The sequence below is a fragment of the Schistocerca cancellata genome, chromosome 4 (genome assembly GCF_023864275.1).
Source record: "Schistocerca cancellata isolate TAMUIC-IGC-003103 chromosome 4, iqSchCanc2.1, whole genome shotgun sequence".
In the NCBI taxonomy this organism is placed as follows: Eukaryota; Metazoa; Arthropoda; class Insecta; order Orthoptera; family Acrididae; genus Schistocerca; species Schistocerca cancellata.
Window position 1 is genome coordinate 616,605,906 of NC_064629.1, and position 72,089 is coordinate 616,677,994.

The window sequence follows — 72,089 nt, forward strand, 5'->3', positions numbered from 1 at the left end:
GAGCTCCACAGCGCCGGCTAGAGGGCGCTGTCGTCGGTGTCTGTCGTAGTGCCAACTTAAGAACTTGCACCTACGCCGTGGCATCGTAGCTATCGATACCACAGTTTCCACAACGAAACTGTGCCTCTAAATCTGGCAGAAAATCCAAAGAAATTCTGGTCGTATTTAAAGAATGCTAGCGGCAAGACATAATCAATTCCTTCTCTGGGTAATAATAGTGGGAATACTTTCAATGACAGTGTTGCTAAAGCAGAGTTACTGGACACAGCCGTCCGAAATTCCTTCACCAAAAAATGAAGTAAATATTCCAGAATCCGAATCACGAACAGCTGCCAACATGATTAACTTAGATATCCTCGGAGTAGTGAAGCAATTTAAATCACTTAATAAAAGCAAGTTTTCCGGTCCAGGGTGTATACAAATTAGGTTGCTTTCAGAGTATGCTGATGCAATAGCTCCGTATTTAACGACCATATACAACCCCTCGCTCGACGAAATATCAATACTAACAGACTGGAAAGCTGCACAGGTAACACCAACATTCAAGAAAGGCAATGGGAGTGATCCACTAAATTACAGGCTCATATCACCAATGTTGATATGCAGCACGATCATCTAACATATATTCTGTTCGTATGTTAAGAAGGACCTCGAAGAGAACTGTCTATTGACACATAGTCAACACTGATTTAGAAAACATCGTTCTTGTGAAACACAACTAGCTCGTTACTCACACTACTCGTTACTGTTAAGTGCTATCGACAAAGGATTTCAAATTGATTCCTTATTTCCAGATGGCTTCTGACACTGTACCTCACAAGCACCTTGTAATCAGATAGTGTGCATATGGAATATTATCGCAACAGACACTGACTAGCACCGTGGTTTAGTGGTTATGATACTAAACTGCTTCATGGAGGGTCTTGAGTTCAAACCTCACCTGCACTGTACGACTTAAATTTCTATATGCGGTTAGAGTACATTCTAGAAGTATCCACGAATGTCAAGACTCACTGTACTGGAATGTTCTGTAGTTGTATATATACTGTATGTGTTCTGGCCGGAGGCAGTTAGCTCCGCACCCCCGTAAGTGCAACTACTGAATAAACCTTCGTTAAGTGAAGTTAGTGTTCGTCATTCATCTAATTATACCTTTTTCTACGTGACATTATTCTGGTGGAGAGGCTGGGTATTGGAACTTGTGATAGCGCACGTTATCGACGACACAGTGGCTCCCATCAGCCCATGGCAGAGCCACCGTTTACGTGGCGAGAAATAAGAGTTCGAGTCATATTCAGCAGACTGCAAAATATCGGAGACAGAAGAAGTATAGGGCGTTACGATGACAGCAACTGTGTGCCACAACATGAGACATCCTTTCGTATTCTCTGGTAATGATGGCCAAGATCCAAACAAGTGGCTGAAGGTATATGAGCGTATAGAAAAATTTAACAAATGGGATGACACCGTGTGTTTGGCTAGCGTATTTTTCTACGTGGAGAGTACTGCCAAGCAATGGTATGAGAACAACGAGGAGAAGTTCACAAGCTGGGAAGTATTCCAGACGGAACTGAGCAAGTATTTCGGCGACACACAACGACAGAAGTACAAGGCTGAGGATAATTTAAAGTGCAGGGCACAGTGTCCAGGAGAAACGACAGCATCCTACATTCAAGACGTATTGAAGCTGTGTAAAATAGTGGATCCTGGAATGAAGGAGGAAGATAAGGTAGCACATCTCATGAAGGGTGTTGCTGAAGACATGTATCAAGCCCTACTCTTGAAGGAGTTTTCGACAGCAGACGACTTCATAAAATGGTGCCAGTATATCGAAACAATGCATCAAAAAAGAATTACACGCAAGAACCATCCCTGGCGAAAGAAGTTTGAACGGCTTCCAAACGTCGTATCGATGTCTGTGATGGAGGAAGAAACTGATTTCACAAGTGTTCTTCGTCAGATAGTGACAGAGGAAGTTCAGAAGGCACTTGGATTACATGGCGAGCAAAAACCGAGACGCTTCAAGAGGTCATAAGGGAGGAAGTGGAACAGACATTGAACCCAGTGTCTCGTCCTTCATTTCCCATTAAAACGGTAAAAAAGTCGAGACCCAGGCGAAGTTACGTTCCTACAATAACGCATGAGGAACCTGTTTGGACACGAAGGAAGACTGATGTCTGGAGGACCCAGGATAACCAATCAGTATGTTTCCACTGCGGACGACCAGTGCTGTGGTGCGCTATTGTCGAGAAAGGCGGCGGATATTTGATGACGCCCGCGCCAGAAGACAGCAGACCGATCTTAGCCGACGCCAACTCCGGAACGACGACGGTGAGCAAGAAGATGTGGGTGCAGGAAGACGTAGGTCACCATCGTCGCAACCTAGCCGGTCGAGAGGACGCTCCCCAACACTCCGATCAAGGTCTCCATCGCCGTTTAGAAGCTCCAGCCGATTAGCTAGCCGCCGCAGCCTGGAAAACTAAAGAGTGCGACCTTCCTTGGGGGTGAGGTCACCTACAAGGAAAATCCTTCCCCGTCGATAACTACATAAATGATAGTAAACTACGTCGATATCCTCATGGATGGCCGACCAGTCCAAGCTCTTGTGGACTCTGGAGCATCATATTCAGTCATTTCGGAGACGTACCGTCGCCAGTTGGAGAAAACCGACAGCAAAACATCTCTGCTGAAGGTGGCTAATGGGAAATACGTAAAGCCTACAGGAAGATGTGTCATTCGTGTGGCTGTAAGTGGCCATACACAGCCCTTAGAATTCACTGTCTTCCAAGAGTGTAGTCATGACGTCATTCTCGGATGTCCGCCCCGGTAGCATAATGGACAGTCTGCCGCCGGCAGTGCTGTGAGGCGGTCACGCGCCAGAGCGCTGCGGGCAAGGTGCCACCGTGTGTTTACTTCGGCCGCTATAAGTGCCGTTTTCCTTCTAGACCACCATGGCGCACAACTATTGGAAGAAGAAATTACGTTTCAACTTTTGTTCCGACTTCGCCTGACCCAAGGCCCTGGAGGTAGAACGATTTACTTGCGATGAAGTTAAAATACCACCAACGGATCTAATTGGTATCCACTTGTCCGTAGTTAGCAGTACCGTCTACGTCAAAATGATCAACTATGCGGCGTGCGACAAGATGCTTCAAGAGGCAAAACGTGGACTGCGCTTCTGTCATTCCGACGGCAACGTTGGACCCATTACCGTCGATCACGCAGGTCCCGGCACACGAACGATAAGGATCTTCGAACTACCGTTCGAACTACCTACAGACGTCGTCATCGCGGCGCTCCGTCTCTATGGCAACGTTCTGGAACGCGTTACCGAACGATGAATACAATTTCAAACCTATCCCGTTTTAAACCGTGTCAGACAGGTCAGCATCGAGATGCAGAAACATGTGCCTTCCTGTCTGCGTATCGGATGCTGCCGTGCCATTATAACGTACGACAGCCAACCTCGAACCTGTTCCGACTGCGGGAAACAAGGTCTGAATGCACTCAACGTCGTGTCGCGCAGCTCCCGTTGTCGGAAGCGTCCGTCACACCCATGATGACCGCCCTACCGGTCACTTACGCAGCGCCTCTTGCCACGTCTACAGTTTCGTCCAGTCCGTCGACCGGTCCCTCCGATCGGCACGTCCCACCATCCCAGTCACCTACGGACGGTGCCGACGTCCCACCTGACAACCTTGCCGCCGAACAGGCTCCCGCACCGGACGCTGAGGAGACCAGTACCTCTCCACAACACGTATTTGACAATTTGATTGTACCCACCGACGCCCTCGAATCAGGTCGACGCTTCTCCTTGCCGTTGGCCGACACTGAGGAACACGTGCGCAAACAACGCTCGCCACGTAGGCGCAAACGCAGCCGCCGTTCACCCACGGGCTCTCAAAGCGTCGCCACCCAAGACGACGAAGACGACACCCAACCAGCCGACATTTCCACTCAGAGGTCGGCGGACAGCTTTCACGATGAACAAGACGTTTCGCAGGACGAGACCACCATGGAGATCGCCACGCACAGTGAAACGATCGGAGCGCAGGTTGAGACGCCTGTCTCCCCGCCGACAGCTCCAGATCTCTCTCACCACGATGCAGTTCTCATGGACATTGGACAGACCCACGGCACAGGAGCACGGGCTGACAACGTTGAGGAAGGCACGCCCCCTCCTCCAGATGAGTTCCCTCCGCCGGACGAGGCTGCCTGTAACATCAAAAGCGAGGAACTGCAGTGGATGGGACGGGACTTGCTGTCGGTGCCCCCTCCTACTTCCCTTGGTGATGGTAGATGCGCGTCCAACACCACTGACAAAAAACGTACCGGTTCGCCAGACTGAACATCAACATGATCGGCACTGCACCCAAGCTGCAGCTCTTATGTGACAAGCTTCGGGCCTCTGACGTCGACGTCGCCGTTCTTCACGAAGTACGCGTTGCCACACTACCACCGGTCTACGGCTACGACTCATACACGTCCACATGTGATCAATCAGGGCGTGGAGTGGCTTTCTACATACGCAAAGGAATCCCACTCACGGACACGACAATCCTTCCCTTTGGAAGGGGCATGGCTGCCAAGGAGGGGAAGGAAGCCAGTGTGCACTCCGTGTGCATTCCGGGAGGAGTCATTCTGGATGTGGAAAGGGTGCTTCCGGATGCCATGAAGAGTACAGGGAGCAGGCAGCTGCAGGTGGTGGCTCATGTCGGTACCAATGACGTGTGTCGCTTTGGATCGGAGCAGATTCTGTCTGGTTTTGGGCAGTTAGCGAAAATGGTAAAGACTGCCAGTCATGCTTCCGAGATAAAGGTGGTGCTCACCATACGCAGCATCGTCGATAGAACCGACTGTGGTGCTTTGGTGCAGAGCCGAGTGGAGGGTCTGAAGCAGAGGCTCAGGCGGTTCTGTGACCGTGTAGGCTGCAGATTCCTTTACTTGCGCCATCCGGTGGTGGGTTTCCGGGTTACGCTTAATAGGTCAGGAGTCCACTACACATAGAAGGCGGCTACACAGGTAGCGGGGGCTGTGTGGAAGGGACTGGTAGGTTTTTTAGGTTAGAGGGGCTCAGGGAAACACGGAAGGGACGTCCGGCCAAAAAAAGGGCAGTTAAAACACAGTAAGGTAGTTGTAAAAACAGTTGGTATTGTAGTTGTAAATTGTCGTAGCTGTGTTGGGAAAGAACCAGAGCTCCAAGCCCTAATAGAAAGGACTGAAGCTCAAATAGTTGTAGGTACAGAGAGCTGGCTAAATCCGGATATGAGTCCAGCCGAAATTTTTTCAAACGATCTAACAGTGTTCAGAAAGGACAGATTAAATACAGTGGGTGGTGGAGTATTTATTGATCTCAGAAGTAGTTTACGTTGTAGCGAAATTGAATTAGATAGTTCCTGCGAGGTAGTATGAGTTATACTTGACAATAGGACTAAACTATTAATTGGATCGTTTCACCGACACCCCGCCTCAGAAGATGTTGTTGCTGAACAGTTCAAAGAAAACCTGAGTCTCATTTCAAATTTCGTACAATTATAGTCGGTGGCGACTTCAATCTACCCTCGATATGTTGGAAAAATTATACGTTTAATGACGGTGGCAGGCATAAAACGTCATCCGAAATTGTACTGAATGCTTTCTCAGAAAATTATTTTGAATAATTAATTCATGAGCCCACTCGAAGCGTAAATGGTTGTGAAAGCATACTTGACGTCTTAGCAACAAATAATCCTGGACAAATAGGGGGTACCATGACGAATACAGGGATTCGCGACCACAAGGCAGTTGCTGCTAGACTGAACCCACAACCATCAAAAAGAAAAGCAAAGTACATCTACTTAAAAAGCTGATGAAAATGCTCTTAACGCCTTTTTAAAAGAATGTCTCCACTCCTTCCAACCTGATCACGTAAGCCTAGAAAATACGTAAAATGATTTCAGAGAGATAGTATCGACGGCAGTTGAGAGATACATACCACATAAATTTTTGAGTGATGGTACTGATCCCCCATGGTACACAAAACGTGTCAGATCGCTGTTGCAAAAGCAACGAAAAAAGCATACCAAATTTAAAAGAACGCAAAATCCCCAAAATTGGCAAAGTTTTACAGAAGTTCGAAATGTAGCTCGTACTTCAATGCTAGATGCTTTTAATAATTTCCACAACGAAATTCTGTCTCGAAATCTGGCAGACAACCCAAAGAGATTCTGGTCATACATAAAGCACACCAGTGGCAAGACGCAATCAATACCTTCACTGAGCGATAACAACGGTGAAGTCCCTGATGACAGTGCCACTACAGCAGAGTTATTGGACACGGTTTTCCGAAACTCCTTCACCAAAGAAGTCGAAGTAAATATTCCCGAATTCCAATCAAGAACAACTGCCAAGATGAGAAACATAGAGGAAGATATCCTCGGAGTAACGAAGCAGCTTAAATCACTTAATAAAGGCAAGGCGGTCCAGATTGTATACCAGTCAGGTTCCTCTCAGAATGTGCTGATCAAATAGCTCCATATTTAGCAATTCTATACAACCACTCACTCACAGAAAGATCCGTACCTAAAGACTGGAAAATTTCTCAAGTCACACCAATACCCAAAAAGGGAAGTAGGAGTAATCCGCTGAATTACAGGCCTATATCACTAACGTCGATTTGCAGTAGGATTTTGGAATATATACTGCATTCGAACATTATGAAGTACCTCGAAGAAAACAATTTACTGACACATAGTCAGCACGAATTCTGAAAATATCGTTCTTGTGAAACACATCTAGCTTTTTATACTCATGAAGTAATGAGTGCTATCGACGGGGGGTGTCAAATTGAGTCATATTTTTAGATTTCCAGGAGGCTTTCGACACCGTTCCTCACAAGTGTCTTCTAACCAAACTGCGAGCCTACGGAGTATGGCGTCAGTTGTGCGATTGGATTGGTGATTTCCTGTCAGAAAGGTCACAGTTCGTAGTAATAGACGGAAAGTCATCGAGAAAAACAGAAGTAATATCCACGTTCCCCGAGGCAGTGTTATAGGCCCTCTATTGTTTCTGATATGTACAAGGTTATTACAAATGATTGAAGCGATTTCACAGCTCTACAATAACTTTATTCCAGAATGAGATTTTCACTCTGCAGCGGAGTGTGAGCTGATATGAAACTTCCTGGCATATTAAAACTGTGTGCCCGACCGAGATTCGAACTCGGGACCTCTGCCTTTCGCGGGCAAGTGCTCTACCATCTGAGCTACCGAAGCACGACTCACGCCCGGTCTCACAGCTTTACTTCTGCCAGTATCTCGTCTCCTACCTTCCAAACTTTACAGAAGCTCTCCTGCGAACCTTGCTGAACTAGCACTCCTGAAAGAAAGGATATTGCGGAGACATGGCTTAGCCACAGCCTGGGGGATGTTTCCAGAATGAGATTTTCACTCTGCAGCGGAGTGTGCGCTGATATGAAACTTCTGGCAGATTAAAACTGTGTGCCCGACCGAGACTCGAACTCGGGACCTGTGCCTTTCGCGGGCAAGTGCTCTACCATCTGAGCTACCGAAGCAGAGTGAAAATCTCATTCTGGAAACATCCCCCAGGCTGTGGCTAAGCCATGTCTCCGCAATATCCTCTCTTTCAGGAGTGCTAGTTCTGCAAGGTTCGCAGGAGAGCTTCTGTAAAGTTTGGAAGGTAGGAGACGAGATACTGGCAGAAGTAAAGCTGTGAGACCGGGCGTGAGTCGTGCTTCGGTAGCTCAGATGGTAGAGCACTTGCTCGCGAAAGGCACAGGTCCCGAGTTCGAGTCTCGGTCGGGCGCACAGTTTTAATCTGCCAGGAAGTTTCAATAACTTTATTATTTGAGATATTTTCACAATGCTTTGCACACACATACAAAAACTCAAAAAGTTTTTTAGGCATTCACAAATGTTCGATATGTGCCCCTTTAGTGATTCGGCAGACATCAAGCCGATAATCAAGTTCCTCCCACACTCGGCGCAGCATGTCCCCATCAATGAGTTCGAAAGCATCGTTGATGTGAGCTCGCAGTTCTGGCACGTTTCTTGGTAGAGTAGGTTTAAACACTGAATCTTTCACATAACCCCACAGAAAGAAATCGCATGGGGTTAAGTCGGGAGAGCGTGGAGGCCATGACATGAATTGCTGATCATGATCTCCACCACGACCGATCCATCGGTTTTCCAATCTCCTGCTTAAGAAATGCCGAACATCATGATGGAAGTGTGGTGGAGCTCCATCCTGTTGAAAGATGAAGTCGGCGCTGTCGGTCTCCAGTTGTGGCATGAGCCAATTTTCCGCGGGCTACTCGTGAAACTTGCTCGCACGCGTTCAACCGTTTCTTCGCTCACTGCAGGCCGACCCGTTGATTTCCCCTTACAGAGGCATCCAGAAGCTTTAAACTGCGCATACCATCGCCGAATGGAGTTAGCAGTTGGTGGATCTTTGTTGAACTTCGTCCTGAAGTGTCGTTGCACTGTTATGACTGACTGATGTGAGTGCATTTCAAGCACGACCTACGCTTTCTCGGCTCCTGTCGCCATTTTGTCTCACTGCGCTCTCGAGCGCTCTGGCGGCAGAAACCTGAAGTGCGGCTTCAGCCGAACAAAACTTTGTGTGTTTTTCTATGTATCTGTAGTGTGTCGTGACCATATGTCAATGAATGGAGCTACAGTGAATTTATGAAATCGCTTCAGTCATTTGTAATAGCCCTGTATATATAAACGACATAGGAGACAATCTGAGTAGCCGTCTTAGACGTTTTGCAGATGATGCTGTCATTTGCCGCCTTGTAAAGTCATCAGACGATCAAAACGACTTGCAAAATGATTTTGCTAAGGTATCTGTATCGTGCGAAAAGTGACAGTTGGCCCTGAATGAGGAAAAGTGTCAAGTTATTCACATGAGTAGTAAAAGAAATCAGCTGAATTTCGATTACGCGATAGGTCACACAAATCTGAAGGCTGTAAATTCAGCTAGATACATAGGGATTGCAATTACAAATAACCTAAATTGGAACGATCCCATAGATAATATTGTGGCCAGAGCAGATCAAAGACTGCGATTCAATGGCAGAACACTTAGGAGGTGCTACAGGTTTACTAAAGAGACTGCTTACACCACGCTTATCCACCCTATTCTGGAGTACTGCTGAGCGGTGTGGGATCCGCATCAGGTGGGACTGACGGATGACATCGAAAAAGTACAAAGAAGGGCAACTCGTTTTGTATTATCACGAAATAGGGGAGATAGTGTCACAGACATGATACGCGAATTAGAGTGACAATCCTTAAAACAAAGGCGTTTTTCGTTGCGACGGGATCTTCTCACGATATTTCCATCACCAGTTTTCTCCTTCGATTGCGAAAACATTCTGTTAGCAACCACCTACATAGGGAGAAATGATCATCACGATAAAATTAGAGAAATCAGGGCTCGCACAGAAAAATTTAAGTGCTCGTTTTTCCCGCTTGCCGTTCGAGAGTGGAACGGTAGAGAGACAGCTTGTACGTGGTTCATTGAACCCTCTGATAGGCACTTTATTGTGAATAGTAGAGTAATCATGTAGATGTAGATGTAGATGTGGCTGTTACCATCTTCGACACGGGCGTCATCAATATCCACGCTCCGTCTGGCTCCACGAACCGTTGGCAGCAGTCCACATTTTTCTGACCTGACGTGGCGCTCCTGTTTACTGGGCGCTATGATCGTCTTATCATGGGAGGCGATTTCGACTGCGTCCTCCATCCGCAGGACCAAATGTCTGGTTATTCGCCATGCCCGGCGCTGCTCACCTTAATCGAAGATTTTCATCTAGTGGACGTTTGGGAGAAAATACATGGCAATACCCCCGGTTTTACCCATTATAAAGCACATTCTGCGAGCAGACTGGACCGGTTTTATGTCTCTGCCCGCCTTGGCAACGAAGTCTCCCAAGCACAACGATGACCCCTTGCATTTTCGGACCATTGCGCCGTCATTTGCTCCCTGGCTTTGCCACCTCAATCAGTATGGCGCAGCAGAAGTTACTGGAAGCTTAATACCTCCCTCCTTAATAATCCACACTGCCGACAATGTATTGCCACTACGTCTTGCGAAAGACGTCTCCCGCAGTACACATCCAAGTTCCATTGGTGGCTCAAATGTGCCAAACCTGCGATCAGAAAGGTATTCATGCAATGTGGCGAGTAAGCAGCAGCATGGCATCGAGACACCACAAATTTTCACTACGCCCTCCTCCGTGAGCTCGATGCGCTCCATCTGTCACCTGAAACCCATAAGGGAACGACAGCGTACTAAAGCTCGTCTCCTCTCTCTCCAACGTGACGACTGTATGATGTCGTGATGCGTTCCCGACGACAGAACCTCCTCCACGACGAAACACCATCCACAATCCATCCCGCATCTGGCCATCCTCGTCGACGTCGACTTTTAGTCACCAATACCACGACCTCCGACGGTGTGCACCACACAACACAGGCGGCAGTGGCGTCTGCCTTTGCTAAACATTATCGCCAATTTTATGACGACGATGGCAACGCCAATTCCTGATGATCTCCGTCTTTCCCCTGATCGGACCTTCACCGTAGAGGCGTCCACGTCCATGATGTCTGTAATCACCGCAGAAGAAGTGGTAGATGCTATCAACAAGGGGGCCAAGAACAAATCACCAGGACCAGATGGTCTCCCCGTGGAGTTTTACCGGGCGTTTACCACGTTAATGCTTCCTCACTGAACGGAAATGATTGAGGAACTCTTTACTCCGTCTTTCCCAATTCCACCTGAATTCTTCACTGGCATTCTTCTACCTGTGCCTAAGCCGAAGGGAGGGTCTCATGTCTCTGCATATCGCCCCCTTACATTAATGAATGCAGACTATAAAATCTATGCACGCAGGGTCTCACTTTACGTGACTGCACTTCCTCTTTCTCACCTGCTCCTCCACGGAACTCAATGACGCCGTCCAATGGATCCACCAGTATGGACGTCTTTCCGGTAGCATTCTTAACGTCCGAAAACCGACTATGATGCACACTGGGTGCGGCCTCCCAGTTATGGTGCCGACCCCACTCCCAGTCAGTACCACCCTTTGTTACTTAGGTATTGTAATGGTCGCCTAGTCGTAGATATTGCTAATTGCTATAATCGCACTATTTCACTCCCATTTACGGAGCTTGTTAGCACTTGATGTTAGGTTGGCACCATTAAAATGCATTGTGTTGTGGTAATCGCTGCTACTTGCTGGATCGCTGCTGTGTCTCGATGCTGATGCTGGCTCTAAATCTGGTTGTCTAGGGTTAAAAACATGAGGTTCCGTGTTTTTTATGTGCTTTGATGATAAAGAACGCGCGAAACCTACAAATATGTAAACTTCAAATATTTATTACTTTGGTGGCCATCTTAATTCCACTGTCCACCAAAGACCGTGACACAACACAAAGTAGTACTTCCTTTACATGTTCTTTGCGTTGTTTATCCACCTCAAACAATAACACACAAACACACTTTACCAAAGTGACATTCCGACTGCGCCCCCGACCCTTCTTGCTGCTGGTATTTATAACATTGTCAAAGAACTACTATAAAGAGATATAGTTTATAAGTCACATGTACATCTGTTATCATAATTTATGCAGAAAAGTTATTAATTTGCATCGAGTGACATAATTTAACATGTTATTAAAATGACAGACAGATTTGTTGACTTGACAGAATAATTCTTTGTTACAAAAAGGCCGTTTTTTAGAAGTTTGTCAATTGACTTCTCTAATTTGCATAAATAAGTAAATAACATGAATTATTAAGAATTACATTGGTTTTCGTCTAAAATAGGATTTATTACATGAATACTGAGTGAAAACGCTCCTAGTGAACAAATAGGTTTCACTGGGTGATTTTTATTTAAGGAGATCCAAAATACCAAAGTTGGCCACTATTTTTCGTATTTCATATTAATTATTTAAGATGAACTTAGTGTTTTTACATGATGACATTTGCTGTGTCAGTGATCAAGTGATATTAACTTTTGTGTGGGTCAGTTATTCAGTATAATTCAATGGGTTGACTGTTTATGGAGACATGTTATGCAATCATTGTTAACATACACTATAACTTCTCTATAATCATAAATACTCGCTAAACTGGTTGAATTTGGAGGGTATCGCATACTTCGGTAAAGTAAAGCCTTTAATATGTTCCGTTACAGTATCGAATTTACGAGCTCTACACACCGAACAGTGGCCCTCTCTTACCGGCGGCTTTTGCAGTCGATTCGGCACCATGTCCGCCGTCAAGTTCAAAATGGCTCTGAGCACTATGCGACTTAACTTCTGAGGTCATCAGTCGCCTAGAACTTAGAACTAATTAAACCTAAGGACATCACACACATCCATGCCCGAGGCAGGATTTGAACCTGCGACCGTAGCGGTCGCTCGGTTCCAGACTGCAGCGCCTAGAACCGCACGGCCACTCCGGCCGCCGTCAAGTGCACCGTAACTTAAACCAACTCCAACGTGTGTCCTATGTCAACATGTATGTCGCCCCTAAACTGGTGCCGGCCGGAGTGGCCGAGCGGTTATAGGCGCTACAGTCTGGAACCGCGCGACCGCTACGGTCGCAGGTTCAAATCCTGCCTCGGGCATGGATGTGTGTGATGTCCTTAGGTTAGTTAGGTTTAAGTAGTTCTAACTTCTAGGGGACTGATGACCTCAGAAGTTAAGTCCCACAGCGCTCAGAGCCATTTTTGTACCTAATCTGGTACACGTCACCCAGATCCTCCCAATGCCGTTACTCCTTGGCGGCCGCATCCAATCAGCCTTTGGATATTTCGAGTCAACAGGGGCACTTTTCAAAGTCCACTACAACACTCTAACACTGCCTCCTGCAAAAGGTGGCCTCGGACTCGTCAACGTGCGGGCACGATCTTCTGCACTCTTTGTCCCTACTATGTTGGGGCACTGGCGGGGGCTGGTCCCGTCTTTAACACCAGTCTCTTAGATATCCTACGACCAGCTTCTCTGGATCCACCGATCAATGTGGCACCTATTTCTTTATTATTGTACCACGTCGCCAAGTGTTTCATCGAACTCAGCTACGTTCGGGCCGATCTTCCAGTCACCCGTCCTCCCCGTACAAAAGATTATTATCGTTTGTTTATACTGACCAACCCTTGCGACCCCATGGTGCTACAGCACCCTGACATTAACTGGCGAACTGTTGGGAGGTGTGTGCATGCACCATTTTTACCGTCGCCAGTGTCTGTACTCTGGTATGTTTTAGTCTATGGCAAATTCCAGACTAATAGTCGACTTATCGCATAGGAATGGCCATCTCCCCACTCTGCCCTGACTGTGAGCTCGAAGACATCGACAAGGGCCTTCTTACGTGCCCCCTCAAACGAAACGTATGGCTCCACATCCAACGAATCGTGGGCTTTTACCTCCGTGCCCCGCTAACGACGGTAACCACAGATTTCTTGTTGTTGCCCCAGACATTTCACTACCCTCTTGCTAACCACCATACACTCATCTGGTTTCGAGGACAGGCTTTAGAATACCTATTTCAGAGTGGTCCGCATACAGTCCTTGACTTCTGGTACAAAGTTGTGACCGCGCATAGCACCCTCACCCGAAAACCATCTTACCGACAACCATTTGCCAGTTATCTCCGCAGCGTCTTCCTTGACCCCCCTCAAAGTTGGGGTGTGCCATGCGAACCCGTCACATGATGCAACATCATTATCCACGTTCTCACGCATCGAAAAAAAAATTGTCAGCTTGACGGACTGCCGTCCTAAGGGGCCCGGGTTCGAATCCCGGCTGGGTCGGGGATTTTCTCCACTCAGGGACTGCGCGTTGTGTCGTCTTCATCATCATTTCATCCCCATCCGGCGCGCAGGTCGCCCAGTGTGGCGTCGAATGTAATAAGATCTGCACCAAGGAGGCCGGACCTGCCCCGTAAGGGGCCTCCCGGCCAATGACGCCAAACGCTCATTTCCATTCTCGGATGGGACTTTTTGAAAGCTCGTCAGGCAATTATAGATTGTGGTTGCTCGATGATTATGCTAGACGAGATGAGATACTGTGGACAGGAAGATGCGCATCCAAGTGTGTGGAGACTGTGTGTGCTGGATGAAGTGATCATTCCTGCAGTCAGCGCTAGAAAGGTAACTGTCATGTGTCATGCAATGCATCAACCCATGGACCTTGTAGTGGAATGTAATAGAAGTATACCACTGAAGAATACCTTTGTCAGCCCAGCCTCTGTCGTCTCGTTTAAGAACGGATTCGGTGAACTGTGGATAGTTAACTGTCACCGAGAACTGCAGATCCTTCCAAGACGGATGTGCGTAGCAAACGCTGAGCCGTTAACTGCCGAACAGCTGAGCGTAATACATACCTCCCATGCCGAGTCTGTGGGTGAAATTGACACTACCACAACGAGACAAGATCTTGTAGCTCGACTATCACCAGATCTCGCTAAGGAACAACAGAAGAAGCTATTGTCATTCTTCAAGAGCTCTCTGAATGCTTCAGTTCACAGGTGAAGAGCAAATTAGACATATCGACGGTGAAGCACTGAATTAGCTCTGGAGACCATCAACCAATAAGCGAGAGAGCATACCGTGTTTCAGTAACGGAACGTCGAATAATTCGCGACGAGGTAGAGAAAATGATGAAGAGTTGCATCATTCAGCCTTCGCAGAGCCTATGGTCAGTGGTTCTCGTCAGGACGAAGGGTGGCAGTTGGCGCTTTTGTGTTGATTACAGGAAGCTTAATAAGATAACTAAAAAGGACGTTTACCCCCTTCCACGAATTGACGATAGACTAGATCGTCTGAAAGGGGCTAAGTTTTCCTCAATCATGGACATGTACTCGGGATACTGGCAAATCGAAGTAGATGAGGTTGATGGTGAGAAAACTGCATTCATCTCCCCTGAGGGCCTGTATGAGTTTAAGGCAATGCCGTTTGGTTTCTGTAATGCACCAGCAACTTTTGAACGAATAATGGATAATCTTCTTAGGCACCTGAAGTGGACGATGTGTGTTTGTTAGAGAGACATTTGATAAACACACAAAAAGACTGAAGGCCGTTCTTAAGTGTCTCCAACTAGGCGGACTAAAACTTAATCCAAGAAAGTGTCTCTTTGGATCAAAATAAATCAAAATACTTGGACACCTTGTGTCAAACGAAGATGTGCGGCCAGACCTAGAAAAACTGAGATCTATACCGGAATTCCCAATTCCTAAAAGTATTAGAGATGTGAGAAGCTTCCTCGGATTATGTTCTTATTACCGACGTTTTATCAAATACATTTATATCAAAGCCAGGCCACTCCAAGAGTTGTTAAAAGCTGATGCTAAATTTATGTGGGGTGGTGCTCAACAATATTCTTTCGATGTGCTGCGAAAAGCTCTGACGACTGACCCTGTATTTGGTCTGTATGATGAGAGAGCACCTACAGAACTACACACAGATGCCAGTGGGTATGGGATCGTTGCTGTTCTGGTGCAAATTTCGGATGGAAATGAGAAGGTCTTAGCCAATGCTTCCAGGACACTTACAAGACCCGAGAGAAACTGATCAACTTCAGAAAGAGAATGTCTTGCTGTGATCTGGGCCATGTGCAAATTTCGACAGTATCTCTATGGAATGCCATTCATAGTTGTTACAGACCTTCATTCATTTTGTTGGGTGACAGGTCTTAAGGATTCAACTCGCCAGGTGAGCACTACGTCTTCAAGAGTATGTCATTACCATAGTGTACAAGAGTGGAAGAAAGTACCAAGATGCCGACTGTATCTCAAGAAACCCTGTGCAAGACCATCAAGACTTTGATGAAGATAGTGACTGTCTCGCGGCACTCCAGGACCTCTCTGCTGAGCAGAAGAAGGACGCCAAGATATCTCAAATTATGCTTGCCTTAAATCTGTCAGAGGATATGAAAGGACAGTTTAAGGTAGGTAATGGAAAAAGGTGGCTACCAGTGATTCCTAAACACATGCGCTTAGATGTGCTACAGAAATTCCATAACACACCTGGGGCAGGACATTTAGGATTTATTAAGACCTATGATAGAATCCGCAAGAGATTTTTCTGGCCAGGTTTATTTAGGAGTGACCGTCACTATGTATCGCACTGTAGAGAGTGCCAGAGGAGAAAGGCAGTTCCTCAGAAACCACCTGGCCAACTCATACCAATTCCACCAGCCGAAACGCCTTTCCAGCGTGTTTGGATTAACCTCCTCGGACGATTTCCAACGTCTGCTAGTGGCAATAGATGGATTATTATTTGCACTAATTATCTGACACGCTATGCCATTACAGAAGCCGTGAAAACAGCCGAAGCATTCGAGGTAGCCAAATTCATCGTGGAAGACATTGTATTAAAACACGGTGACCCAAAACCGTTAATTACGGATCGAGAGAAAGTTTTTCAATGGAATCTTGTGACAAAGATAAACCATCGGTGCAACATTACTCATCACATGACGACTGCCTACCATCCGCAAACTAACGGGCTTACTGAACGCCTTAATAAGACCTTGGCCGACATGTTATCAATGTTCGTCAGTGTTCGTCAGTGTTGATCAGAGCAACTGAGATGAGGTGCTAACTTCCGTGACGTTTGCCAGCAACACCGCCAAACCAAATACCACATGATTTACGCCATTTCTCCTGCTGCATAGGTGTGAGGCGACTACGACGATGAACACTGTGTTTTCGTTACATCCTGATGACGTGGACGACGAGTACATTGGCCGGATGTTAAACAGAGCTGAGCAACCTCGGCAGTTAGCTCGACTCCGCACTCTGCAGGCTCAAGAAAGCGATCGCTGAAGGTACGACGCGAACCCACGCCCTGTTTTCTACGAGCCTGGTGAACTCGTCTCTTCACTACTGTACAGAAGGATGGTCTCTCTGAGAAGCTCCTCAGGAGCTAATTTGGATCTTATAAGGTTGTAAGACAGTTGTCAGATGTTACTTATGAAGTTGAAGATTTCAACCCCGACACAAGATGACAAAAGATCACAGATACGGTCCACGTCCTTCGGATGAAGTCCTTTAAGGATCCTGCAACCCAGGGTAAATTCGAAGCTCCAGGGACAGGCAACAAACGGAAAGGCAACGAAGAACGTAGCGGCAAGGGAAGTTCTAAGAAGATCATCGCCAGGGCGAACATCAGTCATCGAGAGTCGGAGTATGCAGGACCGATGACTCGTTCCCTGACTAGGACAACGTAACACCGAGACGCTATTCTCTTAAGGAGGGAGCAATGTTGCAGCAGAAGCTGTGTAGCACCTTGGTGTAGTAATTATGATACTAAACCGCTGCATGGAGGGTCGTGAGTTCAGAACTCATTTCGACTGTACGATTTTAATTTCTGTATTCGGTTCTAGTACATTCCAGAAGTACCCACAAATGTCAAGAATCATTGTACTGCAATGTTCTCTAGGTGCATATATATATATATATATATATATATGAGTTCTGGCCAGTGGCGGTTCGCTCCGCGCTCTTGTATGTGCAAGTGCTGAATGTTTGTCATTCATCTGATTATACCTTCTTCTACGTGACAATATCGTCTCAGTTATTCGACTGGATTCGTGATTTCCTATCATAGAGGTCGCAGTTCGTACCAGTCCATGGGAAGTCATCGAGTACAACAGAAGTGATTTCCGGAGTTCCCGAAGGTAGTGTTATCAACCCTCTGTTGTTTCTTATCTATATAAAAAATTTAGGAGACAATCTGAGCAGGCGTCTCAGGTTGTTTACAGTGACGCTGTTGTTTATCGTCTAGTGAAGTGCTCAGAAGAACAAACAATTGCAAAACGATTTAGATAAGATGTATGTTTGGTGCAAAAATTGGCGATTAACGGTAAACAACGAAAAGGAGAGGTCATCCACATGAGTGCTAAAAGGAATCTGTTAAACTTCAGTTACACGGTAAATCAATCAAATCTAAATGCCATGTTGTTGTTGTTGTTGTGGTCTTCAGTCCTGACACTCGTTTGATGCAGCTCTCCATGCTACTCTATCCTGTGCAAGCTTCTTCATCTCCCAGTACCTACTGCAACCTACATCCTTCTGAATCTGCTTAGTGTATTCATCTCTTGGTCTCCCCCTACGATTTTTACCCTCCACGCTGGCCTCCAATACTAAATTGGTGATCCCTTGATGCCTCAGAACATGTCCTACCAACCGATCCCTTCTTCTGGTCAAGTTGTACCACAAACTCCTCTTCTCCCAAATCCTATTCAGTACCTCCCCATTAGTTATGTGATCTACCCATCTAATCATCAGCACTCTTCTGTAGCACCACATTTCGAAAGCTTCTATTCTCTTCTTATCCAAACTATTTACCGTCCATCTTTCACTTCCATACATGGCTACACTCCATACAAATACTTTCAGAAACGATTTCCTGACACTTAAATCTATACTTGATGTTAACAAATTTCTCTTCTTCAGAAACGCTTTCCTTGCCATTGCCAGTCTACATTTTATATCCTCTCTACTTCGACCATCATCAGTTATTTTGCTCCCCAAATAGCAAAACTCCTTTACTACTTTAAGTGTCTCATTTCCTAATCTAATACCCTCAACATCGACCGACTTAATTCGACTCCATTCCATTATCCTCGTTTTGCTTTTGTTGATGTTCATCTTATATCCTCCCTTCAAGACACCATCCATTCCGTTCAACTGCTCTTCCAAGTCCTTTGCTGTCTCTGACAGAATTATAATGTCATCGGCGAACCTCAACGTTTTTATTTCTTCTCCATGGATTTTAATACCTACTCCGAATATTTCTTTTGTTTCCTTTACTGCTTGCTCAATATACAGATTGAATAACATCGGGGAGAGGCTACAACCCTGTCTTACTCCCTTCCCAACCACTGCTTCCCTTTCATGTCCCTCGACTCTTATAACTGCCATCTGGTTTCTGTACAAATTGTAAATAGCGTTTCGCTCCCTGTATTTTACTCCTGCCACCTTTAGAATTTGAAAGAGAGTATTCCAGTCAACATTGTCAAAAGCTTTCTCTAAGTCTACAAATGCTAGAAACGTAGGTTTGCCTTTCCTTAATCTTTCTTCTAAGATAAGTCGTAAGGTCAGTATTGCCTCACGTGTTCCAACATTTCTACGGAATCCAAACTGATCTTCCCCGAGGTCAAATGGCTCTGAGCACTATGGGACTCAACTGCTGAGGTCATTAGTCCCCTAGAACTTAGAACTAGTTAAACCTAACTAACCTAACGACATCACAAACATCCATGCCCGAGGCAGGATTCGAACCTGCGACCGTAGCGGTCTTGCGGTTCCAGACTGCAGCGCCTTTAACCGCACGGCCACTTCGGCCGGCTCCCCGAGGTCGGCTTCTACTAGTTTTTCCATTCGTTTGTAAAGAATTCGTGTTAGTATTTTGCAGCTGTGGCTTATTAAACTGATTGTTCGGTAATTCTCACATCTATCAACACCTGCTTTCTTTGGGATTGCAATTATTATATTCTTCTTGAAGTCTGGGGGTATTTCGCCTGTTTCATACATCTTGCTCACCAGATGGTAGAGTTTCGTCAGGACTGGCTCTCCCAAGGTCGTCAGTAGTTCCAATGGAATGTTGTATACTCCGGGGGCCTTGTTTTGACTCAGGTCTTTCAGTGCTCTGTCAAACTCTTCACGCAGTATCGTATCTCCCATTTCATCTTCATCTACATCTTCTTCCATTTCCATAATATTGTCCTCAAGTACTTCGCCCTTGTATAGACCCTCTATATACTCCTCCCACCTTTATGCTTTCCCTTCTTTGCTTAGAACTGGGTTTCCATCTGAGCTCTTGATGTTCATACAAGTGGTTCTCTTATCTCCAAAGGTCTCTTTAATTTTCCTGTAGGCAGTATCTATCTTACCCCTAGTGAGACAAGCCTCTACATCCTTACATTTGTCCTCTAGCCATCCCTGCTTAGCCATTTGGCACTTCCTGTCGATCTCATTTTTTAGACGTTTGTATTCCTTTTGGCCTGCTTCATCTACTGGATTTTTATATTTTCTCCTTTCATCAATTAAATTCAATATTTCTTCTGTTACCCAAGGATTTCTACTAGCCCTCGTCTTTTTACCTACTTGATCCTCTGCTGCCTTCACTACTTCATCCCTCAAAGCTACCCATTCTTCTTCTACTGTATTTCTTTCCCCCATTCCTGTCAATTGTTCCCTTATTCTCTCCCTGAAACTCTGTACAACCTCTGGTTCTTTCAGTTTATCCAGGTCCCATCTTCTTAAATTCCCACCTTTTTGCAGTTTCTTCAGTTTTAATCTACAGGTCATAACCAATAGCTTGTGGTCAGAGTCCTCATCTGCCCCTGGAAATGTCTTACAATTTAAAACCTGGTTCCTAAATCTCTGTCTTACCATTATATAATCTATCTGATACCTTTTAGTATCTCCAGGGTTCTTCCATGTATACAACATGGAACTTAAACCAAGTATTAGCTATGATTAAGTTGTGCTCTGTGCAAAATTCTACCAGGCGGCTTCCTCTTTCAATTCTTAGCCCCTATCCATATTCACCTACTACGTTTCCTTCTCTCCCTTTTCCTACACTCGAATTTCAGTCACCCATGACTATTAAATTTTCGTTCCCTTCACTGTCTGAATAATTTCTTTTATTTCATCATACATTTCTTCAATTTCTTCATCATCTGCAGAGCTAGTTGGCATATAAACTTGTACTACTGTAGTAGATGTGGGCTTCGTATCTATCTTTGCCACAATAATGCGTTCACTATGCTGTTTGTAGTAGCTTACCCGCGTTCCTATTTTCCTATTCATTATTAAACCTACTCCTGCATTACCCCTATTTGACTTTGTGTTTATAACCCTGTAGTCACCTGACCAGAAGTCTTGTTCCTCCTGCCACCGAACTTCACTAATTCCCACTATATCTAACTTTAACCTATCCATTTCCCTTTTCAAATGTTCTAACCTACCTGCCCGATTAAGGGATCTGACATTCCACGCTCCGATCCGTAGAACGCCAGTTTTCTTTCTCCTAAATGCCATAAATTTAACTAAATACCTAGGAATTACAGTTACGAACAACTTAAATTGGAAAGTACGCATAGAAAACGTTGTGGAGAAGGCGAACCAAGGACAGCGTTTTATTACCAGAACACTCAGAAGATTAAAGACACTGCCTGCGGCCGGCCGTTGTGGCCGAGCGGTTCTAGGCCCTTCAGTCTGGAACTGCGCGACCGCTACGGTAGCAGGGTCGAATCCTGCCTCGGGCATGGATGTGTGATGTCTTTAGGTTAATTAGGTTTAAGTAGTTCTAAGTTCTAGAGGACTGATGACCTCAGATGTTGAATTCCATAGTGCACAGAGCCATTTGCACCATTCTGAACACTGCCTGCACTATGTTTGTACGTCCTCTTTTGGAGTAGTGACGTACAGATGAGATTAACGGAGTACATCGAGGAAATTCAAAGTAGGGTAGCACTTTTGTATTATCGGAAAACGGGGGAGAGTGTCACGTACATTATACAGGATTTGAGATGGCCATAATTAAAACAAAGGTGTTTCTCGTTGCGGTTGCATCTTCTCACGAAATTTCAACCACCAGCTTTCTCCTCCGAATGCGAAAATATTCTATTGACGCCGACCTACATGGGGACGAACGATCATAATAATAATAATCCAATAGAAATCAGAGCTCACACGGAAATATACAGGAATTCGTTTTTCCGTGCGCTGTTCGAGAGTAGTCTAACGAAGAATTATTGTGAAGGTGGTTCAAAATGGTTCAAATGGCTCTGAGCACTATGGGACTTAACATCTGTGGTCATCAGTCCCCTAGAACTTAGAACTACTTAAACCTAACTAACCTAAGGACACCACACACATCCATGCTCGAGTCAGGATTCGAACCTGCGACCGTAGCAGTCGCGTGGTTCCGAACTGAAGCGCCTAGAATCGCCCCGCCACCGCGGCCGACGAAGGTGGTCTGATGAACCATCTTCCAGGAACTTAAATGTAATTTGCAGAGTGGGCATGTAGATGTAAATATTGCGTAGATTGGCAGCAGGTACAAGCAGTACGATACGTCCCAGGTTCTGCCATTCTACGCGCTGGAGAAACGGTGTGCGGTGGGTAGGGGGGGGGGGGGGGTGGGCTGGGGAGGGGGGCTCATAAAGTAATAAGCAAAGGGCGCACGCTTTTTTTTTATTAAACATCTATTAACTTAATACATGCAAATCCTGCTTAGAAGTGATAAGTTCGGAGCTGGCTAAGAACTTGTAAAATAGAAAGATACATCTGTTTTCATCAAACTACAACTGGTTTTAAATGTTTCTTTACTAAAACTTTCGATGTTTGAAGTGAGATTACTTTTCCTCAATCGCATTGCCTCAGTCAGATTAACGTCAGTGAGACTTTTCCAAACTTCTATTTAGTTAATCTTATTGTTGAGAAAACTGTTTCACACAAATATGTGGTCAAAGACATATTGCAGACTCGAGCAGCTATTCGAAAGAAATTCTTGAGGGAAGTTCTTCTAACCCGTATCAATATTTTCCACAGTTCGAAACCTATCCAGGAGCACACCGCTATACTGAGAGTGAACTCTAACTGAATTTCAGCAAACGCACTTCCGCCGTCCACTGCAAAAGGGTTTACAAAAATACTGAAACAAAGTTCAGATCGATTTAAGTCACTAAGTCTACTAACAAAGTTTTCTAACATAACGTTTAGCACAGCAACAATTTCATAAAATTGTTCGCTCACTGTCTCATTTTCAAGACCTGTTTTATTTATAAGTAGTGCAACGTTCGAGGAGGGCGCAGTACTTCACAAAAATACGGCACATCGTCGTAGTCAAACTAGCTCTGACGTGAAGGATTTAAACTGCCTTTGTCTCAAATGGTGCGATCTCAGTTTATTATTGGTTTCTGCACCAACGTCCAAGACGCGATTTTACCAGCAGATAAACGCGATGCAGGATGCAGTTTGTCGCGTATATTTCCCGCTGGATACCACCATCTCTCACCTTTTTTCTTTTGAAAGCAGCAACACCAGACTATTGCCCAGTGATTGCCGGAGATTCATCTGTTGCAATCGATGAAAGTTTTTCCGGGAAAAAGTCAATTTTTCAATTTTTTCTAAACAAGAAAATATGTCGTCGGCTGTTGTTACATCGTGCATTGGCAATAAATCAAGGAGTTCCTTCATCACGTCGAGCTCTGCGTCCACGTCTCTCAAAAATACATCAAGCTGAACAACGTCCATTACATCCATGCGTTCATCCAAAGCTGACGAGTTAGTCTTATCTTTCAGTTGCCATTTCTTCATGCGTCTACAGACTTTTCGCCGCGAAAGACGAACTGTTTCGAACACAGAAAGAGTCACTGGCACAAGAATGTGATGGCAGCAAACAACAATTTGTAACAAATTCTCCATCGCTGAAGGATTTGGCTCTTTTGGTTATTTTAAGAACTATGTTATAGCTCACACTCAATAACCCCATTACTGTGAATGACATGGTTCTCTCCCTGTAAATAAGTTTGAAGGAAGAAGTAACAACGAGGAAAAACAACGTAACGCTTTATAAATAATGGAATATTACCAAGGAATGACACATCTATAGAAACTTACTTCTTTCTCTCTCTCCTGTATTAGCTCGAGAAGTTTGGCCTTCATTTCTTCAGTATCCAAAGTGATCACGATTTTCTCATGAAGGAGTTGAAAATGTTGCTTATGTTTTACTACTTCCATGCCGATAGAATGACTCTGAGCAGTATGGGACTCAACTTCTGAGGTCATTAGTCCCATAGAACTTAGAACTAATTAAACCTAACTAACCTAAGGACATCACACACATCCATGCCCGAGGCAGGATTCGAACCTGCGACCGTGGCGGTCTCGCGGTTCCAGACTGCATCGCCTAGAACCGCACGGCCACTAAAAGTAATAGTCTTCCCAGAGCGGGATGGAGGGTAGGAATTCGATCGATTTTCGTTTTGAGGGCCTTAACTCTCCCTCAACCATTTTCTTCCCACTAATCTTGTCCTGCTACGAACGCAAAAGAGACTTCGATACTGACAACGCAATCAAAAAAGGTAAAGAGACCTGTCACGCAGCGCACCCGCTGGTGACAAACGGACAACGTTCACAGAGATTTGGATGGGGAATCGCTGTTTGACACCACCCACGAGCAAGCAGTGTGAGCCCACACGGGCGCCAACACTCGCATTAGCGCTTTTGCTCACCCCTCCACTACACTGTCCTTCCACTAATGTACAGTGTTGTTACCGACTTGTATGGTGCAGTAAGTGAGGTAACACATTTGACTAAAAATAGACGATAGCCGGAGCAACGTGACCTAAATGTCTACGTGGACCTAATGTTACTTCTAACCTCTAAAAAACGCTGTAATTATTTCTACGTACCATATTTGGAGAAAAATACATTTCGACTTGGTTTCCTTTTACCTACAATATTTCACAGCTCAAGGAATTTGATAAATGAAGCATTCTTGTGGCATTTCCCGTGCCCTATTGTACAGCAAATCTACGATTCATCTCTGGGTAAAGAGGATGGTGGATGAACGCCACGTCAACCGCCGTCGGCGCCCTGGACGTCCACGAACTACCACGGAGGGTCAAGACGACAGTATACTCCATTGTACTGACGAAGATCCTTTCAGGACCAGCACAGAGAAGAGGAACAGCCTTCAGATAAGCTTGAACAGGTCGGCCATACTTCGTCGTCTCAACGAGAAAGCAAGGTATGGCCGAAAATCAGCCGTTACGGAAATTTTTGAAAAGCAGCGTAAGGCTCCCAGACTAGCTTCGCACTGACGTACAGAACGAGGCTGCTTTCATACTAGGAGCAGCTTTTATTTACGGAGGAGAAGGTGTTTTTCTACACCAAACAGTTCAATCTATATATATATCGTCAAATGGAGGGAGAATCAACATCAAGTACGTCCATCAGAGGTACAGACGTGGCCGAAATTCTGTCACAATATGGGAATGAATGTCAGCAAATGGTTGAGGTGTTCGTGGGGATTGAACCATCCGCTTTCAAGTCACTACTACTGTCAAATACTGGAGAACATATTGCTTCCTTCTGTTCCTCAGAGATTTTTGGGAGGCAGAATGATCTTCGAACATGACCGTTCTTCAGTCCACACAGTGAACTGTATAAGACATTGGTTTCAAATGAATGGAGATGATGATCTGTTCGGTCGGCCTCCCAAAGGTGCTCATCTCAATCATATATAAAATGTAGCATGTTATTTTTTTACGTCAAATAAAAGACATCACATTAATTTGTGTTGCCTTTATTTACATGCAGGCTGGACGTCAATACCGGCGAAAGCATAAACGAGATAGCACGTTCTTTTAATGCCGAGCGGAAAGCACCATACATAAAGAGAAAGTGTAGCGAAAGGTCTGCGGTGTAAACTCAAAGTTGAGCGTTTGAATCCAATACATCCACAGTTACATAATTACGAATACTTTAAACGCTGTAATTTTCGTTAGTGTTCTAAATTAAAATAAGTTCATGGAAGTCACAGGAATCAGACTCACTACCTGCAGATCAGAAATTTATGAACCTGACCACTGCACCGTTATAATAGTCGTGTACAATGGTATTGCCACATCTCATACTATTGTCTGTGACGTCACATCTTCGCTTAAACGCAAGCAATAGCAGGAGAAATATGTGCTTAATAACTACGTGAATCTAAATTTCACGTATAAAGTATGTCAGTTTCAAAGTATTTGAAATAGTACAGTTTTTGACCAAAACATCAGATTGCCAGCAGCCTCTGCAGTGGTTAAGATAGAACCGATTCGTTAAGTGGTAATACGAGGTGCACTCAAGTTCTAAGGCCTCCGATTTTTTTTCTCCGGACTGGAAAGAGATAGAAACATGCGCATTGTTTTAAAATGAGGCCGCGTTCATTGTCAATACGTCCCAGAGATGGCAGCACCGTACGGCAGATGGAATTTTACCGCCAGTGGCGAGAATGAGAACTGTTTTAAATAATTAAAATTGCGACGTTTTCCTTACTTGAACAGCGTGCAATCATTCCTTTTCTGAATTTGCGTGGTGTGAAACCAATTGAAATTCATCGACAGTTGAAGGAGACATGTGGTGATGGAGTTATGGATGTGTCGAAAGTGCGTTCGTGGGTGCGACAGTTTAATGAAGGCAGAACACCGTGTGACAACAAACCGAAACAACCTCGGGCTCGCACAAGCCGGTCTGACGACATGATCGAGAAAGTGGAGAGAATTGTTTTGGGGGATCACCGAATGACTGTCGAACAGATCGCCTCCAGAGTTGGCATTTCTGTGGGTTCTGTGCACACAATCCTGCATGACGACCTGAAAATGCGAAAAGTGTCATCCAGGTGGGTGCCACGAATGCTGGCGGACGACCACACGGCTGCCCGTGTGGCATGTTGCCAAGCAATGTTGACGCGCAACGACAGCATGAATGGGACTTTCTTTTCGTCGGTTGTGACAATGGATGAGACGTGGATGCCATTTTTCAATCCAGAAACAAAGCGCCAGTCAGCTCAATGGAAGCACACAGATTCACCGCCACCAAAAAAATTTTGGGTAACCGCCAGTGCTGAAAAAATGATGGCGTCCATGTTCTTGGACAGCGAGGGCGTAATCCTTACCCATTGCATTCCAAAGGGCACTACGGTAACAGGTGCATCCTACGAAAATGTTTTGAAGAACATATTCCTTCCTGCACTGCAAGAAAACGTCCGGGAAGGGCAGCGCGTGTGCTGTTTCACCAAGACAACGCACCCGCACATCGAGCTAACGTTACGCTACAGTTTCTTCGTGATAACAACTTTGAAGTGATTCCTCATGCTCCCTACTCACCTGACCTGGCTCCTAGTGACTTTTGGCTTTTTCCAACAATGAAAGACACTCTCCGTGACCGCACATTCACCACCCGTGCTGCTATTGCCTCAGCGATTTTCCAGTGGTCAAAACAGACTCCCAAAGAAGCCATCGCCGCTGCCATGGAATCGTGGCGTCAGCGTTGTGAAAAATGTGTACGTCTGCAGGGCGATTACATCTAGAAGTAACGCCAGTTTCATCGATTTCGGGTGAGTAGTTAAGTAGAAAAAAAATCGGAGGCCTTAGAACTTGAATGAACCTTGTAAACATGACCATCCTCAGAGTCTATGTCTGGCAGCCTGCACAAACTGACGACACTGTCTGATGCGGAAAATGGTAAAGGAAACATTATCGTCTGCAAGAGCTATTCAGTGCTGCATCTGCTAATGGTCTCGTGGTAAACAGCGCTAAGGAGCACACTGAAATCCACTCCTTATGTACACTCCTGGAAATGGAAAAAAGAACACATTGACACCGGTGTGTCAGACCCACCATACTTGCTCCGGACACTGCGAGAGGGCTGTACAAGCAATGATCACACGCACGGCACAGCGGACACACCAGGAACCGCGGTGTTGGCCGTCGAATGGCGCTAGCTGCGCAGCATTTGTGCACCGCCGCCGTCAGTGTCAGCCAGTTTGCCGTGGCATATGGAGCTCCATCGCAGTCTTTAACACTGGTAGCATGCCGCGACAGCGTGGACGTGAACCGTATGTGCAGTTGACGGACTTTGAGCGAGGGCGCATAGTGGGCATGCGGGAGGCCGGGTGGACGTACCGCCGAATTGCTCAACACGTGGGGCGTGAGGTCTCCACAGTACATCGATGTTGTCGCCAGTGGTCGGCGGAAGGTGCACGTGCCCGTCGACCTGGGACCGGACCGCAGCGACGCACGGATGCACGCCAAGACCGTAGGATCCTACGCAGTGCCGTAGGGGACCGCACCGCCACTTCCCAGCAAATTAGGGACACTGTTGCTCCTGGGGTATCGGCGAGGACCATTCGCAACCGTCTCCATGAAGCTGGGCTACGGTCCCGCACACCGTTAGGCCGTCTTCCGCTCACGCCCCAACATCGTGCAGCCCGCCTCCAGTGGTGTCGCGACAGGCGTGAATGGAGGGACGAATGGAGACGTGTCGTCTTCAGCGATGAGAGTCGCTTCTGCCTTGGTGCCAATGATGGTCGTATGCGTGTTTGGCGCCGTGCAGGTGAGCGCCACAATCAGGACTTCATACGACCGAGGCACACAGGGCCAACACCCGGCATCATGGTGTGGGGAGCGATCTCCTACACTGGCCGTACACCACTGGTGATCGTCGAGGGGACACTGAATAGTGTACGGTACATCCAAACCGTCATCGAACCCATAGTTCTACCATTCCTAGACCGGCAAGGGAACTTGCTGTTCCAACAGGACAATGCACGTCCGCATGTATCCTGTACCACCCAACGTTCTCTGGAAGGTGTAAGTCAACTACCCTGGCCAGCAAGATCTCCGGATCTGTCCCCCGTTGAGCATGTTTGGGACTGGATGAAGCGTCGTCTCACGCGGTCTGCACGTCCAGCACGAACGCTGGTCCAACTGAGGCGCCAGGTGGAAATGGCATGGCAAGCCGTTCCACAGGACTACATCCAGCATCTCTACGATCGTCTCCATGGGAGAATAGCAGCCTGCATTGCTGCGAAAGGTGGATATACACTGTACTAGTGCCGACATTGTGCATGCTCTGTTGCCTGTGTCTATGTGCCTGTGGTTCTGTCAGTGTGATCATGTGATGTATCTGACCCCAGGAATGTGTCAATAAAGTTTCCCCTTCTTGGGACAATGAATTCACGGTGTTCTTATTTCAATTTCCAGGAGTGTATTTCATTTCGTATATATACTAAAATCATACGTCTAACGGATGCAGAATATTAATATCCCCTTTTCGGCTCCCCATTAATAGTGGTCTAGTGCAAAAATGTTTTTGCAACAAAGTTAACTTGTGAACCCTTACGTGCTCCTGTGTCCACCACCAACACTGTGGGCGCAGGTGGTGACTGCTGCTGCAGGCCGCCTAGACACAATGGTCTCCTCTGCCTATCGCCGCGACTGCTTGAAATCTCCGGGTTATGCTGCTGCTCTCGTTTTGGCTTGTATAGTGCTCTTCATAGTTGCTGTGTTAGTTTCCATGGAGAAAGCGATACAGTACGTCTTCGATGAAAACGCAAACAGGCCATCTGAATTCCATGAATGGAGTTACGAAAAACAGAAGTAGATTGAAAGTGACAGAGTAGGTAGTCTGCTAGATTATATCAGGCACACTTGTTTTCGGGATGCCGAGTGCGGGAGAACGTAAGGGTTGCTAATGCAAGTTTCATAAAATTTCGAGACAGTATGGCAAACTTACTGATGTGGCAAATGCTCGTGCAGCAAATGCCGTGAGAATCTTTGAAGCATGTAGTCTACCACCACGATTAAGATGTGTCAGAAACGCAGCTGAATTGTACATTTAGCATATGCCTTACGCCGAGAGTTTTTTGTAACGAAAGCAAAAGGTAGACTGTGTTTCAATCACAGTTGTGAAATAATTCAGTTATATCACACAAGAATCAAAATTTGTATTCACAAGTACTTATGTTGAAGGTACAAAAATAAAGGTATGTACATGCATGCAGTTCTACTATTCTATACGTATTTCATATACAAATTTAGCTAAGCATGTTCATTGCTTCATAGCTCTTTTTTGGGCTCAGGCCCTCCTAAATGACGAACAGCTCACGAAATGCTGTCATTAATGAACCTAATCACGATCAGATGATGTGACACTAGCCGCCGGCAGTGGTGGATTCAGTTCCCACATTAAGAAGACGTAGTCATACATTTCATCATTCGTGTAATTGAAGCGCCAGTCACATTTCTGACAAGGGACACCTCTGACCTCGAACGTCGGTACCGCACGGAACCATGCTTATAATAACACTCGATCTTGAAAACAACAGTTGTCTGTGTTATTTCCACGACGAACTCCACACTTGTCTGCTAGCGCCATCAGACGGTGATATGTAGCTGCACTAAGTGCTCGAGGTATGTAAATGGTATACGAATGTACCTCTTGGAGCGTTCGCGTGCGGGTTACTGCGTAAACTGTGTACAGGAAAATCATGAAGAGAATTTGTCCTACAAATGTGATCCACATATTAGGAACAAATGATGAATACGGAAGTGAAATCGGGGTCGAGGATACAGAGTTCCTGGAGATATTATACACTGAAGAGCCAAAGAAACTGGTACACCTGCCTAATATCGTGTCGGGCCCCCGCAAGCGCACAGAAGCGCCGCAACAACACGTGGCATGAATTCGACTAATGTTTGAAGTAGTACTGGAGGGATTTGACACCATAAATCCTTCAGGGCTCTCCTTAAATCCGTAAGAGTGCGAAGGGGTGGAGATCTGTTCTGAACAGCACCTTGCAAGGCTTCACAGATATGCTAAATAATGTTCATGTCTGGGGAGTTTGGTGACCAGTGGAAGTGTTTAAACTCAGGAGAGTGTTCGTGGGGACACTCTGTAGCAATTCTGGACGTGTGGGGTGTAGCATTGTCCTGCTGGAACTGCTCAAGTCCGTCTAAATGTAAAATGGCCATGAATGGAGGCAGGTGATCAGACAGGATGCTTACATACGTGTCACCTGTCAGAGTCATATCTAGACGTATCAGGGGTCCCCTATCAGTCCAACTGCACACACCCCACACCATTACAGAGCCTTCACCAGCTTTAACAGTCCCCTGCTGACATGCGGGATCTATGGATTCGCAAGGTCTTCATTCCCGTACCCGTAAACTTCCACGTCCATCCGCTCATACAGTTTGAAACGAGACTCATCCGACCAGGCAACATGTTTCCAGTCATTAACAGTCCAATGTCGGTATTGACGGGCCCAGGCGAGGCATAAGCTTTGAGTCGTGCAGTCATCAAGGCTACACGAGTAGGCCTTCGGCTCCGAAAGCCCATATCGATGATGTTTCGTTGAATGGTTCGCACGCTGACACTTGTTGATGTCCCAGCATTGTAATCTGCAGCATTATGAGGAAGGGTTGCACTTCTGTCACGTTGAAAGATTCTCTTCAGTCATCGTTCGTCCCGTTCTTACAGGATCTTTTTCCGCCCGCAACGATGTCGAAGATCTGATGTTTTACAGGATTCCTCATATTCACGGTACACACGGTACACACTTCGTACATTCATATACGGAAAAATCCCCAGTTCATCACTACCACGGAGATGCTGTGTCCCATCGCTCGTGCGCCGACATATCACCACGTTCAGACTCAGTTATATCTTAATGGCCTGCCACTGTAGCAGCAGTAGCCGATCTTAGCAACTGCGCCAGACACTAATTGCCTTATAAAGGCGATGCCGACGGCGGCGCCGTTTTCTGCCTGTTTACATATCTCTGTATTTTAAAAAGCATGGCTATACCAGTGTCTTTGGCGCTTCGGTGAATAACATGATAACTCAGAAATATTATGAGGCCGACACAGGAACACATGACATTACACTGGATAGATATACTGATTTTGAAAGGCAAGAAGAACCTGAACGTGCCTATTTAAACAGTGCACGACGCTCATCTACAGAGCAACAGGATCAGACCTGTCAAAGTGAGTACGAACTATCTCCACCCTCACTGTCGAGGCCAAGCATATTAGAAGATATTGACGACAGTGTACTAGAGAATATTTATGAAGACTGCTACAGTCGTGGCTTCGATTCCTATAGCAAACTAATGAGACGCTGTAAGTGCATTCAAAGTAAATGAAATTGAAGATTAATTCTAAATTATGTGCCTATCAATAGGCGAGCAACAGCTCGTTTCAAAAGAAACAGGCGTTCGCATTTAGAAACCAATGGTTGACTTGGATAGTTTCAAAAATTCAATTTCTTTTATTGACAGTCTTAACGCTGAATATGGCTTTTAATCCAGAGCATTACCACATCTGTCACACGTAAGGACATAGAAGACCATAACAGTATACATCAGAAGGCACAAAGGTTTGTAGGGAAGTGAATATGTTTATGATAGATGAGGATGTCAGGGAGTAATTGTTTGGAAAGTGACCAGAGTTAATCCAGTATCAAATATCTTCATCATCAACACTGTCTCACAGAGCAGAGAAAACTACAACTTGTGTGTTGCATTCTCTTCATAGTTTTACCCACATCTATGCAGTTGATTTGGCTTTATCACTGATAGGCAGACAAGCAAACGAGTTGTAAATGTGTTTTCAAGAGGTACAAGGCACCTTCGGCCAAATATTTAAAAGAAAGCTGTATAAACTTGCCCACGAAACGTTCATGTGGAGGCAATCAATGGTTGAAAAATTACTAAAGAACACATGGAACGTTTTCCCAATTTCACTCCGTGGTGAAAATTTTACGAGTGAAAAGAGCCTATTTCTCTGTGATTCCTGGCCAGGTCATATAAATCGTAACCTTCTAGATGCTAGTTTTCCAACCAAAGACATTATGCTGAAGATACTGACACCGAAAACAACAAAATGTTGCAAACTCCTTGATGTCTACTTCTTCCGGCAATATAAGCTCTATTTCAGAAGGATTGCTGATCTTTTAAGACTTCAATGTGCAAACCATAAGTGAAGATATATGATCGTCATTTCATCATCAAACTCCACTCTTGTGATTTACAAACAATTTTCTGAGTCCAAGTATCTGCCTATGACGCAGTATACTTGATGAAAGGCAGGTAATGACATTTACATAGCCGTATCATCGTTTGAAAATGAAATTAGTGTGGCTTGTGATATAGGACTGTGAAAGCGATTCTGAACGTAAAAACGTGGCTTTGGTGAGTGCGCGCATTGTTCTCTTCCACTTTGTTTTAACCACTTCATCGAGATCACGCATCTGCGCTACGAGGACTAATGTAAGTACTATCAGGTGCTTTGGATATGTGTGTTTTGCTATGTTATTGTTAGTTTAAGCTACAGTTTTTGGCAGTGTTGACTGAAAGTGTAATGTTACACTGACGTCACGGAATTACGTGCAACTTCCCTCCTATGGTATTGATAACTTGCTACTTTTTTTCTCTTCATTAAAATGTCACTTGTGATATAATTCAACGTTTTGCATGGAAATTACACAGGCAACGGTTTTCTTGTGATCGAATGTTGTTCTAAGCTTGGTTTCGTGCTGTCCCGGCGTTCGAGGTCGAAGGTGTCCCCTGTCTGGAAATTTGTGGTGCTGGAAAGCTGGGCTGCGACTGGGGATGGCTGTCTGACAAAATCTCCCGCCATTGTCTGGGCAGTTTCGTTCGAATTCTTCTGGAAGGAGTCGTAGAATGTGGCTCGTTTACTGAGCTCAAAACACAGGCTACGCAAAACGCAAGTGCAAAATTCAAAACAAAGTCCTGTAGTGGCCGATTTTGAGCTGTAGGTTAGGATCAGCCCAGTACAGTAAACCTCAGGAAGTCCAGGTCCGTCAATCTGGTAGTCACGTAAATAGTAGTCGGATCACATGATTTGACCATTGATCGAGAACAACACGCAAGTGGTTCTGCACCTATAATCGGAGACGGAAGAAGTTCACTAGCGCCGCATGATACCACGTGGCGCCGGGTGGCGTGTTCCTACTTCGTCGGTAAGGTGGGCATCGTAATTTTTTTAGCAAATAAAATATACAGGTTGTTATGAGTAAGAGAAAAAAGTACGTTGTATCAAAATGAAGTATTATTTATTTGACTTTACTATTTTGTTTAAAAATACATTTTACTGGTTTTAGCTACACTTAAGCAATTGTCACTGCGAAACAGCTTCACAGCATCTTTTCAATTTAAATTTAAGTTAAGATAAATAAGTAATTCATCTTTATCCAATTCAGAGACACTTCTTTTCTTTCGACCCGCCACTTATTACTCATCACAGAAAACGCCCTCTCTGTGAATGCTGAAGTGGCGGGAGTCAACAAAAGAAAAACTAATATGTACAAATATGTAAAATCATCGTTTGTCTTCGAAAAGTTCTTTTCATTAGTGTTTAACGTCCCCTCGACAACAGAGTCATAGGGACGGAGCACAAGCTCGTATTAGGGACGGATCGAGAAGGAAATTGGCCGTGCCTTTTATAGGAAACATCCCGACATCTACCTGAAGCGATTTAGGGAAATCACGGAAAACCTAAATCAGGATGGCCGGACGCGGGTTTGAAACGTTGTCCTCCCGAATCCGAGTCCAGTGTGCTAACCACTGCACAACCTCGCTCGGTAGGAAATTGGATGCATGACAGTTCTTAGTTGTGGCTGCCTGATCACTCGGCTAGAAAACAGATGAGTCAGCAGCTCTCTGACACACTAAAGCATCCAGTGTATGAGTTTAGGCTCCAGTTCACACAATTCACAAAACCGTACAAGTTTCGTCATGCTCGTCTTGTTGACATGTGAAAGAGTACAGATTCCTATTTGCATTCGCTCCGTCCCTCTAGTCAGAATATAAAATGTACTACATTAAAACGAGGTATATGGTCATTCGTACACCACAAGTACCACAGATTGGGGTTGCCTCGCATTGGAGTCTGAAATTGTGCATTAATGAGCAGTGTCCAGTATGGAGATGGGTCACAGTGATGTCGTCCTTCAGAGTGATTTGTGTGAGGTATGCCACAGTTGGACAGTTCGATGGCTAAAGCTTAATAATCCTCACTGTCAGCCAGTCTTGCTTTCACAGGTCCATGGCTTTTTCATTCAACATTAAGATGCCAGCCCCTAGTGGAATGATACAATTTGTTACAGTGTTAAGGTGGCAGAATAAATGAAGGTCAGATTCGCACCTTACATGAGAGCTTTATACATCACCAACGGGAAGGTGAATATGATACCTAACTTAATTCGGCGGTAATGAGCAAATTTGCCTTGCAGAATGTAATGCAAAAGGGGATGAAATTCAGTCGATGGTAATTAACACAACGTTCTTATAATGCATGTTTGAACAGAAGGTGAAACAAGCAGCGAGAGGCGTTTTAGTTTGGAATTCAGAGGGACGATGAAGAGGCAAGACCGTGCTACAGGGGGTACCACGGAAATCGCTTAAAGGGGTGTCCCAGGCGGAAAATCAACGACTGACCAGGTGACTCAGACGGGGAAAGCGAGTATAACGGCCCATCTGAGGGAAGATAGGAAAGAAAGCTTTTAGAAAACAGCATTTCGGAATTCCAAATAGACATGAAACAAGACCAGTGACGCATTTTCGATTCCGTGTCCAGAGAGTGATACACATGTGAGAGTCAATGTACGCATTTAGGCGTGTGGAACAGGCACAAAACATCCGATTGGCGGAAACGCGCTAGGAATGAGAAAAGAGCCAAAGTTTCGATGCAGTTTAATGGTAGGGACTATGCGATTGGTAGAGAGAGTTTCCACAAAATAAGAGAAACGCTCCTATTGGTCGAAAAAAGCTGTGAGGTAAAGAACGAAAGAACCCAGGTGGGGAGACAGTTCGGATATGAGTAAGACAAGACTGAAATTTTCGAGGACTCTTCTCTGAACTGGCGTCAAGTGCAGAATGGAGGGCATAATACTCTGTACAACGCAGAGGAGTAATTTGTGTGGACACTGCGTTCACTGCGGCTGACATCCAGCTAGAAATCAGCCTTAGCATCGTTTATCCCCAGCTGTGGAGCAATGAACGAGCCAATTAGTTAATTGTTCTTGCGAGAACTGAGAGGGCATTATAATATGCACGCTGCTCCAACCATGCGCGTGTATATCGCCACATTGTAGGGAAGCAGCCTACTCACGCCGTCCTACAACATTGTAAGACTAGGGATGAGTACGTGTTCTCTCGCATAATGACAAACATACGGAAAGTTTCTGTTAGAAAATTCAACAACGGTGTAATTAGTTTTATAGGAATTTCAGCGGAAGAGAGCGGCCTAGCAGACGACAGCTCATCGCAGAGGTGTAAACTTGTTGGTTCACCAGCTTGCGTCCGCTATAAACTCGAGCGACCTTGGATAATCTTTTGCTCAGTTTGTCACATAACTAACCATCCATCGTAGACTTGATTGTCATCCTAAAAATAGTAACGACCTTTGAACCGGAATTAGACGATTTTCGTAGTACTGACCAACATCATAACGTAAGCGTAGGAACAACTTTGTAAAGGAACTTCTAGTTAAACTTTAATATTGTCGTGTTTAGGATAATTTAATCTTCTTAGAGTTGATATTTAATACTGTTGTATTTAGGATTATTTTACTTTTTGATGTTGGCGAGATGCGTTATCCTGACAACTGTTTTTTGTTGTCACATTGAAAACTGTAAAGCATGTATTTTTGTGCTAATATTGCGACATTAAACATGCCATTTCAACTTACACAGTTTTCTTCAATCCTAGAATAAGGAAAAAAAGTAAAACCAAAATATTGCACCTTACACAGTGAATTCCCTACACGTTTCCTTAGCTGCTAAATCTTATGTTCCCATAATCGTAAATTCCCCTGTGCTCAGTAGAATAATAGTGGCGCACACTACTTCTGTCGCGGAACAGGATGAGTTATGTAAGTTTAGGGTTATTATCCCTGTATGGTAGAGTAATAGTAGGGAATCGCATCACATAAATTTCTTCTTGCGACGACACGATATTCCAGTGCTTGCAGGATCGCATACAGCTTAACATTAAATGTTGTAAACTTGCTGGAAAGTCGAACCTTGATGACATGATTTGGGAAAAATGGTGAACAGCTAGAGACGTAACAGTGTTTATAACTCCCTGTTCACAATAAATTAAAATGTTGTGCTTCTCTATAACATTTAAAAACTTATAGATTATATTTGGTGCTCATCATTAGTTCTGTAATAATAACGGTTATCTTACAGTCACCATATCAGAGGGCTGTGCATGATATCAACTCAAACTAAAATCATTTGTATCAGGATGAAAACTGTAGCAAAAATTTGTTACTGTCCTTAGATTCAGAAGTTCGTGGAGTTAGATATCCAAGGAGGAAAACTGGTGGGTGATGATTTTATGGCATCGAAGTGTTGATGGCAACACACATTTCAAATATATCTTACCTGAACCCGATTAAAGACAAGAATGGAAAAGGTGTAGTTCACTCAATTTTGTTGCAAGCGTGAATAATTCATATGTGCTGCTTGTTTGTATATTCTACGTGTATCGTATGGGTTTTTCTCAGGCATAAGGAAGTAAACATTTTAAACAATGAGACTGGTGAGTGTGCATTTAGCTAGCAAAATCCAACAAAAAATACTGATATGTATGATATAGTCCAGCAACCTGCAGGTTGGTCATATCCGTATTGTTGTAACGATGTATCAAATTCAGTTGTTCACTGCGCAGAAGAAAACTGACTACCTGAGTGTCCGCTGAATAAGCTATTGAACTGATACAGCTCGTCTGAGTATTATTTCAACTAGTCAACAGGAGGAGCGTAGAAATATGTGAAATATGTTTAAGGCTTACACACATTTTCCAAAATCTGTTGGACATGTTGTTGGAATTCGACAAATGATTCAAATCATCACGCCCCATATGGGGTATCAGATCACTCCTAGTTAGGTTAACAACACATTATCGTACATTTAAATATAGTTTCCAAAAAATCGCGGAAGCTCCAGTAACCATCCGCATATCATATGTCTTCTTACAGAGTTAAGGTTTTTTTTTAAAAAAAAAAGGAATATTTCAAGCAACTTATACTCTACCGAAGTAATCTCAAACCTCTAATAGTCAAGGAAGTTTATGTGTAGTTGTCCACAGGCATATGACAAAATTAGAAATTTGTGGTAAGGACTATGGGACCAAACCGCTGAGGTCATCGGTCTCTAGGCTTACACACTACTTAATCTAACCTAAACTAGCTTACGCTAAGGACAACACACACAAACATGCCCGAGGAGGACTCGAACCTCCAACGGGGGAGGACAGATGACAAGTCAACCTTATTTCACCATGACACAATTGAAAGGACAAGAAGAAGGGGCCCAAACACGACTTTGATGAGTGATTTTCCTACCGAATACCTTATCAGGACACCCAGAAATCTCTCAGATCTCTTCAAAATGTGAAAATATGACATACTGTAACGTGCAATAACGAAAGGTGCTGGAATTATAACAATCTTTCGCCTATCGTTAAAATAGACCGGGAAAACGAAAGAAATAAAATACTAGATCCATCCGAAAGGTAGGGAGTGGCTAAACCTACATTAATGAAAACTTCAAACTGACTTTCGATGTACATCACCCATACGCCTACTCAACATGCTTAAAACATCATGACCACGACTCAAACCCGAGTAAATAAATTGCCCCCTCTTTCGGTCCCATATTCATAATAGGAAGAACAACATAACAGTAGTTGAATCAATAGTATCTCATCGTTTACGACCGGTTTCGCAGTAATGTAATTCGAATTTCTGGAATACACTGTAACGGTGGAAACTATGTTATATTATGACAACCACTCATTCAAAAATGAAAATGTAACAGCAAAGTGATGACTGGGCATTACTCACATAAACCGAGAAAGAACTTACATTGTCTTCTACCCAATGTTCTTTGCGGAACGAAAGTTTCGTGACCCACTTTATAAAAGAAGGAACCTAAGAAGGTAGCAAAACGAAAAAATTCCGTTAGAAAACCACTATCCCCAGAATCACAAAATCCTTAAGAGATATAAAGAAAATGAAAATTACCATACAATATGCGAAAGACACTTACATAGAATCCCGACAGCAACCACTGGCTTGCTGGCTTGGTCGTGCTATAGGGAAACCAGTAAACAGCTGAGGGGAGAGACCAGTGAGAGCGGGTGCCACCCATGAAGCAAACAAAATTGTGTCATGCAGCTATGGCACGTGGAAGGTTTAAAACGGCGAGCAGCTAATCAAAATACACTCCTGGAAATGGAAAAAAGAACACATTGACACCGGTGTGTCAGACCCACCATACTTGCTCCGGACACTGCGAGAGGGCTGTACAAGCAATGATCACACGCACGGCACAGCGGACACACCAGGAACCGCGGTGTTGGCCGTCGAATGGCGCTAGCTGCGCAGCATTTGTGCACCGCCGCCGTCAGTGTCAGCCAGTTTGCCGTGGCATATGGAGCTCCATCGCAGTCTTTAACACTGGTAGCATGCCGCGACAGCGTGGACGTGAACCGTATGTGCAGTTGACGGACTTTGAGCGAGGGCGTATAGTGGGCATGCGGGAGGCCGGGTCGACGTACCGCCGAATTGCTCAACACGTGGGGCGTGAGGTCTCCACAGTACATCGATGTTGTCGCCAGTGATCGGCGGAAGGTGCACGTGCCCGTCGACCTGGGACCGGACCGCAGCGACGCACGGATGCACGCCAAGACAGTAGGATCCTACGCAGTGCCGTAGGGGACCGCACCGCCACTTCCCAGCAAATTAGGGACACTGTTGCTCCTGGGGTATCGGCGAGGACCATTCGCAACCGTCTCCATGAAGCTGGGCTACGGTCCCGCACACCGTTAGGCCGTCTTCCGCTCACGCCCCAACATCGTGCAGCCCGCCTCCAGTGGTGTCGCGACAGGCGTGAATGGAGGGACGAATGGAGACGTGTCGTCTTCAGCGATGAGAGTCGCTTCTGCCTTGGTGCCAATGATGGTCGTATGCGTGTTTGGCGCCGCGCAGGTGAGCGCCACAACCAGGACTGCATACGACCGAGGTACACAGGGCCAACACCCGGCATCATGGTGTGGGGAGCGATCTCCTACACTGGCCGTACACCACTGGTGATCGTCGAGGGGACACTGAATAGTGCACGGTACATCCAAACCGTCATCGAACCCATCGTTCTACCATTCCTAGACCGGCAAGGGAACTTGCTGTTCCAACAGGACAGTGCACGTCCGCATGTATCCCGTGCCACCCAACGTGCTCTAGAAGGTGTAAGTCAACTACCCTGGCCAGCAAGATCTCCGGATCTGTCCCCCATTGAGCATGTTTGGGACTGGATGAAGAGTCGTCTCACGCGGTCTGCACGTCCAGCACGAACGCTGGTCCAACTGAGGCGCCAGGTGGAAATGGCATGGCAAGCCGTTCCACAGGACTACATCCAGCATCTCTACGATCGTCTCCATGGGAGAATAGCAGCCTGCATTGCTGCGAAAGGTGGATATACACTGTACTAGTGCCGACATTGTGCATGCTCTGTTGCCTGTGTCTGTGTGCCTGTGGTTCTGTCAGTGTGATCATGTGATGTATCTGACCCCAGGAATGTGTCAATAAAGTTTCCCCTTCCTGGGACAATGAATTCACGGTGTTCTTATTTCAATTTCCAGGAGTGTAGAATAGTATGGATACTCTAAACACTAGAGAAGAAGAGAAAATATAAATCTATACTTAAAGCACAAAGGTGTTTAACCATCACATTAACCAGTTTTATAGAAGACCTCAAACTAGTTAATTAAATTACAGTTGAAAGAGGAAATGCTCCAAGAAAAACGTAAAACACTGACGAAAAAACATAATTTAAGCGATAACCTAAATTGTGTCATAACTAGCTAAAATATTTGTAAGGTACAAATCTGTACGTTTGCTAATAGTTTCATGACGGTGACAGTGGAGATTTCTTGTAATTACTGTACCTTCAAATACATCAAGTATGCGAGCTTTGCTTACAGTGTGCAAGGCTACCAAATAATTGTTAGCCTGTTGTAACTCATGCTGATTATAAGTCAGACGTATGGTCAATGCTGACCAGGAGTTATCCATATCTTCACATTCATTAAATCTGGTATGAAAGTTCCTTGCCATTTGATCAATGTATCTATTATTACACATCTGTCCTGAATACAGTCAATACGATATACGCCAGATTCAGAGAATTATTCCTTCTTATATGCTTCAAGATTTACTAACGTAGTTCTTAAACTTATCGGTACAAAATGTTCTCTTCCAATCTTTTCAGATACAGGGCGATCAAAAAGTTTCCTTTCGAAGGCAATACTAACCCTCTGCCTACATGTCGGTGCAAATATACACGCATCGGAGACGCGCTGGGTGTTGTGTGATGTCCTTAGGTTGGTTGGGTTTAAGTAGTTCTAAGTTCTAGGGGACTGATGACCATAGATGTTAAGTCCCATAGTGCTCAGAGCCATTTGAACCATTTTTGAGACGCGCTGGGTTACATATACGCTGGAGCGACGAACTCAAACCATTATACACAACCATGATATGGGATCCTATAGGACCTAATATTGCTCTTTATTTCACCGGGAGTGAGAGTGATGTCGTTCCATGTTCTGGCAACTTAAATTCATATTCTCATATTCATTTTATCACCTATAGCTGGAGAGTAACCATCCACTGCTGCAATATATCTAATCGTTTCCATTGCCCTATCTTATGCCTGAGACTTAAGCGGAACACTAATCTGCCAAGGAAGGACCTAAAGACAGCAATTTAATACTTTTATGTGTGCTTAGAACCAGCATGAAGAACTAAGTCAGCAGTGGACTCCTTTCTATGTATGTCATATTCTAACCTGTCGGCATTTAACGAAGTCTGCAAATGTAAGTAAGATAAAATCCCACTAACGTGAAGTTGAACTGAAACGCTTAAGTTCTCATGGAATGCGTTCACTTTTTCAGCAAATTGTGGCACTCTTATTTACTTCCGTTATGGGCACAATAACATCGTCTCTCTTCGTGGAGTACAAAATCATCTACATAATGTTTCCAGCATATCTGTTTACCCCTTGCATATGATCTTATAAAACTTGTCCTAAAAATGCGAAATAATAATGCTCGCCAAAATGCATGGGGGGGGGGGACCTATAGCCAAATCCAGCTGCTGCCTATACACTTGATCACCAATTGTAAGCCGGCCGGAGTGGCCGAGCGGTTAAAGGCGCTACAGTCTGGAACCGCACGACCGCTACGGTCGCAGGTTCGAATCCTGTCTCGGGTATGGATGTGTGTGATGTCCTTAGGTTAGTTAGGTTTAAGTAGTTCTAAGTTCTAGGGGACTTATGACCACAGCAGTTGAGTCCCATAGTGCTCAGAACCATTTGAACCATTTCAACCAACTGTAAAAACACTATAACTGAAAGCCAATGCTAAAATTGTAACGTCCTTAATTTCATCAGGTTGCTTACAGCTGAATCTACTAAGATTTTCGAAAAAAATGATCAAATTGCATCTGTAGGAACATTAGTGTACATACTACAAAGATATAAAATCGTCACGTGGGTACCTACTGCGATGTTCACGTTCTTACAAAATGTGATTAAGTTTTCCCTGCTTCCTATCATTCTGGACTCCCAAATATAGCAATGTTAATTGAAGACACCTTCAATAAATACGTGACTTAGGGAGATTAATCGTCGCTTGAGGTCTAGGTGCTTTTGGATTCATAACGAGAAGGTGGTTCTTCCACTTCTCATCCAGAAACATCTTCGTTTATTTGATTGATTTCCGAATTTCAACGGAATACTTTTTACTGAGATTCTAATACTTAACTAAATCATTACCAGTAATTTTAACTAATTTCGACATACAGCAGGTTATCACTTAAGTTAGGTTTTTTCATAGTTTTGTCTGTTTTGGAGTTTTTCCTCTTTTAACTGGAAGTTTATTAACTGGCCTCATTTCTTCTATAAAACTGATTAATGTGGCAGTTACACATCTTTGTGATTTCTAACTGCATGTACTGGTTCTCTTCCTCTCTGATCTTTAGAGTCTATACTCTTCTACTTGGTTTATCTACAAAGGGTCTAAACCTCATATCTGTATACCAAAATTTTGTTTTCTTCACGGGTGGCGCCCGATCGCACTTGTCTGTCTCCTCGGCTGTACACGGTTTTCCTGTTAGTACGGAAAAACGAGCAAGCCAGTAGTTGTTCTAAGGATTCTATGTAAGTGTCTTTCACTTATTGTGTGGTCATTTTCCTGCTTTTGATATTTCTCAGGGCTTTTGCGATTATGAGAGTAATGGTTTCCTAAACGATTTTTTAAATTTTGGTAACTACTTAGATTCCATATTTTATAAAGTGAGACATGGAACTTTTGTTCCACAGACACCATAGAGAGGAAGACAACCTAAGTTATTTTACGCTTTATGCGAGAAATGCCCAGTCATCAGTTTGCTGTTACATTTTCATTTCTGAATGACTGCTTATCCATAACTGTAGCACAGTTTCCGTTATTACAGTGTATGCCAGAAGATAGAATTTTATTATTCCGAAACCGGTCTTAAACAATAAAATGTTACTGATTCAACAACTGTGGCGAATTTCTTAATTTTGTGAGAACATCGTTTATCTAGTTAAATACGAGAGTTGCAACTTTGGTAGTGGCAACTATTTACTTTCAGCTCGTACGAAATAGATACGTGTTTCAAAGTTTTACTGACCTTCAAAGTAGCCACCGGCATTGTGTATAACCCGTTGCCAGCTATGTGGAAGTCGTAGGATACTCTTAGCAATGCCAGTTGTGTTGACAGTTAGAGCGGCGCAGTCTATTGCCCGAAGAATTTGCAGCTGTTCTGAAGCGAATGCCATGAAGTGTTTCCTTCAGTTTAGAAATCGAGTTAAACTTACGAGGCTTAAGTCAGGAGAGTGCAGTAGGTGATATAGCACTTAGCAGCCCAAACAGTCAAACAAACATCTGTCTCTATGCTGTTTATTTTTGGAACACAACCTACATCCAGCTTAGAGACAAAAGTAATGACACTTTCTGCAGGACCTGATCATCATGTTGCAGCTCAATGCTCAAGCACGTACAGTGCAAGCTGTTACTGATTTGTTTGACTGATGGGGCTGCTAAGTGCTATACCACCTACTGCACTCCCCTGACTTAAGCCCTCGTGCGTTCAACTCGATTTCTAAACTGAAGGAAACACTTCACGGCATTCGCTTCAGAACTGCTACAAATTCGTCAGGCAATAGACCGCGCCGCTCGAACTGTCAACACAACTGGCACTGCTATGAGTATCTTACGACTTCCACATCGCTGGCAACGGGTTATACACAATGCTGGTGACTACTTTAAACGTCAGTAAAACTTTGAAACTCGTATCTCTTTTGTACATGCTGTAAATAAATAGTTGCCACTACTAAAGTTCCAACCCTCCTATTTTTGCCGTTTACTTGCAATGGATGATTCTGAAAAATGGTCCAAAATATATATATGATCGTATACTTGTTTAGTAATACAGTTTCCTCTTTAAGATCATCCATACTCAAATTTTATTTTTGCAGATTTTTTCAACTATGTTAACAAAACTGTCGAATTAAAATACCGATTTTTTAAGTTCCTCTTGTTAAGTGAAAACAATCAAGCTCTGCCACGAAAACCAAACAATTTATTTAGGTACTCTAAAACTTAGTCCACAAATAAGAAAAGAATTTCTGTCAATTTTACTAGTCACTTGAAATCTGCAAGTAAATTTCAGTCAAGTCATTGTCAGCGCTAGGCATAAATAAATTTTGCAAAAACGTTGGACAGTTTTCTCCTCATGGCATGACTGACGCGGTTGTGTACGACGTGTGCATGACAATTTCCATTAGTCTTTCTAGCAGTAAATCCCCCATTTTTTTGTAAATAAACAATGATTAACTCCAGTACTATCTCTTGTTTGGTCAGCAGTTATCTCAGAAACATTATGGAAAGATGATTTATATATCTCTATTCACCTGAATTGCTTGAAACATGGCATCAATAGGAACATCGCTATTTTCATAAAAGTCTTAACTTATTCTGAATCTCACTTTAGGCTGCAAAGTACTGGACCACTAACGGCAACAGTTTGATGTTCTTTTCTTTTTAAAAGCACCAATTTTTACGTAGTAAAATAAATTGCCTATGCTTGGATCGTCAGTTGTATTTTGAATAGTATATGGCTCCCTCCAACGAATCTGGCTATGCTTGATTAACGTAAATCATTTTATTCAGTTTTATAATCCAGCCCATACTGTTATAAAACAACTCATGTTTTATAGTGTGATATGTTTAGGTTCGTTAGGCTGTAGTAACATTTCCTTGGACACTGTAAAATGAACCTTTAGGTGTGGAAGCAGAATCAGAGTCCAGAAATTTCTTAATCTTTCAGCCTGTTTTTGCATCTTTGATTGTGATTTACGATGTTTTCCTTCCAGGGGTTGCTTAACCCGAAAATAACAATAACAAACCCTTCATTTCACCCACCACCAACCACCAGTCAAGCCATCATAACCAAAACAAAGCGTACATCCAAATATACACCATAAATGCGTGTACAAAAGATGTTCATACTTATCTGTCATATTCCAGCGGAAGCAGTTCTAAATCTGACTCCACAAAATTTATATTTTCCACTGTGTTAGTTCCTGTATCATTAGTTAACCAAGAACCTTTATACTTCTTAAACGGTTTCGTCTTCTGAACCGTCATGCCAACCTTTTTGGCGCATTTTTTCAGTTTTGTACGAGTACAGGGAGTAAACAGTTTACTAAAGTTACCTTCATCATGAGTCACTATTACGTTAAGCAATTAAACCGAAAAATCCTCCTCACATAAATCAAACACACAACACAACGATTTGCCACGCTACAATGTTGTTACAACTGTTAGCTCTGAGGTTTGCAAGAGTAGCCTCGCAAGGACACGAAATTATGCAACTAGTGCCAATATGTAGCGAGTACGAAAAACCAACCAAAGTGGCAAATTTGAGTTTTTATTTGCAACTAGTTTCAGACCGGGACCCAGTTTCAAAACATCCTACAGGACAGTAAACCAAATTTACACTCATGTACAACACAGGTATTACCATTTTTAAAGCACATGCAGAAAATACGGAACATATCGTTACAAGACTTACATAACAGGCAGTCGAAACGGTATTTCCGAAAACGTAAAAACCGTGTCAACAATATATACGTAATATCAAGTACAAATGAGCAGTTACGGCGCATAGAAATAACTGGCAGTCTACTCCTCCCGCTGCCGTAAGGAAACCTCGGGAAGGGGGCACCCTATCAGGACAAAGCAAACCTTTTGTATGTGTTACTTTATTATCCAACCATCAAAAATATAATAATTAATACGATAACAGTAGAAGTCAACAATAAAATTTATGATTTTGAAATCTATCAAAAACTGTCAAACGCATGAAATCACTGAACGGTAAACCACAACAGTGCCACATACGGGGCGTATGACAAAGTTGTATGGCATGCTGGCACGTAAAAATCATAAAATATGAGCAACCACACTAATATTAAAACAGAAAATAGGGCATTAAAAAACTTTCATCAATTCTGACCCTTTATAAGCATTAGTTCCACCGCGTTATAAACATTAGAACTTTACCAAAACTAGATTTACAAAATATACGAAGATAAAACACTTTTTCGGACATGTTCCAGACATTAAACCACAAAGTTGTCTTTCACAAAGTACCAAAAATGTACTTGTCTTCCTGGAGAAGACATTCTTGCCATGTTACCCACTTGATCACCTTTCTGTGCTTACTCATATTCATGCTCCTCCCCCCACCCCATCCCACCTGTTCCCCAGCCATCCATCCTTTATCCCTATCTCCTCCACCCTCATAATCTACAGTCCCACTCCTATCCTATACACCGAGCGAGGTGGCGCAGTGGCTAGCACACTGGACTCGCATTCGGGAGGACAACGCTTCAGTCGCGCGTCCGGTCATCCTGATTTAGGTTTTCCGAGATTTCCCTAAACCGCCCCAGGCAAATGCCGGGATCGTTCTTTTGAAAGGGCATGGCCGACTTCCTTCCCTAATCCAATGAGACCGATGACCTCGCTGTCTGGTCTCCTCCCCCAGACAACCCAATCCCAACGCATCCTATACGCCTATGGGTGTGTTTATGCTGTGTCTTCCTCCAGGAATTCAAGTACATTTTTGGTCTTTGTGGGAAAAATCTTTGTGGTTTGACGTATGTTTTTGCCTGGGATATGTCAGAAACAAAAATTGTCTATCTTCACACTTGTTGTTAAGTTTGTAATGGTAAGGTTTTTATGCTTGTAAAGGGTTGAATGTGATGAAGATTTGTAATGTCCTCTTACTTTGTTTTCTTTTCATAATAATGTTGCGGTTCACATTTAATGATTTTTACGTGACTACATGCCGTACAACTTTATCATATGTGCCGTATGTGGCGCTGCTGTGTTTTACTGTTCAGTCATTTTAAGTATTCGTTTTTGGTAAGGATCTTAAAAGTATTAATTTTATTGTTATTGTGTTAGTTGTCAAATTTTTGGCGGTTGTAATAAAGGCGTCCTATATTCTGATACGGCGCCACCTTCTCGAGTTTTCTTTACGGCAGCGGGAGGAGTGGACTGCTAGTTATCTGTATACCCTGCAACTCTTCATCAGCACTTTATATTATGTATATATTTTTACATGGGTTTTGAATTTTCGGAAATACCATTTTTACTATCTGTTATGTAAGTCTTCTAATGATGTGTTCTGTATTTTTGGTACATGCTTAAAAACGGTAATATCTATTTTGTACGTGAGTGTAAATGTGGTTTTCTGTCGTGTACGATGATTTGTAAATGGGTCCTGGCTAGAAAAAGTGAAATTTGCAACTTTGGCTGGTTTTTCCTTGTACTAACAAAGTTTGACACTGAGGTATTGATAGTTTAGATTAGGTTGAGATCAAAAACGAGTACTCTGTTCGTGGTTTAGTTAAGTCAGCCAATCCGTTATATGTGAAATGACGATCAACTTACCTGGTCTTAATGATTTACGTAAAATGGATCCTAGAATAAATCCAAGCATGTGATATAAAGTATTTTCACATAATTTATTGATATCAAAAAGTATAGATAACAATTGCCCGAAATAAAGTATAATACTTTATAATAAAGTATAGATGGCAGCCGGATGCAGAATGCCTCCCCTCTTCAAACGGCATGTAGTGGAGATGTCGGGGAAACATACGCTGGCTCCAACGGGGAGGGAGAAGGGCTGCCTGGGACGCTCTGGGTTGCACTTAATCCATCTGGACGTTTCTATTCAGTGGAGCCGTACGCTGAAGGACCTTTGCTGCATCTATGACCCGCTTAGTGACGGTGCCATTAGGAGGAACGTCGTGTGAACGCCTTTGATGTTCTGAGTGTTCAATGGGTCAGTGTCGTCAGCAGATGCTACCGCTTCTTGCCTTGGAGAGGACGTGGGGAGCTATTAGACGGTGCGAGCAGATAACTGGCTCCTGTACGGTCCTTGCAGCTGCTTCTGAATAGGAAGCTTTGGTTGAGGCCAAGTTGTCCGCAGCCCAGGTCGCAAATGATTTAAAGTGGAACGTCGCGTTGGGGGCGGCATAGGCTTCAGCTTGTTCTGATGGCGCTGCCACTGGCAGCCATCTACCTCCACGTCATAAAGGGGGCCTGTGAGAGTTGCGAGTGCTCGTCCCGGGCGCTTGTCAAACGTTCGTACCCACACTGTGATGCCTGTGTGGAATAACTGGAACACTGAACTTCGCTCGTGTTGCTGTGAATGGAGAAGGTAGGTGGAGGTAGGTTCGAGGTTGTCTGCCATGTAGAAGTTCTGCAGGACTACCAGCAACTGATCTAGCCTTTTAAGTACTTCTGTGAGTGTAGACTGAACCGTTGCCTTTATTTTCGCTCCACCTCTATTGAATTTAACGTGGAAAGGAGCAGTACAGAATTTTTTTATTCTTTTTCGATGGAAAAAAATTGTATTAGTGGCTGAAGTATACAGTACGTATTTTAGATGACCGCTGTCTCTGAAAGACCCTCAATGGCGATGATATGTGTTAACGCCTTGTCTGCGTTTTATGCCTTTGTTGTACACATTCGTCTTGTACAAAGGAACTTCGAAAAAGCATTTACAACTACGATACGCATAGTATTCAGAAACGGTCCAGCAAAGTCGACAAGTACGTGGTCCCAACGACTATATGGTTGATGAGTGGGGGAGTAAACATTAAGAGGACCAATCAAGTTAGGTATTCACTCCAAACATGTAGGAGCCAGGTGCTTGATTCCCTTGTCAAGCGCTGGTCAGCAGACCTTGTAAACCTACCTCTTACTAATCGGCCTGTCCTGCTTGCGATATAAAATATGACCGTGAGTCGCGTTTATGCCTAATGGATTTTTTCTAATTGTATAAGGCAGTCTTTCCCGAAGAAGTGATACCGATAAGTAGGAGTAAAGTGTACAACTGACCCTTCTGATAGAAAGTCTACTAAAATTAAAGTAATTAAACCGAATAGAGCTATAATGTGGAAAATGAAAGTTATTTTTGTGCATTCACTCACGGACAACACTGGACAGAAAAGGTGTACCACATATCATGAATCCAACAGTTACACTAATGAACTAAAAGGAAATAATTAACGGTCGCCAGCCCACTAAGGTAATTTACATCCAAAATCCTGTACAAGATGATGGGAAAGAAAAACATGCACTATTAAACACTGACGTGGCAACTGAAGGTTGTCACGTTTTTTTTTTCTTTTTTTTTTTTTTGCACTAATTTTAAGTGAGTATGTAATGATAAAGAAAACTGAGAAGTCACTCTTACGTTATGTCTGGCGTTAAATTTTGAAAAAAGCAATCGAGTAATGATTTGAAAATATGCAGTTGAACTGTAAGTACTGAACTTCGTTACGTGAACAATGACTTTCAGTGACCTCACCATAACGTCATCAAAGAAATTTAGAAAAAAAGCAAGCACTTTTTACTTTGCCATACTTATTTTGCAAATTGGATTTCATATTATTGTCTGAACAACTGAGCCTTTTTTGCTGACTTGAACAGAGTTAAATACCAGAATACGTACCAAACCAAACAGGGATGTGCTCCAAGCTATATATAAAATAAATATAACCTCCGCACTCTTAATTTGTGCATTTCTTTAGATTTGGATTTTTTTCCAATGAGTGATTCTCAAACTTGAAAAATGAAATTGCTTTACTTTAGTCATATACTGAAGCCTCTGTTGTACAACAGTTAATTTAAAGTAGAATGAGGCTAAAATTCTTAAAAGAGAATTTATTCATTAATAAACTGACTGTAACTTTGTTTCTTATGACACTCAGTTAGCATATTAGGGAAAAAAAGGAACAAGGATCCTGCTTGGTACCAGTGTCTGGGGGGGGGGGGGGGGGGGGGGGTTGGCAATGAGGACACAATCACCTTGAGTTTAACTGATTATTATTGAAATAAATCTTATCAATCAAATCACATTCAGTTGTGCTACTGGGTTAGCCGTTAATGCTTTCTATCAATGAACAGTCTTACTTCAGTGCTGTGCATACGACGAAACTCGAAACCGACGACGAAGCTGTGTTGCTGGAACTGCTGTTGTTGAAGACGATAGCATATTGTGGAGCCACGGCTAGTTATACGAACGGGCAATCGCAATTAATACAGCCTCTTCCGCCCGTCCACTGTCCGTACTCCTGCTCCAGACATCTGGCCGGCACGCGTACATGATGCAGCCAAAAATGGTACTCTCTACTGCGAGAGCGTTAACACCACACTTCCGCACACTACAAGCGCTGGAACCCGTCCCCCGCTCTCTCCGCGCTTTCTGCGTAACAACTCCCTACCCAAAGATTTTACAATGCACAAGCACTGCTATTATCGTTGCTAGTCGATACAAATAACAATTCCTTTGGCTTTTTCCCAGAGCTTGTAAGTTTCACTGTAAAATACAGATAAATATAATGAAACGTCAACGGACATTTACCTAAATGTACACATACAGTGAAGCAATGTCCTTACTTATTAAAAGAAAGCATTTAAATTACAAATATTTACATACAATTAAAAAAAGTTATATATCGGTAGAAGGTGTCAAGCATCCTGCATTTTCGGTGTTACAACCTGACGTTGGGCCAAGGTCCTCATGCAGATATTGCCCTTGTGTTCTGCATAAAATAGCAAAAGTACTTTCGTAGTGCAGGTGCTACAAACACCCGCTAGATCTCATCTTCCGTACCAAGAAGTAGCACGTTATCTTGAATTGTTACACGCTGCCACGTGCAAAAATAAGTTCTCAATACAGCAGTGACCTGTCCTAGTAAGAGGTCAGGCCAGCCTAATCTCACCCACTTTAGTACCTGCCGAAGGACCGGATTCTTCCCGATCTTTGATATAGTAATCGAAAAATCTTCGAAAACGTGGTATGCTGGGAAATCTGTTTCGAAGAAAAGTACTTCCTGTTGGTCGAAATCTGAGTCTGAACCCTTCAGGAGTCTTGATAATACGTCTGTGTTGGCATGACAACTGATAGGCTTGTATATAACGTGATAATTCTACGCCGATAGGAGCAGGGCCCAACGCTACAGGTGTTTTGGTTGTTTGGGGAAGGAGACCAGACAGCGTGGTCATCGGTCGCATCGGATGAGGGGGGAAGGAAGTCGGCCGTGCCCTTTCAGAGGAACCATCCCGGCATTTGCCTGGAGTGATTTAGGGAAATCACGGAAAACCTAAATCAGGATGGCCGGACGCGGGATTGAACCGTCGTCCTCCCGAATGCGAGTCCAGTGTCTAACCATTGCGCCACCTCGCTCGGTGCTACAGGTGTTGGGCTGTTTTATCTGGTAGAGGGAACTAGGGACCCAACAAAGCCAGCCAGGGTTTCTGGCCTGTGACCAGATGCAACTTTATCCCACGTATGGAACTTGCGAACGCCGGCCGCGGTGGTCTCGCGGTTCTAGGCGCGCAGTCCGGAACCGCGGGACTGCTACGGTCGCAGGTTCGAATCCTGCCTCGGGCATGGATGTGTGTGATGTCCTTAGGTTAGTTAGGTTTAAGTAGTTCTAAGTTCTAGGGGACTGATGACCACAGCTGTTAAGTCCCATAGTGCTCAGAGCCATTTTTTTGAACTTGCGAACAGGGTAGCTAACAGTCGGGACAAACGCAATGTGATGGTAGGACCAACCTAGCTTACGGTGGGATTAAACTGCTGCAGCACTAAACTTTGAGGCACCCGTGACTAGTGTTAGTGGTTTGCCTGGGGAGTACCGAACTAAAAAAGATGACTGAAGTACCCTTTTAGAGATGTAAAAGCCTTTATCGTACTCTAAGGACCTTATAAATTTAACTCCTTTCTTTCGTTGTCATTTAGACGATAAAAATTTGTGCTATCTTATTGATAAACCAGCCATAGTAATTGATCTTTCTCATGAACGGTTACTGTATTTTCAGACTGCGAGGAGGGCCATGCTCTGAATGGCCTGTATGTGCTTACTCACTGGTAGAAAACCTTTCTTACCGATTGCAAACGCTAGCGATCCCACCCATTGTTGAAATAATTGATGCTTCTTAAGATTTCATTTGTGGCCAACATCCTGCAATATTGTATACAGCATGCGAAGATTCTGTAAGTGTTCAGCTGTATTCGCTACCGTAACAATTATATCGTTCAGATAATTGCAACAAGCCGGATCTCAGAGGGTCAGCTGTTTTACATAGCGTTGAAAAAGAGCAAGAGTACTGGAAATTCCAAAACGTTGTCTGTGACATATCTCTGATATAGTTACAATCCGAATGGGGTGTTCACAACTACACTACTGGCCGTTAAAATTGCTAAATCAAGATGAAATGCAGATGATAAACGGGTATTCATTGCACAAATATATTATACTAGAACTGACATGTGATTACATTTTCACGCAATTTGGTTGCATAGATCCTGAGAAATCAGTACCCAGAACAACCACCTCTGGCCGTAATAACGGCCTTCATACGCCTGGGCATTGAGTCAAACAGAGCTTGGATGGGGTGTACAGGTACAGCTGCCCATGCAGCTTCAACACGATACCACAGTTCATCAAGAGTAGTCAGTGGCGTATTGTGACGAGCCAGTTGCTCGGCTCCGGCCCGAGTGGCCGAGCGGTTCTAGGGGCTACAGTCTGGAACCGCGAGACTGTTACGGTCGCAGGTTCGAATCCTGCCTCGGGCATGGATGTGTGTGATGTCCTTAGGTTAGTTAGGTTTAAGTAGTTCTAAGTTCTAGGGGACTGATGACCTCAGAAGTTAAGTCCCATAGCGCTCAGAGCCATTTGAACCAGTTGCTCGGCCACCATTAACCAGACGTTTTCAATTGGTGAGAGATCTGGAGAATGTGCTGGCCAGTCGAACATTTTCTGTATCCAGAAAGGCCCGTACAGGACCTCCAACATGCGGTCGTGCAATATCCTGCTGAAATGTAGGGTTTCACAGTGATCGAATGAAGGGTAGAGCCACGGGTCGTAACACATCTGAAATGTAACGTCCACTGTTCAAAGCACCGTCAATGCGAACAAGAGGTGACCGAGACGTGTAATCAATGGCACCCCATACCATCACGCCGGGTGATACGCCAGCATGGCGATGACGAATACACGCTTCCAACGTGCGTTCACCGCGATGTCGCCAAACACAAACGCGACCATCATGATGCGGTAAACAGAACCTGGATTAACCTGATAAAATGACATTTTGCCATTCGTGCACCCAGGTTCGTCGTTGAGTACACCATCGCAGGCGCTCCTGTCTGTGATGCAGCGTCAAGGGTAACCGCAGCCATGGTCTCCGAGCTGATAGTCCATGCGGCTGCAAACGTCGTCGAACCGTTCGTGCAGATGATTGTTGTCTTGCAAATATCCCCATCTGTTGACTCAGGGATTGAGACGTGGCTGCACGATCCGTTACAGCCATGCGGATAAGATGCCTGTCACCTCGACTGCTAGTGATACGAGGCGGTTGGGGTTCAGCACGGCGTTCCGTATTACCCTCCTGAACCCACCGATTCCATATTCTGATAACAGTCATTGGATCTCGACCAACGCGAGCAGCAATGTCGCGATACGATAAATGGCAATCGCGGTAAGCTACAATCCGACCTTTATCAAAGTCGGAAACGTGATGGTACGCATTTCTTCTCCATACACGAGGCATCACAACAACGTTTCTCAGGCAACGCCGGTCAACTGCTGTTTGTGTATGAGAAATCGGTTGGAAACGTTCCTCATGTCAGCACGTTGTAGGTGTCGCCACCGGCGCCAACCGTGTGTGAATGCTCTGAAAAGCTAATCGTTTGCGTATCACAGCCTCTTCTTCCTGTCGGTTAAATTTCGTGTCTGTAGCACGTCATCTTCGTGGTGTAGCTATTTTAATGGCCAGTAGTGTAGAGGATGTTTAAATTCCGGATGCAGGGGGAGTTGCACATTAACATTAGAGAACTCAGTCTTGGTGAACCGTTCGTCCCATTTGAATCTAGAGAATAAAGCTTCTCATCGAGGATTAGCAAACGTATCCACAACGTGCGCATTCACTGACTTGAACTCCGCACACAGTCTAAGCGAGTGGGCTGCCTATTCAAAAGCCACTAATGAACACATCAAGGAGCTATACGAAATCGGTGTGATGACATTTAGTTCTTGTAGGCCTTGAGCCCGTCACACAGAACGCGAGATATTGGCCGCACTCCGAGAAAACGGAACAGCGGTTTCCTTGATGTGGTGCTGAGCCTATATGTCTTTTGCATAGACCAGTCTTGGAGAAAAAGCGCCAGGAAACTTCGTACAGTTCATAGATATCTTGAAATATAATCTCATTGGATACAAAACTGAGAAACCGAATTTGCTGCAAACGCTTAAGCCAAAGATATTATCAGCTTTTATTTAATTGATAATAAACAAATCAATTCGTCTGACTACGAACGTTATACACTTCTGCCATTATAGTATATTTTATTTGTTCCTAATGACCACTATATGTTGCCACTCTTAGCAAATGGTCGTAGCGTTGGTGATCCAAGCGCTATATACATATTCAAGTTAACAAAGGAGGCCCAAACCCGAGTGCCCACTTGAGCTACTGTTTTATCTAATCTACGGAGATTAGTTAACAGTCACTTTGCTTGCCCAATTCAATTTAATGCACTAGCGCTCTGTCACAGGGTGTCATTGTCTTCCGAGAAACACGAGATGTAGCAACACTGCTGATATGTCTTAGTTTTCTACAACAGAACCAAACATCGTAGAACTTTGAACACCGATGACGTGACTGCTGAAAACTCAGGGCGATAACGTAACGAGCCCCGAAATTAAATGACATTTAATTGTGGCTAGACTCGTTTGATGAAGTTTCTGGATCTACTCATAAATTATGATGTGTTGAAGCCTCTTGTCTCTTTCATTCAACGGGAGCACACAGCTCTGAACATGGTTAATTTTCAGGGACGATATGTTGAAACCCGAGAATTATATGGATAACTATGCCTCACGTAAAAATCCTGAATATGTTCTTGAGTTCTCTGTATTCGTATTCTTTCTGTCGCTAGGCACCAATCGAATTGGTAACATTTTAGAGTACGTTTCCCAAATATGTGATTGTCTATTTACTTCCAGGAGTGGTTCAGCATGACCCGACCACATTCATTTTATTTTTCTTGTTTGCAATAAATAAACTGAATTATTCCCACTTAAGTTGTAACATTTGGTTGCCAAAAATATGTTTTGGCTCAAGGTAGTTATTTCCACGCAAAATCTACAACAAATCTTATTTTACGGTGTGAATTACTTGTTTTATGAATCACTACGGCAATCAGAGCTAAGTGTTAACACCATCAATTTGTAAGGACGAAGTTGCAGTAGCTCTTGGTTATGATCTGCCTGGAGACCTGGAAAATTTTTCTGCTTTTCATATCTTTTGCTAGCGAACTGCAAGTATCCTGATATACAATTCGTAACAAAATCTTAATTTATCCATCTTAAATAAAGTCATAACCTTGATTTTGTTCTCCTAGATCTACACGTGAAAAATTTAAGAAATTAAGACAATGCGCCATTGTTAAAACTTATATTTTTCTGCTTATACTGACTTAATTTTTAGTTTTTGTGAACATACCATTAGAGTGATTCATGAGTGGGACTGAGTAATGCAACTGGTTTTCTTTTTAGGGCTACTCCTTATCCCAGAGTTACGAACTTCTATGGTGGTCCCGAAATTATTCTTGGGTATGACACAGAACTTCACGTAGACAGAGACCATAACAAGGTCAGAAGTGCATAACGTCCTACTAATGCTTGAAATTTTGGGCAGACTCCTATTACGAATGCTATTAGTTCATTAAGGTAGATTTTGTTCATAAGTTTATCGCTGTAACATATAATTAGTGTTAGGGCAACGCGTATCTTTATAGTGTTTCTTGTTGGTTTACTGAATATAGCAGAAACACGTAAGGGAGAAAATAATCATCAACAATATTTTTGCTCTTAGTAGCTAAAACAGTCTGACAATGCTCAGCCAGTTTTTGGATTCCACGCCAGAAGAATACTACTGGTTTAGCCCATGTATAAACTTTCCTTATGGTCGTTCGATAAGGAGCGAGAAAGGCAAACGTTTGAGGGTATAAGATTAGAAGAGTAGGTGTGTTAGAGATGGCTTTCCAGCCATGCTCCTCGATAGGTTCTTTACAGAATTCACGAGAAAGCAGAACGTGGCCTCTCGTGAGGGCGCCGCCGAACCATAAACCAGACTCCCATAGTCAAGGCTGGATTGAACAAGGGCTCTGTATAGCTGCAGTGGCGTAGAGCGATCTGCACTCCAGTTGGCGTTACTCAGGCAGCAGAGGGCACTGAAATGCTGCCAGAACTTCCGCTTAAGCTGAGGAAGGTAAGGAAGCCAAGTCAATCGGGTGTCGAAAACCAGTCAAAAAATCGATACGTCCCCCCTACAGTGAGGGGAACGTCAGTAAGGTAGAGTTCTGGTTCCGGATGAACGGTATGATGCCGACATAATTGCATAACACACGACTTTGCGGCCGAAAACAGAAAGCCGTGGGCTAGAGCCCTTGACTGCGCCTTGTGGATGACTCCCTGTAGGCATTGTTTAGCGACGCCAGTACTGGTGGAGCAGTACGAAATGCAGAAGTCGTCTGCATACATAGAGGGTGACACGGACGGCCCTACAGCTGCTGATAGACTGTTAATGGCCACTAAAAATAGAGATACACTCAATACAGAGCCCTACGGGACCCCATTCTCCTGAATATGGGGGGAACTATGGGAGGCACCAACTTGGACACAGAAAGTACGAAGCGACAGGAAATTCTGGATAAAAATCGGGAACGCGCCTCGAATATCCGATTCGCATAATGTGCCAAGGATATGATGTCCCCAGGTGGTGTCATACGCTTTTCGTAAATCAGGAAAGATGGCAACAAGGTGTTGGCGTCTGGAAAAGGCTGTTCGGATGGCAGACTCGAGGGATACAAGATTATTAGCGGTAGAGCGACCCCGGCAAAGTCAGTAGGCCACGTGACTCCAGGTCGCGTCTGCGTTAGTAGACAGCACGCCACTGATTTGAACGCCACGGACACTTGTTGGGTTCTGGTACCCAAAAAGACGTCTTATCTTCGTACAGGCTTGAAAGATGACTTATGACCCCAATGGTCGACATGTACCTCTCCCAACACTCCTGTTTCCGTTGTTTTATAAGCGGACGACAGCGGGCACGGAGCCGCTTAAAGGCTGTTAGTTGCTCAAGGGAAGGGTGCCGCCTATGTCGCTGTAGAGCTCGCCGCCGCTCTTAAATTGCCTCAGCGACTTCCGGCGACCAGCAAGGGACTGTCTTTTCCTGGGGGCACACTAGAGAACGAAGGATCGCGTTTTCCGCCGCGGAAGCGATCGTTTTAGTGACCTGCTCAATCGCAACATCGATGGCACCGTGTTGGGGAGACTCAAGTGACAACAGAGGTGAAGGCTACCCAGTCTGCCTTGTTTAAAGCCCATCCGGCTAGGCGTCCGAGGGCACGACGCCAGGGGAATTACAGGAAGATGGGGAAGTGGTCACTTCCACACTCGTCGCCATGTGCTCTCTTGTGGATAGATGGGAGAAGTCCTGGGCTGCAGATTGATAAGTCAATGGCCGAGTAACTACCATGAGCCACACTGAAATCTGTGGCGGCTCCAGTATTTAAGAGACAGAGGTCGAATTGGGACGATAAATTTTCTACATATTTCCACAGCCAGTAAGCATGGTGCTACCTCACAAGGGGTTATGGGCGTTAAAATCTCCCAAAAGTAGGAAAGGTTTAGGGAGTTGACCAACCAGTGCAACCAATACGTTCAGGGGTACCGCACCATCTGGAGGGAAATTTACTTTGCAGACAGTTATTTCCTGCGTCGTCCGTATCTTAACAGCCAAAGCTTAAAGAGGAGTGAAGGGGCAGAGGTTCACTACATACCGAGTTCAGGACATAAACGCAAACTCCGCTTGACACTATTATATTCGCTACAGTTCTTGTAATATCCCCTGTAGCCACAAAGAGCAGGGGTCCGCATTGCCGGGAACCAGGTTTCCTAGAGGGCAATGCAGAAAGCGGGTGTATAGGTTAACAGTTGCCACAGCTCAGCCAGGAGGTGGAAAAAACCGCCGCAATTCCACTGGAGGATGACGTGATCGTGAGACTGGAAAGGCATGAAACACAGAATGAGGCAGTCTACGCTTCAGGGCTAACTGCTGTCAACGACCCTCAGACAGTTCAGGAAATGAGGGTCTGGCGACATCTAGGTCTTCAGTGGACACCAGAATCTTCACTTCATCTTCAGATGCAGAGCTTCAAGACAGCAGTGGTGTGGGTGCAACCGCAATTCCCTTGGTTTTGGGGGTCTTCTTTCTCGTTTTCACTGGCTGATTTTTGGGTTTCTCTAGCTGGGAGGGTGTCATTGATTCTGTCTCTGGGATGGAGGATGATGGTGAATCCCTATGACCAGCTGCTTTTGGGCACTTGAGCCACTGGTTGGTGTCATCTTTCCCAAGAGCAGAAATTTGGGAATGGAGTGACCCAAGGGATCCCTTGCTGGCGAGAGGAGCCGATGAAGACTTACGCTTCTCCAGCTGAGAAGTGGGGACTAGTGTCCCTGATGGTTGGAGGGAAGTGCTCACGAGGTAGGTGGTGCGAGAGCAACATGGAGCCAAGAGCCCCCCACCATCAAGGGGGCAGGTGTAGTCTTCTGGCTCAGAGCTGACTGGAACTCATGGAACTAATGGGGCTGCTACTATTCTCGTAGTGGATGTAGGCACTCAAATTTCCTCTTAGCCACAGTATGGGTCATTCAGTCAGGGTCTTTTATTCCATGATTTTCCTTTCTCACTGTAAAATCCTGCAGTCTGGTGAGCAAGGGAAATGATTCTCTCCACAGTTGACACAGATGGGAGGCAGGGCACATAGAGTATTGGGATGGGATGGATATCCTCAATCTCGACATGTGATGCTGGAAGGACAGTGGGAAGACATATGGCCGGACTTCCAGCACTTAAAGCACCACATTTGGGGAAGGATATATGGCTTGACATCTCATTGGTCGACCATCACATTGACCTTCGCGGGTAATATGTCACCCTCGAAGGCCATGATGAAGGCACCAGTGGCAACCTGATTATCCCTCAGACCCCGATGGATGCGCCGAACGAAATGAACTCCTTGTCGCTCTAAGTCGGCGCGCAGCACGTCGTTGGGCGACAAAAGAAGGTCCCTGTGGAAAATAATACCCTGGACGATATTTAAGCACTAATGAGGCGCGATGGTAACGGAAACATCCCCCAGCTTGTCACAAGCGAGTAATGCCTGTGACTGGGCAGAGGTTACCGTTTTTATCAAGACTGACCCTTACCATATTTTGGACAAGCCCTCCACCTCTCCACACTTGTCCTCTAAATGCTCTACAAAAAACTGAGGCCTCATCGAGACAATGGAGTCTCCATCAGCTCTCATACAAACGTGGTACCAGAGTGAATAAGGTTCGCTCCAATCGTTAGCCTGGCATTCCACACATGGTGTGGCCAGGGAGGGGAACGATTTAGGATCATACATCCTTGCACTGTACTGAGACTTGGAACGCTTAGAAACTGCTGGCGTTTGATCACCAGCAAATGATGTCGTGGTACGCTTCATCGCGCGTCATCTGCCCTGATGCCACCCACTCCCACCAGGGGCCCTCCCGACTGGCGCCACCCAGCTGCAGCAAAGGGAACCAGTCTGGATGACCATTTCCAGGAGTCTCGATGCCCCAGGGTGACGGGCATCTACTCCTTGACATACGTGGGGAGTTAACCGCGCAGGCATGAGTGGATACAACCAACAGGGTACATGGCGGCCCCACCACAACGGACTGAAACCGTGCTGGATATGCGGTGCAAGGAATTCCATGGTCATCGTCGGTGCAGAAAACGACACTGTATAGTGTGTGGAGGAAAACGCACACAGGAAGGTGTCCTCGCTCAAGAGATGAAGAATGAGCGGGACTGCAATGCCTCGACGAGAAAGTGGGCTGAAGATCTCAATGCACGATTGACACGATGCACCATGTAAGGCACCCTTCCCCAATTGGCTCGCTCTTCCGGAAAATTTTGAAAAATGGAGGTGAAATCCTACAGTGGACCATCACATAAAGCCCGAAGGGTGTGAGACTCCTTTTGGTCGCCTGTTACGACAATGAGGCATACCTCAGGCCTATACTAACCACCAGGCCCGCAGGGGGGACGACCCTACTGAATAGAGAAAACTATTTCCAGACGTGATTTCTTTGATTCACTTTCCAGCATACATTGCATAAACGTTTCCAGCTGTCTCCTCTGCCTGCAACTCTGTTAAATTTAAAGAGAACAAAATGTTACAAATGTTAGCCTTTTTCCGTTTCACTTTGTTCCCTAAGGCTTAAACAACGAATCTCATAACTTTCAAATGTGGAACATTCAATAAGTCACCGCAAGAGCAATTCTAGAACCTCAAATAAATCATGACACTTGATAAATGCACGTACAGCAGCCTGCATGAAAACATGCCCAAAGAAAACCTCCATGAACATATGACTATGCTTCATTTCGCTGTTATATTTGGCCGTGGTAGATTACATACACCAATATGCTTTATATCTTATGCTGAATGAGAAAAGGTCACAACGTCTTGACTAAGCAATTATGTGAATTAAAATGCGGTTTAATAAAATAAAAGAGAGGTAGAAAAAGAGAGGGGGAGAGAGAGAGAGAGAAAACAGTGTGGTCGATATCAGGCCTTTGTGTTTGCATTTCGCTAAATTTACCATTAGACCATAAATACAAACATCACAGTAGCTCAAGTGGAAAGCAACATTTCCTGCACAAATTCCTGCATTCTACCATGTTACCATTTGGTGCAGAATGACATTATGTTGTTTTATTTCAGATATAAACAAAAGGAGGTCAATGTACTTTAGGGTTAGCAGGGCAGCTGGTAAATGGTAATGCGGAATATTTGTAAAAGGCTTTATCTTACCTCCGTGGACTCAATTTCTCATCCAAATTGGAGCTTTCAACCTTACGACAACCTGCGCAGTTCGGTGCTCTATTTGAACTATTTTAGCTTCGTGCGCTAAAGATCTGTCTTTGATTCACACTTCAGACAATATTTTTAACGAACACGAACAGACCCTCTTAACGACTACTAAAGCCAACTGATCGGCATTATGTTGCAAGCTGGTTCTAAATCCATATGAAATGTGATGCCGCTTCGCTACGGACTGGAGGAGTGTTGCTGTAGATAAGGTTCATGACAGAAGAGGAAGTCACAGCATGTAGAAATTCTGTCACCGGTTTTCTTACACGTTTTATTTTATTAATGCACTAATCGTCATGTTAAGTCACAGGAAACTTATTTTTTATTGTATTTGTAGGAGAGATGTTAGAGGTATTGGTGCCGGAATAGGTTTCGAACTCTTTCCGCCGGCCGCTGTGGCCGAGCGGTTCTAGGCGCTTCAGTTCGAACCCGAACTGCTGCTACGTTCGCAGGTTCGAATCCTGCCTCGGTGTGGCCTTTAGGTTACTTAGGTTTAATTAGTTCTTAGTTTAGGGGACTGATGACCTCAGATGTTAAGTCCCATACTGCTTAGAGCCATTTGAATTTGAACTCTTACCTTCATTTTCGCGGGATCTGACCCCTTTGTGATGAAGCAGTTCCATAGTTTCGTTGTTTCCCAAAGATTTCAACTCTAGGTCTCCGTAAAACGAGCAAATCTGGGTTCGGATCCTGAATCAGCATAAAAAAATTTATCATTACAATTCAAGCTGATGCATTTTCACAATAAACAAAAGGTGAAAATTAATTAAAATTTTTAACTTCTCTTCGTGCATTGTCTACCATACTGGGAGGTGCAGGGGGAGTATGCATCTGGCTCCCTTGGAGTACTGCTATTACACATGTGTTCGTATTATTATGTCCGATCCCCGTACCTTTCTGAAATTTCTCATAGTCTATGAGGCAATCTGTCCGTCATGGTAGTATATGATTTTAAAAAAAATAAAAATAAAGTACTGTATAATTTTTTCGATCTTTAACTATGGTTCCTTTGGGTTTTTGGAATTAATGTGTTTACGTTTTATGTCTACACCCTAAAGTATCCGTTCACTGCATTTCATTATTTAAAATCGTCCCGACCTCCTTTCCAGTCCATCTGCATTATGAAATTGCGATACATCGCAAATGACCTACATGTCTCCTGTGGTTAATTAAATCTTATGTTTTCTTTCCATCTTCTAGGCGTCGAGCTATTGCCTTGATTTGTGACATCTACTGCGTTTATAGGACAGTTATCAAATAAAGAGTAATTACAACTAACCTTTCGTTTCTTGAGCCAAAGTAGACAGAGAGCTATTTACCGCATGGTTATCCCACTTTACAGCACTGTTCAAACTGTGCGCTGCTGAATTTTCGTTGGTGGTAGCGTTAGTGTCATGACTTGCCGTTAGTCGCCGGCACTGGTGCAGCGACGTAGGGCTGAAACACAATCATCGGTGTACATTGCAGTTTCACTCTTTTAACATCACATTGGACAAGGTGAGCAAACCAAACAATATGACCTAAGGTTGTACTTTATTTAAGAATTTTACTTTGCATAGTTTCTCAGCTACGGGTCTCAGAATCGCGAGAAGCGAGTATCCAAGCTTTACAAGAATACGGAAAGCTCCTCTTTCCGCGTCGGGGTTGAATAACATGCTTCGAAACTTCGAATTAACTAGCAATTTGAGAATTGATCCTAGGAGATGCCGTCCGCCAATTTTGACACAAATTATTCAATAAGTTATTGTTGCCATGACAGAAAGCCGAACGCAATATGCTACCTGCAAGCAGTGCACGAACTGTGTCACGACAGCTGAACATTCCATGGTCCACCATTCGTAAAGTGCTGCGAACAACTGGCCTGTAATCCCTAGTGCTGTTCCAAGCTGTCGTTAATGCAAATGGTCCGCACAATGAGGCCTGTTTGTGACTGGAACGTAAACATGGTACGCAATTAACAAATGTTATCCCTCTCATGTGAAATTTCAAATGTGTTTCTTTAAATGGTTTATTCGCTATTTCTCTTCCGCATATTCTTACGAATGTTTCCACAAAGGTTGATTGTCTCACGATTACTCGTTTTTCATGGAAACCATATCAAGTAGAAAAAAATGGCTCTGAGCACTATGCAACTTAACTTCTGAGGTCATCAGTCGCCTAGAACTTAGAACTAATTAAACCTAACTAACCTAAGGACATCACACACATCCATGCCCGAGGCAGGATTTGAACCTGCGACAGTATATCAAGTAGACAAAGTTTAATTATGATCTGCCATTTATAAAAGCCACGATAAAAAGCAATATAAATTGATACTGCAGAGATCAGTGACAAGTACAGTTTCATAGATGTATAAGCTATTCCATTTCAAATCGGACGAAAAAAGAGAAAAGTGAGAACTTATTTTCGAAAATCATTAACAATTTTTACATTTGTTAAGTACTGTAAAAGAAATAATCATCACAAAGTTATCTCTAAAATGTTTACTAATTCTTGTTTTAAAATTAGGTAAATTTTGCCTAAATTTCCGATAGCGATAATTTATCTGCCTTGGAACTCAATAACCTTACATCAGATTTAAGTGAACTGCGATTCATTCTGAACCTGAATGTCTGTTCTTGATGGAAGTGTAGAACAATAACATGACAATAATAAATACAATTTTTAAAAACCTTTTATTCGTGTATTAAGCATAACCACCATTTTCATAAAGATCAAACTTAAATAGTGTAGAACCTCTTTTTATTACAAATTTGTTTCAGTTTTAAGATTTATGGAGCCCCTTGTCTGAAACTTGAAAAAAATTAATGACATAAAAAATATCTAGCTTACTATGGGCTGCCGTAAAACATAAGCAGCAGACGTTCGACAACGATCTCGTAATGATTCATGGGTGATTCAGCTATTTCTACTCACCTTTTATTTTTCCTACGTCTCTCCATTGCATTTAAAGTGGCGTTTTTCAGACAAAAATGTCAATAATGATGAAAATTAACATTAAAATTAAGTTGTAAAAGACCTTTACAGTATTCCCGACGATTAAAACTTTATTAAAGAATATAATTTCGAATAGTTTTTAAGCTACAGGTTTCAGAACCTTGCGATTTTATTAAATTGTGGGAACTTTGATCCTTAGCAAAATAGGAACCACATGTTTATCACAACTGCGAGTTTGCAAAGGATTAACTGACCGTCTGGTTTAGATAACAGAAATTGAATTCCAAAAAAAAAAAAAAAAAATGCGATGTTCCCTGCTGTCCGAAATGAGATGGAACTCCCCATACGTCGTACATTTCTGATGATGTATGCTATGAGTAGAAACACAGCGACAGTTGTCTTCGGCACAAAAGTGGTATGTGTGTATAAACCGTTATGCCGCTCCATTGTGAAGATGGCACATGAAGCAGGCTTTACGCTTCCGGTGCCTCAGTGAACTTCTCACGCCAAGCGGGCCACAATTGTCGCCGCCCGCTAATGTTGGCTGCCGGTGCGGTTCAGTCCGCAATGAGAACCCACGCACCATTAACGCTTCTCACTGCTGGTTTACTTTAACGGCTGTCTCAAAGTTCCTTCCGTCTCTAATGACATCGTCGAGGAAGCACTAAACTCTAACTTTCGTCCATTCCTTCAAAGATCCTTCTGCACACTCGAAGACACTTCGTCGTCATCATCTAATCCTTAGAAACAATTTTAACATACACAAATGTCGACACCTATTATGGCATCCGGGAGTAATCAACCTTCTTACTTTAATCCTTTATGTTTTCATCACAGTCTGGAACACGCAGTCCTAGCAATAATTCAGAAAATAGAATCGGAGTATCTGTTAATTAAATGGCTATACATAGAACGAATCCTTTAAATTTAAATTATTTCTTTAACCTTAGGTGAGAAAATAAATGTAAATGACGTTGCTGTATTTACTGAAAAGAATTATATATATATATATATATATATATATATATATATATATATGTGTGTGTGTGTGTGTGTGTGTGTGTGTGTGCGTAAATTTAAGAAACATGGCTTTCACTTTTTCGTACACGTTAGTAAGGGTAAAACGAGCATAATTAATTTGGAGGACTGAGAAATATTCTTGGCATTTTAAATTTGAAACTGTATTTTAAATTACGTCTCACATTCAGGGTCCCGTTATCTTCAATTTAAATGTTTCTATTCTACTCAGTGTATGTTCATGATCACTCACTGGCCGTAGCGCACACACCCGTGGAAAGAAAACAGGCGGTTCCCGAGGTCGACGACCGTGGAGTTCAGAGCGTAGCAAAGTCGTCTCAGCCGTATACAGCGGACACAGAGGGCAATCCAAAGCACAAACGGAAAACAGGCAAATATAAAATCTCGAGTGAAAACACCTTCTGAACCGTGGATTTAATTTCAAAGAATATTCTTAAAAATTTATTTTATTTACTAGCGATTCATCAAGAATATTAACACATTTAATCATACTATGTGAGCGTGGAAGTAGTTGTCAGGGAGGAATTGATGAAATCACAATGATATTGCTTTTAACAAATGGGAATTTTATTCCTAAAGGCGTTTTCTCTTTTATGAAACAGATTTAAAATTTTAATCAGAAAGCACCCTCTAAATATCAAGTTACAATTTATTCAGAGGCAGAAAGAAACAAATTTTTGACTGTATGAGCTTTCGGGCTGAGAACCTTGTCGCTCCCTTTTGACACAGCCGTAGTCATGACCGCTCACAACAAACTCTGAAAGACTACACTGGTGCAAATCTGCAACACACCAGATTACTTTAAACTAAAAGTTTCAACAATTCACATAAGCACGCAAACTATGCACCCAGTAAGAGGGATGGAAATGGTACAAAACACTAAAATTAAAATATTGTCTTTGCCACCGAAGGTACAACTTGATTTTAACTTCTACGAAAAGTCTTACGGTGGAAGGGTGGCAACTTTATATGCTAAAATGACTATTTAAAATATAAAGCCCATGAAATGCAATCTTATATAAAATTATACAAGGTTGGCCAAACAAGTTAACATGCTCTACAGTACACAGATATCGCCTCACAAGATGATAGGCAAACGGTTCAAATGGCTCTGAGCACTATGCGACTTAACTTCTGAGGTCATCAGTCGCCTAGAACTTAGAACTAATTAAACCTAACTAACCTAAGGACATCACACACATCCATGCCCGAGGCAGGATTCGAACCTGCGACGGTAGCGGTCGCTCGGTTCCAGACTGTAGCGCCTAGAACCGCACGGCCACTCCGGCCGGCATGTTAGGCAAGATCAAAACATATTTCAGGAATTAGGCCGTTACACTCCAAGCAATAAATTCGTTAACACATCGAATCCGACAAACATGACAGAGGCAGCTTCGAACGACAGACACACTAGCACTCCGACCGACAATCTGACCGATTTCCAACCGTCAGATCCAACTGCACAAACGGAGAATATCGGTCGATGTCGAGTAAACCAAGATACCTACACCTAACTTGGCATCACCAAGATCAAGGCATCAAACACCACTCAAGACAAGTTTAAAAGAATTCAGAAAACACAAGTCACAACTGTCAAATCACTACGGAAGAAGGCTGCGGGTTCTAGACAACAACACACACCATTTGTTATCACACGCGTGAACGGCTGAGGAAACAACAATCGACAAATAACGAACAAATCGTAACAGTCGAGATGTAAAAGAAGTAACTAATTACTCAACTTGAGGATCCTGCTTCGGAGGAAAGCGAAAGGTCGCTCTCGCAGCTAGCACCTCCAAATGCAACAGCGCGTGCCCACCGCCAAAAGCCCCGGCCTGGCTTCGCGCTGTGGAGACTACGTCGCTGCTCAGTTCTAACGGACCACCAAGGTCCAGCCACATCCCGACTCGGAAAATGGTGTTCATCCTGAGGATCCAAGACGTCGCCGACTAAGACGACTGGCCGAGCACACGACCAACGGCAGCCCGCTTTCGCCGAGAGCGTTCCCGGCGAATACTAACACCGTACGGACCCGACTGTTGCTGGCTGCCAACTCTTCCCGACTGACACTGGTGTCAGTGCTCAGCAGACCACATGCCGCCATCCGACGACCGGTCGACCAAAGGCTTTCCGTCTGCGTTGACCACGGTCCCGGCGCGTATTCGCACCGTGCGGACCTGCCTCCTGCTGACTGCCAACTCGTCCAGCAGCGGAGTAACGACGAACGCGACTCAGTCCACAACCCAACAGCGACTGAGACAGAGCCGACTGACTAACATGCGAGTGTCTGCCTTCTGACTGACTCTGTCGACTCACTGCACCGTCTCCCAGACTGACTCCCACTGACCGACTGGCGAGCTCATAGCGCCCCTTAAATGCACGTGAACAGGCAACCTTTCCCCTTTCCCACCAGAGGGAGACACCAAAGCTGCGACTGCCACAGCGGCGCCACCACCAGAAACGGAGGGCGACTGCCTCACACTACGCGCTGCGGCGCGCTCTTCAAAACAGCAATTTTTACCACAGCTCACCTTCAGCCATCTAAATTTCGAGATGGTATTTTACTTGAGCAATCAGTTTCAACGCTACATTACGCAATCTTTAGGCCCCCTGCCAACTTGTAAAAAGAATCCCATCTTTTGTCCAGTCAAATTAGGGGCCAACATTGACACAGCGATCCATTCGATCATCACGTCGGTCAAGGGACCTGAAGATGTAATAATTCAGCGGTGGATCTCGTTGCTCAAATAAAATAACTGGAAATTTAGACGGCTGAAGGATTTTTGATTCAACATTTTATATTGAACAGCGGAGGATCCGCAACCACCTGTATGAATATGGACTTACCTCCGTAAGTCAGAAAACGTCAAGAATCAGCTATTCAAGGGCGCTTAACTAAAGGCTTCAGAGGCAAGCCGGGCCGCGGTATTTAGTACACACGCTAGTTAGCGAGCGCCGCCACCTGACGTTCTTGCCTCGAGCGGGCGCAAGCTGCGGCTGTCGTTTGTAACGCGAGTACCTCTTACATGTTCTACCTATCGATAATCGGGCTAGCTGGGGAATCCAAATCACCATCGGATACTAAGAAAGCGGCACTGCTTTTTGCACTCTTAGGTGCGATATAACTGACAGTGATCGCATATGCCCAAAGAAATTTTACAGTGAGTAACGCTATCGTTTCCGAAAAAAAAGTTGGAGGAAAATGTACAACAGACCCATCTGAAGGAAGAATCTGTTCTAAATCTGATCTAAATACTGACCATAACTTTGAAATGGGTGGAATGTACTGCAATCGCTCACGAACCACACAGGGGGAAACGGTACCACGTAATATTTACCTCAATGTTACTAATAATACAAAGGAAACACTGATTAGCTAGAAAGGGAATAATTAATCCAGCTCTCTAGGGAAATGAATCTCCAGAATCTTAAGACAGGTAATGGCAAAGAAATTCAAGCCAATAATAACTGGCGTGGCAAGAGAAGGTTGTCACGCTTTTCCACAACACAACAGTTCACTGAGCTTGCAGGTGCTTATTCTGAAGTACTAAATTTTGAAAGTAAAGTAAATGAAGTTACTGGTTAAATAAATGATTAGCTTAATTTAAAGTTTATGTAAAAAATGACATTCAGCAACCTCAGTGTAACGTAATTCTAAATTTAGAAAAAGACAAGCAATTTACTTTTGATTAGTGAAAGAATTGAATTTACTTTAAGCAAATGAGCATCTGATTTTACTTTTAAAGTAATAAAATACGTACCACGCCAGCAGAGGTCACTCACTAAGCTAAATACAGAGTAAATGAAATTGCACACACTTAATTTGTGCTGTATCTTTAGTTATTAGTTTTGTCAGTGAAATTTTACGTTAATTTAAGTGAATGAAGTTAATACTCAAAATTGCAAATTAGTTAAGCCTCTTTTATGAAACGCAAGAATGAAAAGATACTGAGGCAGAAAATTTAGACTGAAAATGATGATTATCAAACACACAAACCTGTCACTAAACAGTTACTGAATTTTCATATCCTTACGACACTCGGAGACTGCATGCAAAGGAAAGGGACCCTGCCTGGTAATAATGTCTGAGGACAATGCCAACATTGGTGGCCTACAAGTTTTCACTATTGCAAGTTATTATTCAGGTTAGTCATACTTTGTGAAAGAAATGGGTAATGTTTGTACATTACTATACCTGTCAGTTAAGTCCCACCATCTGGTAGCTGCGCGGACGACGAAGAATGTAGCCGACAACAATGCTGAGCTGTAGCTATTGCTGCTGTTTGAGATCCCCGAGTCGTCTCCACAGCCGCGGATATTTATGGGGCAGGCAACAGTTAGAATTGCAGCTTCCTCCGCCTGTCCACTGATGCCGCGCTCTCGATAATCGCGGGTTGACGAATCAGGTGCGTGTACACTAGCGCGAGCATGCTGCACACCGCTCCTGCCTTGGCGCCCACCGAAAACTGCGGCACTCTTTCATCACTCAAGCTGCTTGTAACCTCCCCCTCACTTATCGACCTTAATGACAGTGAAAAATTAAATCGCGTGTACCTAATGGAAATTTGGGAAAATCAATCGTCACCGAAGTTAATCTGTCGGTAAAGAGGGAGGAAAGTGTTACATCTAAATGAAAGGAAAAATGCAAATGAAACTGGTGGAAATTAATTCTGAAAAGGGGTAAAGTTAATAAATAAAGTAAATGTCCGGCCGTTACGTTAACAATTAATTGGCCTTAATTAGATATTTGAGATTTGGGGAAAATTGCGGTCGCCAGTCCTATGGACAATTACTATAGTAACTGAAAATGAAAGATTAATGCACACATAATTAGCACTAAAAGCGTGGCAACTGAAGACTTACACGTGTAGTGTGAAAACTGAATGTTTGTCAGAAGTAATAAATTTCGCTACACTCTGACTTAATTTAACAAAAGACATCACACACATCCATGCCCGAGGCAGGATTCGAACCTGCGACCGTAGCATCAGCGCGGTTCCAGACTGTAGCGCCTAGAACCGCTCGGCCACAAAAGAATTAATAAAACCGGAAAATTGAAAGTTAATTTAGTGACTGAAATTAATAGTGAGCTTTGTTTTTGAAGCACATCGAAATTCAGTAAAATACGGTTAGTCTTGGGGTACCTCAACAATCATTTCAAAAGCTACTTGAATCTACGCAATTTAGAAACAGTCTTCCTTGTTGGTTGATAGAAGATTCGAAGCCGTCGATCGAGGAGGTGGCGACAGTCACTCATTGTCGGCCGTCGCTGTAGCAGAAGCTGGATGTTGGCGCGCCTTCTTCTCGACACGGTCACCAGGTGAATCGGGCTCTTGATGTGCGCCAGCTAAAGCTTCCCGTCCGCGACACCGTGTCAGAAACTATCATCGCAAGTCGAGCGCAATTACATGCTGCCAAACCCCTAAAGCGCGGCAACTCGCGGGAGCGTCACACCACACACCTGCTCCACAGCACTACTCCAGCCATACTCCCCTCTGCCCGCGCTCCACGCGACAGAGTTAACACTACCAAAGATCCTAAACACTTTGGTTCTCCACACGACCTATCGATGTATTCGTTCGATAGCATAGTTTTCCCTAGGCCAGACCCAGCGTATAAATACAAATAATATTCACAAAACAAACCAATTACACATCGACATAAATGCATATATATATACAAATAGTAAAACAATTACAATATACAAAGAAATGTTATATCTTCAGGTAACAAAATAAGGAAAAAAATTTGCAGTGCAATAGATGGAAATAGGAGGATATGCGTTTCCGGCGTTACATACTCTATTTCCTTTCTGCGACAGAGACTCTTGATACGCAAAGATAAATAACGGCACAGCTACTGCCATTTCGTCGTTGCTATCGATACATTCAAATAAATTCCCCTTTGCTATCAGCCAGCAATTTCAAATATTTTCATTGGAATTACTATCAATTACATACAGTCAGAAATAAATACACTATCACATCGATTACTTATTAAATACGGTTTCTATAATAAAGGTTACAGATTCAGAATCAGAAGTACAGTACAATTTATCAACGGATATTAAACGGTAAAAATTTTCGCTGGTGCAGAAAGTATTTTATCTGCATTTTCGGTGTTAGAACCTGATTTTTTTCTGAAGGACGGAAAATTGTTCTTTATGTGGTAATGCTCTTAGGTGATGTTTTAATGATTTTAGATGCAAATTTTGACAAATATTTGCATCCGTTTTCAAAACATACTTTGTACATTTGGCTTCATTATGTGGACTTAATAACCAATTACGAAATATTCTCTATTGTAAAAAATAGTAAAATGATCATTCAGTAATTGCCATGCAAAATAACAATAACAATAGTCATTCATACACTGGCATATAGCGAAAATACCACATCCGTATATTCTGCTGGTCACGATCTGCGCAGCACTGCTATTCTGTTGCCGCTGAGACACAGTAAAAGTTAATGCACACAGATGTAGCCAGAGGGTTTGAAAGGGGTTTTTTAGTGGTAGGTAGTGGGAGAGATCAACTGACGAGGAGAGCACTGTAAGTGCCATCACATTGTTTCCTAGGAACTTCGCTCAGTAGAAGTGCCTCGGCTTATGCGTAGATTCTCGACCGCTTCTGAAAAAAAACGACGGTCAACGTTTTCGAGGTATTTTCGAGGTATCGAGGTACTTTATGTGCTTTTTACCGCTTGTTATCCTCAGACAAAATGGAGACTCCGTGGTTAATGTCGTGGTTTCTTAATTTTGCGCCCCGGATGTTTCTTATCAAATTGGGGAATGCAAGTGATGTGTTGGCAAATGTGCCAACACCTTGTAGATAGAGGAGGTCGAAAT